Here is a 72,089-nt window from a genome sequence, read left to right as displayed (position 1 = left end):
CAGAGATTCTGGTATGTTGTGTCTTGGTTCTCGTTGGTTTCAAAGAACATCTTTATTTCTGCCTTCATTTCGTTATGTACGCAGTAGTCATTCTGGAGAAGGTTGTTCAGTTTCCATGTAATTGAGTGGTTTTGAGTGAGATTCTTAATCCTGAGTTCTAGCTTGATTGCACTGTGATCTGAGAGATAGTTTGTTTTAATTTCTGTTCTTTTACATTTATTGAAGAGAGCTTTACTTCCAAGTATGTGGTCAATTTTGGAATAGGTGTGGTGTGTTGCTGAAAAAAATGTATATTCTGTTGATTTGGGGTGGAGAGTTCTGTAGATGTCTGTTAGGTCTGCTTGGTGCAGAGCTGAGTTCAATTCCTGGGTATCGTTGTTGACTTTCTGTCTCGTTGATCTGTCTAATGTTGACAGTGGGGTGTTAAAGTCTCCCATTATTAATGTGTGGGAGTCTAAGTCTCTTTGTAGGTCACTCAGGACTTGCTTTATGAATCTGGGTGCTCCTGTATTGGGTGCATATATATTTAGGATAGTTAGCTCTTCTTGTTGAATTAATCCCTTTACCATTATGTAATGGCCTTCTTTGTCTCTTTTGATCTTTGTTGGTTTAAAGTCTGTTTTATCAGAGACTAGGATTGCAACCCCTGCCTTTTTTTGTTTTCCATTTGCTTGGTAGATCTTCCTCCATCCTTTTATTTTGAGCCTATGTGTGTCTCTGCACGTGAGATGGGTTTCCTGAATACAGCACACTGATGGGTTTTGAGTCTTTATCCAATTTGCCAGTCTGTGTCTTTTAATTGGAGCATTTAGTCCATTTACATTTAAAGTTAATATTGTTATGTGTGAATGTGATCCTGTCATTATGATATTAGCTGGTTATTTTGCTCGTTATTTGATGCAGTCTCTTCCTAGTCTCGATGGTCTTTACATTTTGGCATGATTTTGCAGTGGCTGGTACCGGTTGTTCCTTTCCATGTTTAGTGCTTCCTTCAGGAGCTCTTTTAGGGCAGGCCTGGTGGTGACAAAATCTGTCAGCATTTGCTTGTCTGTAAAGTATTTTATTTCTCCTTCACTTATGAAGCTTAGTTTGGCTGGATATGAAATTCTGGGTTGAAAATTCTTTTCTTTAGGAATGTTGAATATTGGCCCCCACTCTCTTCTGGCTTGTAGGGTTTCTGCCGAGAGATCTGCTGTTAGTCTGAAGGGCTTCCCTTTGATGGTAACCCGACCTTTCTCTCTGGCTGCCCTTAATATTTTTTCCTTCATTTCAACTTTGGTGAATCTGACAATTATGTGTCTTGGAGTTGCTCTTCTCGAGGAGTATCTTTGTGGCGTTCTCTGTATTTCCTGAATCTGAATGTTGGCCTGCCTTGCTAGATTGGGGAAGTTCTCCTGGATAATATCCTGCAGAGTGTTTTCCAACTTGTTTCCATTCTCCCCGTCACTTTCAGGTACACCAATCAGACGTAGATTTGGTCTTTTCACATAGTCCCACATTTCTTGGAGGCTTTGCTCGTTTCTTTTTATTCTTTTTTCTCTAAACTTCCCTTCTCGCTTCATTTCATTCATTTCATCTTCCAGGGCTGACACCTTTTCTTCCATTTGATCGCATCGGCTCCTGAGGCTTCTGCATTCTTCACATAGTTCTCGAGCCTTGGTTTTCAGCTCCATCAGCTCCTTTAAGCACTTCTCTGTATTGGTTATTCTAGTTATACATTCTTCTAAATTTTTTTCAAAGTTTTCAACTTCTTTGCCTTTGGTTTGAATATCCTCCCATAGCTCAGAGTAATTTGATCGTCTGAAGCCTTCTTCTCTCAGCTCGTCAAAGTCATTCTCCGTCCAGCTTTGTTCCGTTTCTGGTGAGGAACTGCGTTCCTTTGGAGGAGGAGAGGTACTCTGCTTTTTAGAGTTTCCAGTTTTTCTGCTCTGTTTTTTCCCCATCTTTGTGGTTTTATCTACTTTTGGTCTTTGATGATGGTGATGTACAGATGGGTTTTTGGTGTGGATGTCCTTTCTGTTAGTTTTCCTTCTAACAGACAGGACCTTCAGCTGCAGGTCTGTTGGAGTACCTGGCCAGCCATGTGAGGTGTCAGTCTGCCCCTGCTGGGAGGTGCCTCCCCGTTAGGCTGCTTGGGGGTCAGGGGTCAGGGACCCACTTGAGGAGGCAGTCTGCCCGTTCTCAGATCTCCAGCTGCATGCTGGGAGAACCACTGCTCTCCTCAAAGCTGTCAGACAGGGCCATTTAAGTCTGCAGAGGTCACTGCTGTCTTTTTGTTTGTCTGTGCCCTGCCCCCAGAGGTGGAGCCTACAGAGGCAGGCAGGCCTCCTTGAGCTGTGGTGGGCTCCACCCAGTTCAAGCTTCCAGGCTGCTTTGTTTACCTAAGCGAGCCTGGGCAATGGCGGGCGCCCCTCCCCTAGCCTCGCTGCCGACTTGCTGTTTGATCTCAGACTGCTGTGCTAGCAAACAGCAAGACTCCGTGGGCGTAGGACTCTCTGAGCCAGGTGCGGGCTATAATCTCCTGGGGCACCGTTTCCTAAGCCCGTCGGAAAAGCACAGTATTCGGGTGGGAGTGGCCCAATTTTCCAGGTGCGGTCTCTCACCCCTGGAAAGGGAACTCCATGACCCCTTGCGCTTCCCGAGTGAGGCAATGCCTCGCCCCTGCTTCGGCTGGCGCACGGTGCACTCACCCACTGACCTGCGCCCACTGTCTGGCACTCCCTAGTGAGATGAACACGGTACCTCAGATGGAAATGCAGAAATCACCCGTCTTCTGCATCGCTCACGCTGGGAGCTGTAGACCGGAGCTGTTCCTATTCAGCCATCTTGGCTCCTCCCCTCTTCTTGACACTTTTTTTAACTATAATGCTAAAAGTTAAAAATGGTTCACATGCCACCATTACAGTAGGATGACATTTGTCTATATATTTAACTTTGAATTTTACACTTTTATATGCTTTCATGTTGCTGTCTTGCATCCTATAGTTTCAACTTGAAGAACTCCCTTTACAATTTTTGTAGAGGAAGTCTAGTGATGATGAACTCTGTCAGCTTTGGTTTGTCTAGAAAATTGTTTATCTCTCCCTCACTTCTGACTGACAGTTTTAATAGGTATAGCATTCTTGATTTTACGCATTTTTGTTGTTGTTGTTCATCCAGGGCTTTGGAAATATTACCCTACTATTTACTCGCCTACAGGGTTTCAGCTGAAAAACCCACTGACAGTCTTATGGAGATTTCTTTGCATGTGATGAATCATTTTTTGATGCTTTTTTCAAAAATTTTTCTTTGTAGTTGACTTTTGATAGTTTAATTACATGGTTTGAATATCCCTAATCTGAAAATCCAAAATTTGAAATGCTTCAAAATCCAAAACATTTTGGGTGCCAACCTGAGGCTCAAAGAAAATGCTCATTTGAGTATTTCAGATTTCAAATTCCATATTAGGAAAGCTCAACCAGTAAGTATAATGTAAATATTCCAAAATCTGAAAAGAAAATCCAGATCTGAAACACTTCTGGTTCTAACTGTTTGGGGTAATGAATACTCATCCTGTATTGTGTCTTGGCAAAGACCTCTTTATGTTCAATATATTTGAATTTTTTTTGGACTACATGAATCTGGACATCTATTTACCTCCCTAGACTCAGAAAGTTTTAGCCATTAGCTCTTTAAGTTTGTTGTTCTTTTCTGTCTTTCTGACTCTTTGAGATTTCCTAGTAAATATATAAATTGGCTTGATAGTGTCTCATAAGTGCCTTAGCATTTTGTTTTGTTTTGTTTTACTATTTTTGTATTCCTTTCTCTTTAGGTTCCTATGACTTCTTCTGCCTGACCAAGTCTCCTATTAATGTACTCTATTAAGCTTTTCAGCTAAGTTATTTCATTCTCCACCTACAGAATTTTCTTTCTTAATGATTTTTCTCTCTCTGTTGGTATTACCATTTTGCTCATGAATTATTTTCTTATATTAGTTTCCATTTGTGTTCTCTTTTAACTTAATGAGGTTTTTCAAGAGTATTATTTTAAATATTTTAACAGGCAATTTACAGATCTCCATTTGCTTAGGGCCAGTTACTGGATATTAATTTTGTTTATTTGGTTGTGTTATATTTCATGATTATTAATTATTTCTTATAACTTTGTGTTGTTTGGGCATTCGAAAAAATAGCCACCTCTCTCAATTATTACAGACTGATTTTGACAGAGAAGATCTTTACCTATTAACATAGCTAAAGATTTGTGAGCCATTGAAAACTTTTTTATAGATATTGTATTAGTGTGTTCTCACATTGCTGTAAAGAAATTCCTCAGACTGGGTAATTTATAAAGAAAAGACATTTAATTGGCTTACGGTTTCACAGGTTATACAGGAAGCATGAGGTTGGCATCAGCTCAGCTTCTAGGGAGGCCTCAGAAACTTACAATCATGGAGCAAGGCAAAAGGAAAGCAGTGATCTTACATGACAGGATCCAGGAGCAAAGGTGGGGGAGGTGCTATGCACTTTTAAACAACCAGATCTAAGAACTCACTCAGTATCATGAGAACAGAACCAAGAGAATAGTGCTAAACTATTTATGAGAAATCTAGCCCCATGATCCAACACCTCCCACCAGCTCCCACCTCTAGCATTAGTGACTACAATTTGACATAAGATTTGGTAGGGACATAGATCCAAACCACGTCATTCAGCCCCATACCTCAAATCTTATGTTATTCTCACATTGCAAAATAAATTATGCCTTCCCTACAGATGCCCAAAGTTTTAATGTAACTCAAATGTCCAAAGTCCAAAATCTCATGTGAGACAAGGCTAGTCTCTTCAGTCTATGAGCCTGTAAAATCAAAAAACAAGTTATTACTCCCAAGATACAATGAAGATATATGCATTGGGTAAATACTATCATTCCAAAAGGGAAAAATCAGCCTAAAGAAAGGGCCTACAACCCCCACATAAGTCCAAAAACCAGCAGGGAAGTCATTAAATCTTAAAGCTCCAACATAATCTCCTTTGACTCCATATCCCACATCCAGTGTACATTGGTGTGAAGGGTGGACTCCCCAAGCTTTGGACAGCTCCACTCATGTGACTTTGTAGGGTTCAGCCCCCATCGCTGCTCTGAGAGGCTGTCATTGAATGCCTGTGGTTTTTCAGGCTGAGGGTGCAAGCTGCCAGTGGATCTACAATTCTTGGGTATAAAGGATAGTGGCCCTCTTTTCACAGTTCCACTAGGCAATTCCCCAGTGTAGAATCTATGTAGGGGTTTCAACCTCACATTTCCCCTCTGCACTGCCCTAGTTGAGGTTCTCCATGAGGGCTCTGCCTCTACATTCAGCTTCTACCTGGACATCCAGGCTTTTCCATACATCTTCTGAAATCTAGGTGGAGACTCCCAAGCCTCAACTCTTGTACTTTGTGCACCTGTAGGCATAACACCACAAGGAAGCCGCCAAAGCTTATGGCTTGGCCTTCTGATGCAGCAGCCCAAGCTGTACCTGGGCCCCTATGAGCCATGGCTGGAACTCAAGTGACTGTGATGAAGGGAGCAGTGCTCTGAGGCTGCACAAGTTGGGGGACCCTGTGCCTGGCCCACAAAACTATTATTTCCTTCCCAGGTGTCTGGGTCTGTGAAGGGAGAAGCTGGCACAAATGTCTCTGAAATGCCTTTGAGGCCTTTTCCCCATTGTCTTGGCTATTAACACTTGGCTCCTTTTGACTTATGCAAATTTCTGCAGACTGCTTCAATTCCTCCCCTAAAAATGGGCTTTTCTTTTCTACTACATGACCAGGCTGCAAATTTTCCAAACTGTTACACTTTGCTTCCCCTTTAAATATGAATTTCAGTTTTATATCATTTATTTGCTCATGCATAAGAGCATAGGTTGTTAGAAGCAGCTGTGCCACATCTTGAATGTTTTGCTGCTTAGAAATTTCTGCCAGATACCTTAATACATAACTCTCAAGTTTAAAGTTCCACAGATCCCTAGGACAGAGGCACAATTCAGCCAAGCTTTTTGCTAAGGCATAACAAAAGTGACCTTAGTTTCAGTTCCTAATAAGTTTCTCATCTCCACTTGAGACCTTATCAGCCTAGCCATCTCTATCCATATCACTATTAGCATTTGGGTCACAACCATTCAACAAGTATCTAGGAAGTTTCAAATTTACCCTCATCTTCCTGTCTTCTTCTGAGCCCCACAAATATGTTCAACCCCTGCCAGTTACCCAGTTCCAAAGCCAATCTGGTATTTTCAGGTATCTCTATAGCAATACTCCACTCCTTGGTACCAATTTTCTGGGTTAGTCCATTCTTGCACTGCTATAAAGAAACACCTGAGCCTAGGTTATTTACAAAAAACAGGGAGAGAGAGCAAGAGATTTAATTGGCTCACAGTTTCTCAGGCTGTACAGGAAGCATAATGCTGGCATCTGATTAGCTTCTGGGGATGCCTCAGAAAACTTATAATCATGTCACAAGGCAAAAGGGGAGGAGTCATCTTACATGACAGGATCCAGACTAGAAACAAGAGATGGAAGGAAGGGGGGTGATACACACTTTCAAACAGCCATATCTCGTAAGAACTTAATCACTTTAACAAGAATAGCACAAACAGAATGGTGCTGAACCATTCATGAGAAATTCACCCCCAAGATCCAACCACTTCCCACCCACCTCCAACACTGGGGACTAAAACTGGACATGAGATTTGGTGGGGACACAGATCCAAACCATATGAGTATGCACGTTGCACTTCTCTTCTTCACTCTGGAGTGTTGGTGTTGCGTATCTTCTACATATCACAGAGACACTCTAGCTGCATTTAGCTGTCCATCCCATTTCCCCAGAACAGTTCACTGAAAAGCCAAAACATAGACTGCACATTCAACCTCTCCCTTCATCCTGGGGGAAAAAAAAACACACTGTTGTGCACCTTTTCTCAATCTCACAGAGTTGTGCCTGTTATAGTAGGTGTCCACCTCTATTTTGGTTTTCATCTTTGCCCAGAAATTTGAACTATGCCAGTTGCAACAACATGCCATGTGACCCAAGACAGAAACTGGTTCCTAGAGCACTCTGAAAGGCTGGAACTTGCATACATGCTCTATTCTCTCATTCCAGAAAGTGAGAAATTGCTGGAAAGAACAATCTCTGTCAGTACTGAGCTGTACAGGCTTTGTGGAGGTGCTGATACCAGTAAAGTGAAATTGCTGATTTTACCAACTTCAATGTGATTGGTCACAGTTTTGTTACGTCTAAGGTATTACAACTTCATTATTGGAATCTAGGCCACTCATAAAGGTATTTTGGTCTGTATATTGTTGTTAAATCTATGTTTCTATGGGGGACAAGGGCTGACACCTGCTATTTCATCATCTTGCTGACATCATTCTCCCAGATCTTGCTAAAATTTTATTTTTAGTTTGTTGGTTGATTCTTAAAATTCTCCTAAATAATAAAGCCTTTGTACCAGTACTAAAAACTGTATTATAATATTTTGAAATAAGGTAAAAAAACAAATATTTGTGGACAAGATTGTTTATTAAAGAGTTATCTTTTGATAGTGATTATAAAAAAATACGTTTCTAAAAGTAAAGTATTTGAAAAAAATGTGATTTATGAGTGAAGTGGAATATTACACAGCCTTCAGTGCCCTTTACATTGCAATTTATTTTTACCATTTCAATTCACTTAAAATATGTGATAACTCTTTTTATGTGAGAGAAACTTGAAAGTCTCATTGAAATTAGAGTCAGTTGTTGGGAGATTTGAAATGTTAATATAGGTATGTTAAATTTATTCTGTTTTAAACCTTGTACCATTCTGACTTTAGTGTTGTGCCTCAAATAACATCCTATTAACCAATAGCTGCAATCACCCTTTTCCCTTGTTCATTAATTACACTGAGTACTCCAATTAATTACTTATTAAGTCATGTAATGTCACATCACTATTTAAAATTATATTTTTAAAATATACCATCTCACCTTAGAACAAATTACTTAGTTTTTGTCATGTCAAAAAAGGTATACATTATCTGGCCTCTAGCTTCCTGTTTTTCCTATCACTTTGCCTCAACCATATGGCTTCTGCCACACTGATTTTCTTTCTGATACTGTAGTAAGTGAACCTGTTACACCTATCCCTCTGCTCTATGTTTACTTTTTTCTCTCCTTGGAAGATTATCTTGAGGAGATCCTCATGGGTCATTTCTTCATCATGTTCAAGTCTCTGCACAAATAACACCTTATCAGAGAAGTACTCATGAATAACTAAGGTATGTAGCAGGCCTTTCATCACTTTAGTTGATGTTTGTTTTAAAACCTGTCAACTCCGACATGTTTATCTGCTTGTTTTTTTGTTTATGTAAGTTTTTGTAAGGAAGAATGTAGATTTTATTGCTCACTATTTGGGCTTTGTTCCCTGTGTCTAGAACATACCTGGGAACACCAAATGTGCTCAGTACATATTTGATACATGAATGAATGAATGTTTAGAAATTTTTTTAGCAATTTCTCTAAGTAAACATTGGAGACAAACTACATATTTACCTAATATTAGATTATTAACCAGCAGGTAATGCACACAGGTATTTAATGACTACATGACTTACCTTGGTAAGTCACATACTTGGTATACTCACATACACCAAGAACCCTTGGGTTCTTGATACAGTAAGCATTTTCTTCTCCATGATGTGCTTTCTTAAATTGGTTTCCTGTGTACTATTCTTTCTTGAGGCTTTTTTTCTTTGTTTTTTTGTTTGTTGGTTTCTTAGCCTGCTGCTTCCTCATCTTCTCCTATGATGATGCATATTTTCTCCCTATCCTCAAAAAGTTGAAATGCTCTAATTCTCAGTCCTTGTCTTCTTTTCCACTTCGACTATACCAACTCCTTCAGTTACTTTATACAGTCCTGAAGCTATAATACTGACTACATGTAACTATAACCATGACTCCTATGTTTACGTTTCCTACTCAAATGTCTCTTTTAAACTTCAGCTTCTTGTACTTACTTAATACTTCCGAGGGATGTCTAATAGCCAAGGTAAATTCTTTCTGCAAAGACCGTGAATTCCACCCAACATCTTTCTCAAGCAGGCTTCCTATCTTAGTTGATGGCTCCTATTCTCCTTCCTTTGCTCAGGCTATACACCTTGACTTGTTCTTTTCTCAAAAATCTCACTGCCTCTAACCTCTCTTGCCTATAAGAATCTGAAATGTTACTTTCTGCTTCAATCCTCAGTCACAGATTGCTTTCCAAAATATGTCAAATCATATTACTTCTCTGCCCAAACCCTGTAATATCTCCCAATTTCATTTTACAATACCTCTCTATGTCTTTACAATGGCCTGTAAAATCCCTTATGATTTATCACTGATGTTCTGAGTCATTTATTGCTACTTTCATTTTTGTTCTTTCAGTTCTAGTTGCATTAACCTTCTTGAATACAACAAGTATACTTGCATTGTAGGATTCGGATCAAACTGTTCCCAGCCATACTCATCTTCTACCTACTTCATAAGTTTTTTAAAATCTTTTTTTTCAATAAAGCCCAAACATACAATTTAATAAAACAAACTATGCCACCCCCATCACACACACACAATTAACACTCCAGATCATCTATACCTGGTCTACTGTTGTTGTTTTATTTTTTCTGTAAAACTCATTGCCTTCTTACATACCATGTAATTTGTTTATTACCTAGGTATAATGTTTGATGTTTATCTTCTCTTGCTTGGTATGCCCTGCATGGGCAAGGATCTTTATTTTTGTTTTTTGTTTTTTTATTGATATATCACAGGCCCTAAATGAATACATTGTACATGGTGAGTATGTGATTAATAATCAAATTACTAAATAAATGGATTATTTTCTTCTTATCTTTCTGTATTATGACCTCACACATAAATATTCATTATCTAATATGTGTACAATACATTTTGGTTTTCAATCTTTGTGTCTTCTATCATCTTATTTGAACTCATGCCATTTGTTGCTATCTAGTTAGATTTCTTTTTTGGTTAACACAATTCTGAATTTAAAATATTTTAACTTCATTTACAATTACAATAAAAGGAGCATGCATAATCAGTCAGAACATAGTTTACACCACAATTTTTATACTTTCTTGTGATAGCTTTGAACCATTAATGGAGAAGAAACAGACTGAGAATAGGCAGGAACCTCCAGTTTAATAGGGAAGAAATGTTGTCTTTGCTATATATTTGGACATAAATAATATGTCTGTGAAGGTGTGTCTTTGAAAGAGTAACATAGTCTGAATTTCAAAAGTGGTTGTTAGTATTATATCCAAATGTAGCCTTTGTATGGTAGTTTATTTGAAAGGAGTTGGTACATTTGGGAGATATTTAGAGATCAGCAGCAGTCCTAGAATCTGCTAGTGTACAGGAAATACTTACATCCTTTCATTTACCATGTGGCCTGGCATATTTTAGGTACACAATCATTGTTTATTTTAACTATATGAATGTTTATACTCACATACACCAAGGTCCCTGCAATAATGGGAAACAAACTGATGAAGTCTAATCTGAAAATTAAATAAAAAATAAAGTTGTTTTTAGAATGAGACCTGCATGAGCATAGGACTTATCTGTGTTGCAACTAAGAATGGATCATTGAATATCCCGGCACTAGGCCATTATAAGCCAGGTACAAATGGACTTCATGTTTAGACAGAATGATTAGGTTTAAACAAGAGTAGACAGGTAATATTGATGTATGCTTTCTGTTTTTTCTCATAATTTACATCATAGTGAGTATAAGAAGTGTGGAGTGAGGAGTTAAGCAATCCTGTGGAAGTGAGTACATGGTTTGGAAAAAGCAGGTGTCCTCAGATGGTCTAATATCATTAACATCCATTTATTTTCCAGTAAAACCCCTTCCAATTTTTCAACTCCCTAAAATGCAAATGTATTTGCCTCTTGTACCTATTACACTATTTTTACTATTAAAGTTGACTTTAGCATTTTATACATTTTTATAATTATACGTACAGTTCATGATTTTAGCTTTCTTAGCTCTTTGAACATATCTCTTACCAGTCCTTTAGAGAGTGGTATCTTGTAAGTAGATAATTTATCTCTTCCACTTAAGATGGCATTCACTTCTCCAGGTTTCCCCCACTTATTAAATATTCAATGAAGTCTGGATTCTGTGCCCCACTTTCTATATTTTCATATAGCACCTTATAATGAAATCACCCAGAGTACAATGGAAAAGATTTTGCTACCTCTTCACTTAATGTTAACTCCTTAAAATCATGTTCTCTAGCTTTTAATTGTATGTAAAGCAAACTGTCAGTTGTGACAATAATCCATGAACACACACACACAAAGAAAAGGGATATGTATATGAGTGTAGGGTGGTGTGTTTATTTTTTAAGATTATCAATATTTTTGGAAAATCTTGATTATTCTTACTAACAACATATTCGAATGTTTATTTTTTAAATGTAAATCAAGATTATTGTGGAAAAGATGATATTCAATCAAGCTCAAAACTTTTGTTTTGCCACTTCTTCAAGAAAAGTATGCTTCATAACACCAAATAATGTGTTAATTCATTTCTTTATTTTTCACTTGATGGGAAATTAAAAGCAATTGAGATAACAATTCAGTTACAAGGAGAAATAACTAGAAACAAAGTAGTGAAAAATTAAAATTGACCTCATTTAATTACTTCGATTATAATTTATAATTATAATTTAATTACAATTTAATGATAGCAGAATAATGCTCTCCATTTAAATTAAATGGAAAAACATGCTAATTTTTTATTATGTTAAAGCTGATTGGAACTTGTCAACATTATAATTCTGTAACAGTAATTTTTTCTTTTCTTTTGTAAACTTTATTTTTTAGAGCAGTTTAGGTTCACAGCAAAACTGAGCAATTGAGCAGAAGGTACAAAGATTTTCCATATATGATCTTGCCCCTCACATGTGTAGCCTCCCCATTATCAACATTCTGCACAAGAGTGGTATATTTGTTATAATTATTAAACCATATTTTACATTAGGTTCATTAACATCTATACATTACATCCATAGTTTACATTAGGGTTGCTCTTAGTATTGTACATTATGGGTTTGGACAAATGTAGTAAATATAATGGCATATATCTACCATTATGTGATTATACAGAGTATTCATATTGCTCTAAAAATATTAGTTGCTCTACCTACTTATGTTAATTTATTTTTGTGTTACAACTAATTGAAAGTCATCAATATTATAATTATATAATAATAAATATTTTTAAGTGTCTGAGTTTTGAAGATTATGATCTGTCTGTAAAGCAAGTAAACTTAATCATTTATACACATACATATTACATATATATGTATATATATTATATATGTGAACCACAAATAAAATAGGTTCCATTTATTAGTTATAATTTATTATTATCTTTTAAAAATGAGGAATTTTATTTCACATGTTTCTTTGGTTGATAAAATTGTATAGACTATTTTTTATTAGCCATTTGATAATTTAAGTAAATTGTTAAAATATTTAGGAAGGCCTTTTAAAATGTTGTTTAATAATTGCTTGAGTATCCAACTGAATTATATTCAGCACAATGATATTGTTAGAGGATTAATAAATTTGTATACCTGCTGTGAAGTAACAGACCAATGCACTGAGACAACAGTGTTCGCAGCAGAGAAAATATTTATTGATCATATGACGGCCAAGTAAGGGGATGGAAAGGACCCACAAGTCTGTCTCCCAAAGAAGTTATGGGCTGCATTTTGTAAAAGAATTGTGAAAGGTATAGGTCCAGAAAATTGTGGTTGTCGATTGGTCAGGGTTAGGGGGATGAAATCATCAGGATCTGAAAACCTCCTTCTTTGTTGAGTCAGCTCCTCATGGGGTCCTATGCAACAGCTAGCATCAGTAGTTTTACTGGTATGCAGGACATGAAAGAATACCTCAGAAGGAAAACAAGATTTCACAATGATTAAGTCGTTATCTATAGAGAACTTAAGGGGAACTATAATATTTTGACAGGATCTACATGATTCTGGGATGATAGGCAGTAAAAACTACGAGTAAGCAGGTCAGAGAGCAAGCTGACCTAATGATTAGTGCTGAATGTGCTGCAAGCTTGCTTCGTTTTCATTTTTCCCCTCCCTTCTTCTCTGATTCATTTTATAAAGTTAATAGGGACACTTTCAATATAGCTATGAAAAACAGAGCCGTAGTCATATTTAGTTAGAGGGGTAACTGAAATCAAAATATATGTTTTTCCCTTCATTGTTTAGAACCATTCAGAATATCCAAGGAATAATCAGCCCTTTAACACAATTTGAAAGTTTCGCTGTTCCAAAGGAGTGGTTTAAAGCCAATTTTGTCATACAAAATTATCCATGCCTTTTCACAATATCTTGCCATGATCAGAATCTAAACACTGAGCTGAATAATTATTTATATAAAAAATGAATATAGCCTTCCTTACTTTTATGAAAAATATAAATACTTTCAGGCGAGTATTTTTAATTGACTTAAATGTTCTACTAAAGATCTCAAGGTTACTAGAAAAATTCCCAATAATAATTTGTCTTAAAGACAGAATGACTCAATAGTTTATTCAATAATTACATTTCTCTTTTAAAATAATTATAATTTCTATTTTTAAAAAATACTAAAATTAAAATACAAAATTAAATTCTTGCAGATATCTACGCAACTATGATTCCCAGCGTGAGAAGTTTTGTATTTTAGAAAATTACAATTAAAGTAAATAGGATATTTAGTTGCCTGAGAAATAGGTGCTTTCTATTTTCTTTAATTTTGTAATGTATTGAAAAAACACATATTTTAATTGTATGTGGCTGCAACTTATGGTAGAAAGAAAATGGTACAATCGAGAGATTCTAATTTGACTTACTAATTTAAAATTTATGTCTCACCTAACTTGTTTCTTTAAAGAACATGAAATTGTGTAAAACAGTTACAAATACTCCAAAAACAACATTGTTGAAAGAAAAAAATTTTAATGTATTGATTAATCTCTTTTCACCAGAGTATGTAAAATTTTAAAATTTTGAAGATTAAAAGATTGGCTTTGGCAACCATTTTTAATATGAAAGGCAGGTTAAGTAAACTCTTGCTTAAGTAAATACTAATTTGCATCTTGTCTAAATTATTAAATAAAAAGTTACTTTCAATGTAAAAAAAAAAAAGTAAAGCAAAATTTCCCTGTGAACATGTGAAAGTATTTACACGATTGCTTTGTTTCACGAAATACTAATATCTTCTCCAATTGAGAAAAAATTTAGGAAAAGAGTTCTAACTTTGTCAAATTGGCATACATAAACACAATAAATGAATGAATGAATGAGTGTTCAAAGAGAAAAATATGTGCCATATAAAAGATTGTGCTATATAAGTATTTGATAAAAAATGCAAATATATTTTCACATATTTTGGTTTTCCATAACTAGTGAAAGATGGCAGAATATGTCTCCAAAATATGCCGCACTAAACTGGAGTCCTTATACTAAAATAAAGATTGTTCTAAGCTAGACACTTGAAAAACAGCAGATGCAAGAAGGGCATTTAAATCTCTCTTTCATTCTGAAAAAAGGAGATAAAAACTCCCGTGTGAATGATGCCCTTGGTGTATCAAAAGAAAATAAATATTCTTTGGAGAGTCATAGTGAGATAATTCTGTACACACAGACCTTGTTAAAATAATTATTATCTTCCTTTAACCTCTCCACATAATTTGTTACTTTTCCACAATTGTCTGTCTTGTTCAATTTAGTATAAAAAAATTGGGGGTTTTCCATTTCTTTGAGTATTCATTTTTTCATAAAAGCCCCCATTTCATATACAAGTTAAATTTGTTAATCTATCTTACATCCATTTAATTTTCAGGAACAGCTGGGGACCCTAAGAGGGTAGAGGTAAAGTTTTGCCTTTTCTACATTGGTGACAAGTAAGATGGTTTAATTTTTGCTTTGTATTTTTCATACCTCACATGAGATACAGTAATTAGGAATCTAAGGCCATAAGTGAAAAAAAAAAAAAAAACTACAACACATATCCACAAAATCTTGTATGTAGTACCTTAGGAGGAAGTAATTGCTATGATAAAATAATAAGGTAAGAAAGGCTATAGGAAGTGTTACACTATCAGTGGGATGTTATGTAGAGTGTAGAAACTGTTCACTGAGAAGCTGAAAATGAAGCAAAAAGTAGAAGTAAATGAAGGTGTCAACCATGAGCAAATTGAAGGAAAGAGTATTCCAGACAAAGGAAAGAACAAATGCCAGCCTTTCCAATAAGATACGGAACATGAAGAGGATGCCCACTGACATCACTGTTATTCAGCGTAGTACTATGAGTCACAGCTAGAGCAATCAGACAAGAGAAAGATATAAAGGGCATCCAAATTGGAGAGGAAGAAGTCAAATTATCCTTGTTTGCAGATCGTAATATTTTAATATTTGTGAAAACCTAAAGGCTCCACAAGAAAACTGTTAAAACTGATGAATCCAGTTAATTCATGATACAAAATTGACAGACAAAAATCAGTAGCACTTTTATATGCCAACAGTGAACAATGTGAAAAAGAAATTAAAAAGTAATCCCATTTACAATAGCCACACATAAAATTGAATACCTAGGAATTAACTTAACCAAATAAGTGAAAGATCTCTACAATGGAAAGTACAAAATACTGATGAGAGAAATTGAAGAGGACACCAAAAATGAAAAAAATATTTTATGTTTATGGATTAGAAGAATCAGTAATGTTAAAATGTCTATACTACCCAAAGCAATCTACAGATTCAATGCAATCCCGATCAAAATACCATTCCTCATAGAAATGGATAAAAACATTGTAAAATTTATATAGAACTACAAAAAACTCAGAATAGCCAAGAGTGTCCTAAAAAAAGGAACAAAACTGGAGGAATCACATTACCTGACTTCAAATTATACTAGAAAGCTGTAGTAACCAAACAGCATTCTACTGCCATAAAAACAGAGACATAGACCAGTGGGACAGAACAAGGAACTCAGGAAGAAATCCACAGAACTACTGTGAACTCATTTTCAACAAAGGTGCCAAGAACATACACTGGAAAAAGACAATCTCTTCAATAAATGGTGCTGGGAAAATCAGATATTTATATGCAGAGGAATTAAACTAGACTTCTATTTCTCGTCATATAAAAAAATCAAATCAAAATGGATTAAAGACTAAGATCTAAAACTATGAAACTACTACAAGGAAACATTGGGGAAAACCTCTAGGATATTGGTCTGGGCAAAAATTCCTTGAGCAATACCCCACAAGCGCAGGCAAACAAAGCAAAAATAGACAAATGAGATCACATCAAGTTAAAAACCTTCTGCACAGCAAAGGATACAATCAACAAAGTGAAGAGACAACTCACACAATGGGAAAAAATATTTGCAAACTACCCATCTAAGAAGGAATTAATAACAAGACTATAAGGCGCTCAAACAACTCTATAGGAAAAATATCTAATAATCCAATAAAAAATGGGCAAAAAATTTGAACAGACATTTCTCAAAAGAGGACAAGCAAATGGCAAATGGGCCTATGAAAAGATTCTCAACATCATTGATCATCAGAGAAATGCAAATCAAAACTATGATATCATCTCACTCCAGTTAAACAGCTTTTATGAAAAAGTCAGGTTATAACAAATACTGGTGATTATATGGAAAAATGGAGCCCTTGTAGATGGTTGATGAGAATGTAAATTATTACAACCACTATGGAGAACAGTTTGGAGGTTCCTCAAAAAAACTAAAAATTGAGCTACCACATGATCCAGCAATCCCACTCCTGGGTATACACCCAAAAGAAAAAAATATGTATATCAAAGAGATATCTGCATTCCTACATTTGTGGCAGCACTATTTACAATATCTAAGATTTGGAAGCAACCTAAGTGTCCATCAACAGATGAAGGGATAAAGAAAACGTAGTACATATGCACAATGGAGTACTATTCATCCATAAAAAAGAATGAGAATCAGTCATTTACAACAACATGGGTGGAACGGGAGATCATTATGTTAAGTAAAACAGGCCAGGAACAGAAAGACAAACATCACATGTTCTCACTTATTTGTGGGATCTAAAAATAAAAAAAAAATTAAACTCTTGGAGATAGAAAGTAAAAGGATGGTTACCAGAGGCTGGGAAGGGTAGTGGGGAGTGTGGGCAAGGCTGGTGGCTGGGGACATAAGGATGATTATTAAGTACAAATAAAATAGAATGAATAATACCTACTATTTAATTGCCAGACAGGGTGGCTATAGTCAATAATAACTAAATTGTATATTTTGAAATAACTTATATAGTGTATTTGAATTGTTTGTAATTCAAAGAATAAATGCTTGAGGGGGTGGATACCCCGTTTTCTATGATGTGCTTATTTCACATTGCATGCCTGTATCAAAGCATCTCATGTACCCCATAAATATGTATACCTACTGTGTACTCAGACAAAAATAAAAAAATTAGATTAAATTTTAAAAAATGCTCTATATCAGAAACTAGCTAGGCATTGTTTAAAAAATTTTTTGACAAAATAGGAAATAGGAACAAAATAGAAACTAGGTTCAAAGTGGAGTGAGAAGACAAATGTTGAATCATTTGAAGACCTTTGCAAAAAGAAATGACATGCGAGGTGACTGGAGGATTTGAAACAGAAGAGATCATGAGCTAGATTAAGGTTTTAGCAAAATCACTCAGAATGCAGTGTTGAGAAGAGACTAAAATGGAGCAGTGATGAAAGCAGGAAGACCAACCCTACACATAATTTGCATTCACATATTTAGAAAACAATATAGCACATTGGAAAGCATGATGACATTTATCCTTCAAGTTAATTTTGTTAATTTTCATTTCATTTTCAGAGATACATCAGAATCTCATTTGTAATACTTTTATGCAACTTGTTTCTTGCTTTTATAGTTCTGAAATTTAAATTCACAGAAACTACTAAAATGAGGTGAGGAACTATAGAATAGATTCAAAATTGTATGAAACTTCAATTACCAAGATGTTATAAAAAATATGAAATATGTCAACTATCAAACTACACATAAGAATGTGTGTATACATGGATATTTGAATAAACAAGTAAATAAGTAGGATACAATTATGTCTGTGCAACCAAACTACTAATAGATACCTGGGCATGTTAAAGGCTGCCCCAAATCATTCCTAAAATTAAGCAAAATTCTGCAAAGTAACTCCTTAAAGGTAATTTGTATTGCAATTGCAGAACTGAAAAGGCCTTACTTCAAACATAAGGGTCAAAGCATAATAACAAAAATTTAACTTGAAGCAATCCAAATTAATATCAATATTTAGCTAAAGAGTAAGAACAAATATTGGTTAATTGAATGCTTATCTGGTATTGGAAAAAAACTAAGCCCTGTAATGAACCTGGCCTGATAAAACAACTAACAAATGGATCTGCCCTCTAAGACCAATGATACGATGTGATTGACATTAATTGAGAACATAATGAAGCCACAGAGACCTATTAAGGCCTCTGTCACCAATACCAGAGATGTCTCCTCTCAAAGCATTATGAAACCAACTATGATCTATCTGTGGGTGTATGTGTATGGTGTGTGTGAGTGATTAACACATTTCCAAAAAATACGGATTCCTGATAATTTGTGTGATTGATAACAAAGTATTTTATTCAAAGTTTGAAATCTTATTCCTGAATTTTATATGTGAAGGAAGTGACACCCAAATATAGTAAATAACTTGCCCAAGGCCAAGAGATTAATGTGAAATAAGGCTTAGAAACTCAGTAACTATTAACAGGTCCTGTATATTTTCCAATTCACTAGGTTAGAGCTCCTAAACAAAAGTAACTAAGGTAAGTTTAATTAAGTAGTTGTTTGTGATAAGATGACTACAAATGCATAATTGTTATAATAGCTAAGAATGAACTTTTTTTTCTGTGTTACATAAGAAAAAAGACATGACCCAAAACTTGGAGAAGTTAATTTGAAGAAAACAAAACAAAATGAAACAAAACAACAACAAAAATCTCTGTTTTTGATTTTTTGCTAGTCATTGCTAAGTAGTATTTTCAAATATTTAATACGTAATTCAGTAATTATACAAATTGTTTTTGATAACTTACATATGAAGTGATGTCAAACTAATATTTTATTTTTCAACATTGACTTTTTCCAAAAATGCATCATAGTTTCTAATATTTTCAAGACGATAAACATCTTCTGGCTGAGCATTAATTGTCATCTTATTTCTAACATTGTCATATTTCTTTGGAAATCTCATTAGTTTCTGTGTTCTCTTATATACTGAGGAAATCAATATACCTGATGGAGCATTTAAGATAAAATTATAGTTCATCATACAAACAAATACAGCAAAAAAGAATTACTTTCATTGGTTTTGAAAAAAAAATCTATTCAATTATAAACATGCTCCTACAGAAAGGATAATATCAAACTTTCAGAACAAAGTATAACAAAGAAAAAGGTCAGAATAACTTTTCTTTATTACTACTTCATTATGCTGACTTTGGCCAAGGTCCCATAGACCTAGTTTAATGAAGGGATAATGATAGCTCATCCCTTCCCATTTTTTGCTCAGTCAACTCAGTATTGTTCAAAAATGCTTCTGACTCTGTTTTGGAAATTCACATTACAAAGAGTTCTCTTTTTTTCTTTTTACAATTTAATGCACAAGCACATAATTTACTGACTTTTAACTATATGACTTAAGCATGTTACATAACATACTTTGTATAATTGGATTACTAATAGTACCTACTTAATAAAGTTGCTATGAATGTTAAATTAATTAAAGCATGCAAATCATATGTGTGGCACATTGTAGAGCTCAGTTCACCCAATTTATTTGCATTCTTGCTAATAATGATAATTCTTCGAATATTGAATTAAATGATTCTAGATGAATGTGCTAGATTTTAGAGCAGATAGAATGAATTAGAATTGGTTCCCACCTTAAAGGAGCTTACATATTTCCATAGAAACGACTTAGACATTGGGGAAAAAAAAATCCATCAAGTTATTTTGAGTTGTTGGTCCATTAATAAAATGTGTGAAAATTTCAATTAATGTACCCACAGAGCTCTGAAAATGTTAATTCAGCTTCCCTGAGATGGTCCGTGTAGCAAAACTCAATTAACTCTTATAGGTGTCCATAGTGTGTTTATACAAATATAGCCCCATTTCTCAAGGAAAATACCCCGTATGCTTTTACATTCTTATTTTCAACTGTCACTCTTCTTGCTGTGCCCTTCATTTATCAAGTTATTTGAAAATACGAACACTAATGAATACCAAGCTACATCCAAACAAGATTTTGGTGAATTTTCAATAATCTGTACACATGTAATTAAATCATTAAAGACATATAAATAAAAGTCAAGTAAAAAATTATTGATGATGAAAAATAGAAGAATGAGGCGGGCTGGATATAGTGTTAGAAATAGAGTTATAAATAGATACTTAGAATACCTCCGTTGTGCAGACTTGGTCTGCAGATACCAAATGGGACCAGGCCAGGCCAAGGATATTCAGGCCTGCCATAAAAAAATGTTCCCACTAGTTTCAAATTCAAACCTTGGTATCCAGCACCATAATCTATAGAAATCATGTTCATTGAAAAGGCCTGAAGATCTTAGGAATCAGTAATCAGTAAAAATAAAAACCAATACAATTTCTCTGCTTACAAACATAATGCTCATAATATAATATCTTAAAATTTCAATAAAGTACAAATCTTCTTGTGAGTCCTCTTTTCTCTCCAACTCTCCCTACCTGTTCAGTTTTTTATCTTCTTGTCCTCTTTTTCCTTTTTTATCTTCCTTTTCTCCTCCCTCTGGAGAGAGTAATTGTTTGTGAATTTTTTAGGCAATAGTAAGAAATTTAAAAGTTATGTTTGCAAAAGTAACATTAATTCAGTTAGCAGTGGATATAGGGCCTAATGTAAAAAAAAAAAAAATCCTTAAAGAGCTGAATGGAGAAAAGACTATCAGATATGCAAGAATAGTGGCAGCGAGACCAGGTAGGTTTCTTCAGTAGTCCAGGCCAGACACTCTGGGATGTGTGGATGTGTTTGCAAATTGCAGCTTTTAAAGAAAAGTGATACGGTGCAGTTGCTGTGAAATGCTCCCAGCAGACAAAGACTTTGATTGTCATAAAATCCCTACTTCTAAAAGAAAACATTGATTCCTTCTAAATTTCACCCAGTGGTTATATTTGCCATCTGGAGCAATACAAAATAAATCCTCGTCTTCTAGCTATTTGACAATAACATTTTGTCTCACATTTTATCACCTTTTAATCTCATTTTTATTTTGAGCAATACCTTGATTACATTTAAGAGGCTGTAAAACATATATGTGTCTTTTCAAGAATAGTAACACTTTAGAAACACCTTACATAACCTATTCTATCAAAACATACTTTTGTTCTACCAAGTTTATCACCATCCTGACATTACTGATAATTTTACCCTTGCTTTCTTTTGAAGCATTTTTAGTAGAGACTTGGTTTCATCACGTTGGCCATGCTGGTCTCGAACTCCTGACCTCAAGTGATCTGCCCGCCTTGGCCTCCCAAAATGCTGGTGATGTGGATGTTTTCGTACTGGCAACTATTCTTTGAATTATTTGCTTTGCCATGTAGATGCCTCTGAGTGTGATGTAATGACTTTTTCTTTTTTTATTTATTAATTTTTTTCAAAAGCCATCAATAATATGAATTATTTTGCTAAATTCAACGAATATTTTTCTGAATTATCATTTTTCAATCAATTGTGTGAAATATTTTATAAACCCTAAAACTTGTTACATATCAACACATTATCATACTTTATTATTTCACCTAGAAAAGAAGAAAAAAATTATTTGACATCTATGTTTTCTATTTTCTTGTTTTTAATATCTAGAATGTACCAATACAAACAATTTATCTATTCAATAGAGGACATAGAACCAGAAAGAACAGCTTTGGTTTTTTTCAAAAAGACTGGCCAATTGAATTTCTTGAAAGATTATGGAAATCAAAGTAGACAGTCCAAGCCCAGATGCTATAAAGACAAACTAAGTATGTTCAAAAGTAAATCTCTATTCTATATGAAGGAATAAGGTTCATAACATAACAACTGATATCTACTTATGTTTGATTTTCACATTTGAAGGTGAACAGAATATAAATATGTTAAAAGTAATCAGATGGTGCCAGGTTGTGTCGGAATATTCTCCATCTTCCCCAAACTCTATCCTTCCCCACAGTACGCTATGCTCCAAGACCTTTATGGATTATTTAAAGTGCCTACTTTGATCTCTGGTTTTCAACTGGGCTCCGCCACAAAGAGATACCAGCAGAAGACGATGATGAGGCAACGTAGTCTTCAATAGAAATTCAGCCATTGCCGTACACAAACTGTGTATCTCTTCTGATATAGCGGTTGTGTTTTTCCAATAAACAGACACCTCATCTGCTGGCTAGAATAACTAGAAGTCACTTCGGGTTCTGGTATGGTTCTCTTCAGGTCTAGGGGTAGTCATAACTCCCTACTGGGAGATTCATCCTAGGGAGTCATCCCTTGTTTGTTTGCCTTAATCCAGATCACCACTATGTAAACAGCCTCTTCATTGAACTCTCCACTTATTTCCTTCCAGAATTCTTGTCTCCCCAAATTACCTCCATACTTTCTTGTGTTTATATTCTTCATATCACTGAAGAGTGAGTTCTAATATTATTTTTGGTCTATAAAATCAATCTTTTTCAATCAAATATTGGACATTTGGGAAAAATAAATAAAACAACCATAAAGTATTTTATTATATTACCTTAAATTATTATTCAGTTACGAGAGTGGACATTTTATTGTTTGATAAATTCAGATATTTCAAAATTTATGCAAGGGCTTGTATTTCAAAAAGCAAGAAAGTACTTGTGTTATACATAAAATTAATGCAAAACTTTAAAAAATAATACTGTAATGGATATATAATAGATAGTATAACCAATATATGATTACATTTTGATTGTGGGGAAACATGGTTTATGTTATTCAGTTTACTGCAACTCCACACAGAATAGTTTTACAAAGTCTATATTCCTTGCTCATTAAAAGCTTATTCCCATCCTCATCAGTCTGGGAAACTAATTATTAAAGATGTTCTTGAATAAGTAGAGAAATATAAATATTTTTATCAACATAATAAAACTAGAACTTTAAAATTATGCTGACATTCCATAAAAACCTGCTCACTTTTCAAGAACTTTCTTTAGTTTTTCAATTGTTCTTTGTTAAAATCTGGACAACACGGACTCTGTGCACTGTCCTAAAAATGGAAGATATAATATACACATTCCCAAATGTTGATCTGGGTTTTTGAGAGCTTAATAATGGATTTTTTATAATACTTTGCCAGACATCTCTGAGAGGTTCAGAAGAGCAATGAAATAAAATTATCTGAATTTTACAAGAAATGTTTATTCACATATAATCATAATTGTGCTATCTACAATCTTTTATCTAATCTAATATCAGGAGCAAATTCATTAATAAAACCAACAAAATGTACCATTAGACAAAAGATACTTCATTCCTCTTCATGTGATTATTATAAGTTCTAGTGTTTGATAGCATAGTATCATGACTATATTTAACAACAGTATTTTGTACATTTCAATATGGCTTGCAAAGAAAATTTGTAATGTTCCCAACACAAAGAAACAATAAATATTCCAAATGATTTCATTTTGATTTGATCATTACACATTACATACATGTATCATAATATCACATGTACTCCATAAATATGTACAAATATTGTTTCAATAAAAAATATTAAAATTAGCCAATAGATAGATGTTCATATAATCTATGAATAACCAAATGTGTTATGTATGAATATGTGTGTATACATACACACACACACACACACACATATTCCTGGTAAGCCTTCTATAAATAACATTTATTATTCGTATTTATTCATTCAACAGACATTAATGAAATTGGTTCTGTATGCTAGGAATTTGTTTAATAGTCTTGCATAATATTAGATGGCTGATTAAGACTAGATGTGGCCTATGAACATGTGAAGTTCATTTTCTACTTACTATAAACCTCACATTGTGATGAGATTTCAGGCATTGTGATTTCAGGCACTAATGAGTATACGGTTTAATAGATTTTAAATTATTTCTTTTTCTGTTAACTATAGAATATACAGAAATGAAGTTTCTTCTTAAGAAATAATACCTAGTATATATTTTAGTATTTTCTGTATACATTTTAAGATATAATTTTAGTTGGGATTTACCTTGAAGAAATATAATTTGTTTACTTAACAGATTTATATACGTTAATACAACATATTGTAGTCTATACTAACCAATTTTAATATATTTACATATATTAAAATGTTGCAAATAGTATAATAGTTACAGTAAATGAGAATGTATTTCATTCATTAAAGAAGACAATTGAGTTATTAAGGAAATAGAGTATTATGTAAACTAGGAAATCTGCATTTACATATATTTAGAACGTTCAAAAAAGATGCTAAGTTTGAAAATTTGAGCCTCTCAGAATTCTAGAGTTCATGGCATATCCTTTCCAGTTAAATTTAAATATGTTAGAACAATTCTACTTAGCCCTCTGGAAGAATACTACATTAATTGGTGGTGCCCTACTTCAGACTGCTAGTGAGAAGGGCAAGCTAATTAAGTTATAGCTGCTACTCTCTCTTTACCGTAAGCAAAGATATATCATTTAGGTCTGCCCTGGCTTAAATGTGAAATAAAAAAGGGATACTTCATATATTTATTAAAGTATTTTTATTTTGATTTTAGCTTTCTTATTTGTGTAGGATAACCAGATGCAGAAAAAGAAATTACATGCCCTCCCAAAAATAAAAGAGCAAAAAGTGAGATGAACTTTTAGTAAATACAGTAGCACTCTGAATAAACCATTTTCTCTTTTTTTCTGATTTAATATCTACACATACTCACATTTGGTAAATTTGTAATAAATAATTTATAGGGCATTCATGTTTTCAAATTAAGCACATTAAAACAAACAACTTTCATATCATTTCAGGAAATTTTAACTTTCTTCCAACTAAGTGCTTATAATTTTGGAAATTATTTTAATACGTTAAAGTTTGATTTAAGTTTACTCCAAGTTGTGTGCAGTAAATCCTCATAACTTGTAAATTATTTTTTACTCTTGCAATGTCATCATTTATTTTTCTCAAAATCACTTGTTAAACTACACTTGCCTCCAGTCCTTGCCAATAGGTTTACAAAATCATGTGATATACTTGTGCCTTCTGCAAAATCCTGCCTTCTTCTCATAAAAGTTAAAATAATGCTCCAGTTGAGTACATGACGAAGAGATGGACACTTTTAAAATATAGTACTGTGAAAACCAAGGGAAATATTTATAAACAAACAACAAATGAACACACACACACACATACACACAAACACACAAACACAAATTAATGCAAAAGAGAAACATTGACGACCAGACAAGCAGATCACAGGATAGCTATTCTTGGATACACTGATTATTTATTCTTGGAAGTTAAACACAACCATTGTTTTGAGACAGATAAAGCAGAGTTTTTATCTTAAAACAACTTTGTATGTGCTATAATAGTCAAATCACTGCTGTAGAAGTATTAGCTTGGTGTGCATATTTGAAAAAGTTAGATAAACCTAAGTAACATGGCCATGTACAGTAAGATGAAGAGCCACATGTTTTATAAAGTATTGGTCAAAGTAAATTCGCTGAAAAAAAAACAGTAATGATAAAATATAGATGTGTTCCATGTCTTGCAATATATCATAGCACGTATATATCAGCATATGAAAATGCAGGGAAAACATGACAAAACATATTTCTAAAAACTTTAAAAATGTTATGAACAAAATATAACTAAGATACCAAAAAAAAATGGATAAAACGAGTAGTAAGTTGCTTTTGCTTGAGAATGTTTGTATATCTTGGTGAAATCGTGCTTACTATTTCATGAACTCTTGGTATACAACAGACAGGGAGAAACTAACAGTTCACTCCAAAAGGGGTGTCTAACAATGCTGGAGAAACAAAGCTTACATGGAAGAGTGAACTACTGGGAAACCTGGGCCTTTTAATTCCACGCTGGACCAAGAACAACTGCTTGACATAGAGCAGGGAAGGCAAGTGAGGGAAAAGATCGCTAAAAGTGTAACCACTAAGCCAATATAATGTAATTTTCTCAGCCAACTATTATGTTGAAGATGATCATACTGTAATTTGTAGTTTAAATGTTTCTGGACTGGCAGAGCCTCCAGTATCTATTAGAAGCAAATGCAAATCATCTCTGGTGGAACCCACCTTCCTTTCAGGGCTCATAAAATTCTCCAAATATTTTTATAATAATCAATAAAGGTAATAAAAACATAAGGAAGCAGCTCCCTCAGGATGAGAATCAAAAAAAAAAAAAGACATGAAGTAACAGACAATAGATAAGGAAATTAAAAAACTCCAAAAGAGAATATAACATATCTAGGTTTAATTTGAATACATAAATAAAAAGGAAAACTTTAAATTTCTTCAATTAAAAAATGGATCATGATCAGTTAACTTGTGAAAAAATAAACTTTCTTAATTACAAAAGAAAAAATATCAATAAAAAAGTATTTGAATGAATATAAAAGCATATTTGTTATTACTGAATATAGAATTAAATTACTATAAAATAGTTCAAATTTTAGAATAAAGTATAAGATGACTGAATTTGCAGAAAATGTGAAACAAATGTTAATACGAAGAAGACGAAGCTCAATACATTTTGAGTGAGCATCCAGACACAGGGAGAAAGGAGAAAGAGAAGATGTGTAAGAAATTTTTAAAAACATAGCTAAAAAGTTTTACAAAAGAGAAAATGAATTAACCACAGGGGAAAACACAATCGTAAGGCAAAAATAAAGTGTTAGCAAAGTTTCCATTTAAAATTGAGGGGCAGAATACAAAAAGAAAATATTTTCTCCAGCAGCAGCTAGGGAAAATAATTTAAAATGTAACCTCAAGTAACAAAGGAACATATCAGATGCATATCAAATGCAACATAGGAAGTCAGAATGACATCTTTAATGTGTTGAAAAAACTCCATTGATATTCAACACAACTTTATGTTACCTGGTACTCTTAGCTGACGGTGGGTATACAGATTGATATGACTTTGAGAAGAGTCCATACATCAAACAAATGTGCAAATTTTGAGAGCCATTAAAGAATAGACAAAAAGGTCTATCATGTTATTAGATATAGTTTTGGTGGAGGAAAACTCAAACTATCCTAATATTAGGTTTTAGGCCAGATGTCAGTTTCATTTTTGTAATGTTTTCCCTGAGCCCCAATAGAACAAATAATCAATGTGTAGCTGTACAGATATTAAAAGTAACAAGAAGTCAACTTACTGATTTTAAGGATGATACTCCTCACTGTCATAGGCTGCACAACAGCCTCTAAAACTGTGGAGGTCATAGGCTAGTTTACAGTTGAGCTGAAATTTCAGTTTACAGGTCGAGTGTTACACAGTGTCAGACACTATCAGATTTCAATAGAGCTGATTAGAAAAGGAAAGAAGCTCAAATCTCAGTAAACATTTAGTATATTTATAAAGTGAGGCACTGAATAGATGATTGATTGATTGATGGATTGACACTAATTAATGAGTTATCTTATGCATTTTCACAACCAAGTTTATCAGAGCAGAGGAATTTAGCTCAAGAAGGAAAATAGCTATCTGATTGAAATATCCAAAAGTGACAGGAATGAGTACACCACTGCTAATGTCACTGCTTTATTAGGTAGATAACAACAAGCATGAAATACAAGTCAAGTTAGATATAAACTTTTCAAATTCTAAATTATTCATAAATTATTAAATTACTAATTTTCATGTGTAAACATCCTTAATTGTTAAGAAATAAATGAAATGTATTTATGTTTAAAATTATCAAAATAAACCTAGTCAATATTAGCTATATGAAGAAAGTGAGAAAACATATAATAGAAATATTCCTCCACTAATGATGAGGTTATGTCCCTATAAACTCATCAAGTCAAAAAATCAAGTTGTATGTTGATAACATAAAGTCAAAAATGCAGTGAATACATTTTACCTATTGAACGTCATAGCTTAACCTAGCCTACCTTAAATATGCTCAGAACACTTACATTAGCCTACAGTTGTGTGAAGTCATCTGGCACATTATTTTACAATAAGTTATTGAATATCTCATGTAATTTATTGAATACTATGCTGAAAGTGAAAATCAGAATGGCTATATGTGTACTCCAAGTATGATTTCCACAGTATGTGTATCATTTTCTCACCATTGTAAAGTTAAAAAAACATCAAACCATCATAGGCTGAGGAGCAACTATGTATATATATATGCATTTCACAGCTTATAAGAATGAACATAACAAATACTTTCAAGAAGCTAAGTGAAAGTAAGCTATTAACTTTATAGAAATACAAAGAAGAGTATAAGCATAGTTATGAGCAATCAAAATTTTACTATTCATAAATAAAAAATGTAAATGGACAAATTTGTCTTTGGAAAGGAATTAGAATATATAGAAGGCAAATGTTTTCTTCCAGGTTTTGCTGAACTTTTTTCTTTAAAAGATAAATTCCAGAAAGTTACATTTAATTTTGAATTAGAAATGATATTACTTGGTCAGTTAGGAGACCCCAAACAGAAATATTTAGAGACATACGTTCATAATATATGCATAATGACATCTTTTGAATTACATTTTTTTTCATTTTGTTTGATCTTATTACAATATTTGGGTAACATTTACTACGTGAGATTTTAATAAAGGACAGCTCCAATTAAAAGACACAGAGTGGCAAGCTGGATAAAGAACCAAGACCCGCTGGCATGTTCTCTTCAAGAGAACCATCTCACATGCAATGGCACAATTAGACTCAAAATAAAAGAATGAAAAAAAATCTATCAGGTAAATAGAAAACAGAAAAAAGTGGGGTTTCAATCCTAGTTTCTGATAAAACAGACTTTAAATCAACAAATTTTTTTTTAAAAAAGTCGAAGAAGAGCATTACATAATGGTAAAGTGTTCAATTGAACAGGAAAATCTAACAATCCTAAATATATATGTACTCAACACAGTAGTACCCAGATTCATAAAGCAAGTTCTTAGAAACCTTCAAAGAGACTTAGATTCCCACACAATAATAGTGGAAGACTTTAACACCTCACTGGAAACACTAGAGAGATCACTGGGACAGAAAATTAACAAAGATATCCAGTACCTGAACTCAGCACTAGGTCAAATGGACCTGATACATATACACAGAACTCTCCAACCAAAATCAACAGAATATACATTCTTCTCATCACCACATGGCACATATTCTAAAATTGATCACATAACCAAAAGTAAAACACTCCTTAAAAATGCAAAAAAAAAAAAATACCCTGAAATTATAGCAGTCTCTTGGACAACAACACGATCAAATTAGAAATCAAGACAAAGAAATTTGGTCAAAACCATACAATTACATGGAAATTGAATAACCTCCTCCTGAATGACTTTTGGGTAAAGAATGAAATTAAGGCAGTAATCAAGAAGTTCTTTGAAAATAATGAGAACAAAGATGCAACATAACAGAATCTCTGGAACACAAGTAAGGTAGAGTTCAGAGGGAAATATATAGCACTAAATGCCTACATCAAAAGGTTAGAAAGATCTCAAGCTAACCACCTAACATCACAACTAAAAGACCTGGAGAACCAAGAGCAAACACATTCCAAAGATAGCAGAAGATAAAAAATAACCAAAATCAGAGCTATACTGAAGGAGCTTGAGACACAAAGAAATCATTCAAAAGATCAACAAATTTTCTGAAAACAGTAATAAAATAGACTGCTAGCTAGACTAATAGAGAAGAAAAGAGAGAAGATTCAAATAAATACAATCAGAAACAATAAGGGTGATATTACTACTGACCCCACATAAATACAAACAACCATTAGAGACTACAAAAAACACTTTTCTACACATAAACTAAAAAATCTAGAAGAAATGGATACATTCCACATACACCCTCCCGAGACTGAACCAGAAAGATATTGAATCCATGAACAGACCAAAAATGAGTTCTGAAATGTAGGCTGTAATAAATTGTCAACCAACACAATAAATCCCAGGACCAGATGGATTCACAGCTGAATTCTACCAGATGTACAACGAAGATCTGGCACTCTTCCTACTGAAACTATTCAAAAAAATCAAGGAGATGGGACTTCTCTCTAACTCATCCTATGAGGTCAGCATCATCCTGATATCAAAACCTGGCAGAGATACAACAAAGAAAGAAAATTTTGGGTTAATATCCTTCATCAATATGAATGCAAAAATTCTCAAAAAACTACTGGCAACTCAAATTTAGTGCAGCACATCAAAAAGCTTATTCACCATGATCAAGTAGGCTTCATTCCTGAGATACAAGGTTGGTTCAATATAGACAAATCAATAAATGTGATCCATTGCATAAACAGAACTAAAGACAAAAAACACGTGATTATCTCAATACGTGGAGAAAAGACTTTCAATAAAATTCAACATCCATTTATATTTAAAACTCTCAATAAAGTAGGTATTGAAGAAACATACCTCAAAATAATAAGAGACATGTATGACAAACCCACATCCAACATCATACTGGATGGGCAAAAGCTGGAAGCATTCTCCTTGGAAACAGGTATAAGACAAGTATGCCCTCTTTCACCACTCCTCTTCAACATAGTATTGGAAGTTCTGGCCAGGGCAATCAAGTAAGATAAAAAAATAAAGTCCATCCAAATATGAAGAGACGGAATCAAACTATCTGTCTTTGCAGATGACATGATCTTATATCTAGAAAAATCCCATTGTCTGAGTCCCAAAGCTTTTGAAGCTGATAAACAACTTCAACACAGTCTCAGGATACAAAATCAATCTGAAAAAATTCACTAACATTTCTATACGCCAAGCAGAGAGCAAAATGAGGAATGAACTCCAGTTCACAACTACCACAAAAAGAATAAAATACCTAGGGATCCAGCTAACTAGGGAGGTGAAGGATCTCTACGAGGAAAACTACAATACACTGCTCAAAGAAGTCAGAGAAGACACAAACAAATTAAAAAACATTTGATGCTCAAGGATAGGAAGAATCAATATTGTTAAAATGTCCATACTGCCCAAAGCAATTAATAAATTCAATGTTATGTCTATTAAACTACCATTTACAATCTTTACAGAACTAAAAGCAACGATTTTAAAATACATATGGAATCCAAAAAAAGCCCAAATATCCAAGGCAATCCTAACTAAAAAGAACAAAACTGGAGGCATCACGCCACCTGACTTTGAACTATACTACAGGGCTACTGTTACCTAAATAGCATGGTACTGGTACAAAAACAGACACATAGACCAATGGAACAGAATAGAGAACCCAGAAATAAGACCACACATCTACAACTGTCTGGTCTTCAACAAAGTGACAAAAACAAGCAATGGGGAAAGGATTTCCTATTCAATAAATGGTGCTGGGAAAACTGTCTAGCTATACGCAGAAGATTGAAACTGGACCTCTTCCTTATACCTTATACAAAAATTAACCCAAGATGGATTAAAGACTTAAGTGTCAAACCTAAAATTATAAAAACCCTTGAAGCCAACCTAGGAAATACTAAGGACATAGGCACAGGCAAATATTTCATGACAAAGATGCCAAAAGCAATTGCAACAAATGCAAAAAATAGACAAATTGTATATAATTAAACTGAAGAATTTCTGCACAGCAAAAGAAACTATAGACAGAGCAAACAGACAACCTGCAGAATGAGAGAAAATATTTGACAACTGTGCATCTGACAAAGGTCTAATATCCAGCATCTATAAGAAACTTAAATAAATTTACAAGAAAAAAACAACTCCGTAAATGTGGGCAAAGAACATGAAAAGACACTTTTCTAAAGAAGGCATAGATGCGGCCAACAATCATACAAACAAAAAGCTCAACATCGTTCTTCATTGGAGAAATGCAAATCAAAACCATAATGAGATACTGTCTCACACCAGTCAGAATGGCTACTATTAAAAAGTCAAAAAATAACAGATGCTGGTGAGGTGTTAGAGTAAAAGGAATACTTATACCCTGTTGGTGGAAGTGTAAATTAGTTCAACCATTGTCGAAGACAGTGTGATGATTCCACAAAGACCTAAAGCCACAAATACCATTCGATCCAGCAATCCCATTACTAGGTATATACTCAAAGGATTATAAATCATTCTATAAATGATTTATAAAGACATATGCACACATATGTTTACTGCAACACTATTCACAGTACCAAATACATGGAATCAACCTAAATGCCCATCAATGACAGACTGGATAAAGAAAATGTGGTACATAAACACCATGAAATACTACGCAGCCATAAAAAAGAATGAGATCATGTCCTTTGCAGGGTCTTGGATGGGGCTAGAGGCCATTATCCTTAGCAAATTAACACAGGAACAGAAAGCCAAAAACTGCATATTCTCACTTATAAGTGAAAACTAAATGATGAGAACACAGGAACCCAAGGAGGGGAACGGAAGACACTGGAACCTATCAGTGAGTGAAGGGTGAGGAGGGAGAGGATCAAGAAAAATAACTAATGCGTGCTAAGCTTAACACCTGGGTGATAAAATAATCTGTACAACAAACCTCCCATGATACAAATTTGTCTGTGTAACAAACCTGCACATATGCCCATGAACTAAAATAAAAGTTTAAAATAATAATAAATTGCTAATTTAAATATACGTAAGTTACACCTTGCACATTTTATTAATACTTGTATACATATCTAAACTATATATGTATATCTACACATGAATTATGAACATTAACAAAATGTATTATTGGTAGAAATTTATTTTTTAAATTCCACCTTTCTTTAAAAAAAATATTTATGACATCTAGCCCTAGGTACCAGAATTAGAAATCAGCATTACCCGAAACACATCCACAAGTCCTAGACTGATGCACGTATATACACATTCTTTTCTTCCTGTCAGCTTATTGTGGCCTATAAAGTAGTGAGACAAAAGTGATTATAAAGAAATCATCTTTGTGCTGAAGAGATCTATGTGTGTATGAGGAAGGTGGTTTACTTGGAAAAGATTTATTAAGAAGAAAGGAGGGGTAGTTAACATTCTATACAGTATGCATTTTCTCCCCAGTGGGTCATTCTACTTGTGATCCAGGATCCTAGAAGGAGAGTATGTTTTTGGAGAGAAATAGGTTACAAAAAGCCCAAACAACCAATGACAAAAATATAACCAAGGACAAAAATATAATTTTTCATAAATAGCAGACACTTAAATGAGAGATACACAGAGTTCAGGGATAATAAAGCCAATACCCAATTAATAAAGAATGATACTTAATGTAAAGGTTGTAAACTGTCTGTAAAATTTATCCTTGCTTCTGTCTAATCCCTACCATACATTATAGTATAAATAATGACAAGGCATGTAAATCATAATGACAAAGACAACTAGCAAAGTATTTTCAGTGGAAAAGAGAGCAAAATGTATACATATATAAATAGGTATTTTAAATACATAAATTGTAAATATAAAGCTATATGTTGTATATACAATGTGACATATTTATGGGGAAAATGAATGGGTATTATGCAATAAAGCAAGGCAGAGAACAATTTATCTAGAGAAGTAACAGAACAGAATATATCAAAAATAAGATAGAGCAGCAAAGGTGGATGGTAAGGAAAAGTCTCTATATAGAATTTTACGTGCACCTACTCTTGTCTTCCATTCCAGCAAGTAGAATATCTTTGTCAGGCAATATCCATCTCCCCAATCTATCTTCATCCTAAAATTGGAAGATTCACTTTAGAGAAATACAAAGTGCCTAGGAAACTTCTGTGGAGTTCAGTAATTTAGGGAACTTAAAGTAACGACTGTCTCCCAGTGCAATTATCCTGGAGCTAAGCCTACTAGTCAAGAGCCCCAGGCATCTTTAGCCGGCTCACAATCAACTCCTTCATGCTTGGTCTCATATATGATGGAAGGTTAAAAAGTACCAGACACTTAAGGGCAGTTTCATCACAAAACAAAGGCAAAGATCAACAGAGAACATGGCCCTGTAGAGAGAGATTGAATAACAAAGTAAGTGGTAACATACTGCTCCCTCTCTGGGAGTGCCCTCCACTTAGTGTCATCATAGCTTGGCCATTAGTATTCATATTCTTATACCCATGACATGAAATTAATGACTAAAGAGAAAATAGCATCATGCTTGAAGAAAACTTTCTCAGCTATGGCCTGCATAGTTCATCTACATTAGCCTCCACTCTGAAAAATTACTTATCCCTAAATATTCCTTTTCTCAGTCACAATATTTTCCTTCTTGCTGTTTTCCTCTACCAATTCCTATTCGGCTCTTGACAGAGCAATAGTTCTTGTGGAAGTTATTTTTACATCATACCAGCAATGTCAAACACTCCTTAAAATCATGTATATCTAACAAAAGATCTTATGAGAGGGAATTAACATGGATTGCTTGTTTGAATTAACTCCAAGCATACACAAAGAATGTTAAACATGTGGCACAATGTTATTAGCCCTATAATTTTCTCCTGAACCCTCTGATTTTTCAACATGCTGAAATTTGAATAGATACAAAGATATATCATGAAGAACTTGCCCTATGTTGAAATATATATATATACACATAATATATATATAAAAATAAACAGGTTAATGGAATAGAATATATATGCTTGAAATATTTTTACAAGGACATAGAAAGTGATCTCAACTAAAAAAATAAAGAGCAACAAATAAACATTTTAATTGACGATTTTTTTATATGAGAATATTAAAACAAAATTTCATTTCACATAATGCCATAAATTAAACTCCATTTTAGAAAATGAGTAAAAGTAGATGAATTACCACACCCTGGGTGAAGATGAAGTTATGAATAAAAGTAATGGAAAAGGTCACAAACCCATAATTTTCAACTAGTATATATTTATACCATCATAAACAATAGGCAAGCTGGGGAAAAATGCTTACAAAATATGTGGCATAAAGATAACAGTTCTTAACATATGGAAAGGTCTATAAAACATCAAAAATCTATTTGTTTATGAAATAAAAATTGTGGCAACCAAGTGTTATATACAAAATGTGAATGTGTTCCCTTTAGTTACAATATAATGCATTAAATAAATTATAAACCATACTTACCTACCATTTGTTAATCTAATTTTATGTTTTTAATATAGTTTACAGCATCAGTGTATCAGCATAATATTTTACTATCTTATAGATTTTAGTGTATGTTACTGGATGGATAATTATTTTGTTTTTCTATCATGAACAAAAAAAAATAAGCTCACCATCAAATATTTAAAATAAGGTATGAGAGGTAGAAATGTATTAGTATCATTATCATTTAAAATTTTGTTGAAATAAAAGCAAACGACAAAGGAATAGCTGCAAATATACTTACTATAGGGAAGTTTAGGAAATTAAGAGAACTCTTCACTGATGCCTTCTAAGTTCTCTTTCAAGTAATAAATACGTAAATTAGATGAGAACAAAGAAGGAAAGAAAGAAAAGTTATGAAGAGAGTAGAGTTTGCTTTATGTAGACTCTGGAAAAAGTGGGAGAAAGAACATGGTGAGGGGAGAGAAGAGGACTACTGTGACATGTTGAGGGAAGTGTTGGTTGTGTAATTTTGTGTGATTCTGTAACTTTTCTAAGAAACACTTCCGACCTGGGTGCGTGCTGTGAAAGAAAAAAGAGTATGATTAATCCTGTGTTCAAATTTTGCCAGATTTCTAATAGAAATATATTGGTACATGTATAAGTGCAAAGATAATGGTCAAATAATTATTAAGAATTGAGAAGGTGAAAAACATAGACAGTTATAGACTGGAATTTTTTACTATTGTAGTACTAGAGAGCATAAACACTAAGCTATACTACATTCGTTGGAATTCAGCTCTGTATCTTATAAATATGGTAACCTTGGACAAGTGATTAATCTCCTGGGCCTCAGTTTCTTCGAGTTTAAAGTGTCTGTAATAAGATTTACCTAATAATAATGATTTGAGAATTAAATACAAGTATTATAAAACACTTAGAATAATGCTAGGATCTAAGAAATGCTGTATGCATTTGTTGTGTGTCATTATTGTTGAGAGTACTTGCAAGAATAAACTGAAATATAGAAAGCTGTCGTTAAAAAGTGGGATGACTGAATAAGTAATTTCAGCAATAAAGCAGTTACCTGCTGCTGCCAAGGCACAGGAGAGGGTAATGAAATTATGTAATAAATGATCTTGCTGTAAAAAAATATAAAATAATTAAGGATTCAAGTTTTTAACTCTATCATCTACTGATATGTTTATATTAATGGAATGATTTTGAGTTAGAAAATAACACTTTCAGTCTATTATTAAAGATTTTGATGGAAGCAGTTTGTAGGTGTTAGCTTGTATGTACAGAGGGTGATAAAGCAGAATTAGATGTAACTTAAAGACATAATGGCTTTACATGAAGGCGGAAGAGTAGTGGTCTAAAGGTGCAGGGGTTAAGGAGACCGCCTCAGATTCATACCATCAAGAGGAAGAACTCCCAGCACTAAGACTACAAAAGAAGTGGCAGCATTTTATCTCTGGGAAAATCAGTTTCCGTTAGTGTATGCATGAAAATGTGGAAGTCATTAAGCTTTGTTAACATTGTAGCCGTGTTTTCAAGTATCAAATACAAAGATTGGAAATGAAATGAAAAAGAATCAGAATTCAGGATAGTGAGAACAGAGGGGACATATTTTTTAGGGGTAATTATACTTGTATTCAGTTGTATTATGTACAGTGTAATTTCAATTAGCCGTAACAATGCAAGTCCTACAAGTCCTCAGATAGAAGTGGTTTTTTAGCACTCAACTGCTGTCTCAATAGATTACACTACCGAGAGAGAGAGAGAGAGAGAGAGAGAGAGTGTTTTCCAGATTTCAAGAGTAGCCTGTCTGTTTTGAATTTGAGGGAGCACAAGAGATTTCAGGGATCAATTATACAAAACTCCCTGAAAAACAAATGGTGTGATGAGCTGAATGGCTAGAAATGTGACCAAACAGGGACACTAATACTCTGGATGGAAATAAATTTTATTATGAGTTACGTAGGGTATGTATTATTGCGTTTTTGTTTATAATCCCTTAATCACCTTTTTCTAAGCATCTCTAAATGGACATATAAGCATGTAATTATTTCTTCCTGTACGTGTTTTCATCAGCATTCTCTTCCTTGAGTAGGTTTGCAGGAGAAATAATACTCATTACTATTTATACCTACTATCATTATTGAATTGTTAGTATGACTTTCTCATATAAATGTGCTCATTTGTTCTGAATAGATGGACTATAGTAAGACTTAAGACTCATTAGAGCACACAGAATATTTTACTTCTGAATCAAAATCAAGTGTTCTGTAATTATTGAGAAATTCTTGTTATATATAAAACGACACTACTAAAACAATACAAGTAAGTCAAAGAGTCAGAATATTAAACTTCAATAAAAAACTGCTATTGTCTTCCAATGACTATATTATTATATATAATTTCGTTGCTGTTATTATATGTCTGGTATTAAGTTTTAGGGAGTAAAGTCTTTCCCCAAAAGCTTCTATGTAGAAATTATCTCAGTTAAGTGATTTCCTCTTTGATATAACCTAGTAAATTACGGGAAATATTAGTGGCAATCAGCCATTAATTTTGTCTGCAATAATAACATTAAAATCATTATATTTTCCATATAAAGTCAACTTTGATTCAGTCATGTTATTGACAAATCTAAACCATGACTGCTGTTTTCTGGGAACAAATTTTAATCTTATTTTAAAAAAGAACTATCTTTGTGTGTTTAGAAAATAAATTAAATAAACCTAGATACCCACTTCCATTTTAGGAAGTAGATCTCCATTAAAAACATAATAGATATATAATTGAGAGCACTGTTTTTGGCAATAGATATGCTTAATGTGCAAAACTCCTATTAATGATATCACTTAAATATGCTACTCTAACTTGAAGACAATATAAAATTTAAATTGTTTGTCTGCGAAATCAATGTCAAGAGTTGCCAGTAATTTGTTATATCACCTTGGATAGAAACATACTTTATTTTTTTCTGGGGAATAAAAGAAGCATTTGCTTTGTATTAAAGAGGTGCTTGCTATTTTAAAATATACAACAGTATTGTCACTCTTGTATAAGTTCCAATGACTGGTGGTGACAGTGTAAATTAGTTTCAGAATCTCTTAGTAAACATAAAGAAGTTCCTCCCAGTGTTTCCATGCATTTTTTTCCAGTAAAGTGTATGGCAAGTCACAGGGAAAAAACCACATAAGTCAAATTTGTTAAGCAACGCAGGAAAAACTAAACAGCACATCTATTCCCAAAAGATTAGATAATTCCAATTTAAACAAATTTCAGGCAAGGCTGGCACTTCTCATCAGCAACTATAGAAAATTATTCAATCCTAAATATATGAGTTAAACAACAAATTGCTCAATTGCAAGACGTGGTATGGAGATATTACTAACTGGAAACTTAAGACAATAAAGTAAAATCTCAGTTGACATATTGGATGAATTAAAATTTTTAAAACAATTTTAAAAAGAGTCTCAAAGAAATGAAAAATATAAAGTTATGAAATGATGTTTATTTGCTAATTTTCAAATTAGTAGTCTATAAGCCTATATCTTTTTCCATAAGAATATTACATTAGATCAAACTCAGCCTTAAAACACTGGTTTTAAAGGCATCAAAAGAGGCATTCTGAATATTGTTGGAAAAAATGAACAGCACAACTAAATTACATTATATTCCTCTTTAAAGCCAGGCTCCATCAACATGATTTATCATCTTTCTTTCTGCTTTTTAAAAAATTTTTATGTATTTATGAACAAAGTAGACATAGGAAATAATTGCATTATATTTTATATAAACATTTACATTATATTTTATATATTTTACATATATATATGTGTATATATGTTTTTTGGAGGCAAAGTCTCACTCTGTCACCCAGGCTGGAGTGCAGTGGCGCGATCTTGGCTCACTGCAACCTCCACCTCCTAGGTTCAGACTATTCTCATGCTTCAGCCTCCCATGTACCTAAGATTAAGGCACGTACCACCATATCCAGCTCATTTTTTTGTTTTTAGTAGAGACAGGGTTTCACCATGTCGGCCAGCCTGGTCTCAAACTCCCGACCTCAAATGATTCGCCTCCCAAAGTGCTGGGATTACAGGCATGAGCCACCGTGCTGGGCCTTGTATCTGTTTTTATATTTGCTCATAGTACACGTTTCCATATGTTTAGATGGCACAAAAAAGGCTGTGAAAAATGCACAACACATCGTAAACCCTAGCTAGTCAAGGGAAGGTGACATGTGAAGGGAATTTATTATTTATTCATATTATATATTTTTACGTTTGTTGATTTGTTCAAGTGAACATGCATTACTTTTATACCTAAAAGTATTATAATAAAGTTTCAAAAATAAACATTGAATTAGAAATCACATTTTTTTGTATCCACTAATACAAAGAGTCAAATGTGTTTTTGTAATTAATAGGGTTATTATTTATCCACTTCTAAAAATGTTTTCTAAAAATAATAATTTTAGGGTCCAACAATGTTTTATAAAACTAATAATTTTAGGGTATTTTATTTTAGTCAGAATTTGAGGGAATATTCTGAGATCCTCTTAATAACACTAAGCTAAGGGTATAGAGCTTTGATAATCCAACAGTAAATAGTATTACTGACCCTTAGCTTTACTTTGTTTATAAACTTAAAAGAACTATTCTGTAATTGTTTGTAATCTCCACTTTGAGGGCGGCACCATAATTTCCATAGGTGATATGTGGAGTCTCTGTGATCATTCGTCTGCTTAATTAATGATAGAATCATGTAGGAAAAAAATAAGCCCAAGAGATATAGTAATCTTTATTGTAAACAGTAAATGGAAAAGAAGTTACCGTTATTATATTATGAATTATTAAATGGCAATGAAGTTTCTTTTTTGTTTTCACTTTCAAGGTAAAAAACAATGGAATAGAAGAAGATAGTAAATATGTTTTGAAGTTATAAGCAGAAAGGCAAGTAGCAAATATCTAAGCATTTAGGTTAAGCCTAAATTTTTTTGTTTTTTTTTTTTTTTGAGACATGGTCTCTGTCACCCAGGCTGGAGTCCAGTGATGCGATCTCGGCTCACTGCAACCTCTGCCGCTGGGTTCAAGCGATTTCTCCTGCCTCAGCCTCCCAAGTAGCTGGGATTACAGGTGCCCACCACCATGCCCGGCTAAGTTTTTTTATTTTTATAGAGACAGGGATTCACCATGTTGGCCAGGCTGGTCTGAAACTCCTGACCTCAAGTGATCCATCTGTCTAGGCCTCTCAAAGTTCTGGGATTGATTGCAGGCATGAAGCACCACAACCAGCCAAACCTAAAATCCTAACTGTCAATGAAGGAAGCCAAGAAGTAAATGATCTACTTGAAAGAACTTCAAAATGTCTCAGAAATTAGATGATAACAAATACCTCTGAAGAGGAAATGGTGGGTAGACCAAAGATTAAAATCACAATTACAGTTTAAATAGTGATGTATCAGATATCCTCACTTACTGAGAATAGAGGAATTATCTGCAATCACATATGCTGAAAATTGATAATCCCAGCTGTTCATTCATGTGTGCGTTTGTCTGTTGTGTGTTTATTTTTCTAGACAGAATGCTGGATAATTTTTCTCCGTGAAAACTTATTGTAAGAAATGCTAAGCAAGTTTAGCCTAACGCTGCTTCCTTACATATTTTAAATTTGGCCTAAAAGTTTCTCTGTATATTGTAAACTATAACAGCTGGAGATGTAAACAGAGCTTAGCCTACTCTTGTGTCAGTCACCAAGTTTGGCCAATCAATTTAGCCAACTGTGCAAACAGTGTTCATATAAGGCAAACACCTAGCTATAACCATTCCAGCTGTTTCTGTACCTCACTTCCTAAGGTTTTCTGTATGTCACTTTCCTTTTTCTTTTCTTTTTTTTTTTTTTTTTTGTTGAGATGCAGTCTCTCTCTGTTGTCAGGCTGGAGTGCAGTAGCACTATCTTGGCTCACTGCAACCTCTGCCTCCCACATTCAAGCGATTCTCCTGCCTCAGCCTCCCAGCTAGCTGCGAGTACAGGTGCCTGCCACCACACTCACATAATTTTTGTATTTTTATTAGAGATGGGGTTTCACCACGTTGGCCAGGATGGTCTCGATCTCTTGACTTTGTGATCTGCTCACCTCAGCCTCCCAAAGTGCTGGGATTACAGATGTGAGCCCCCGCACCCAGCGACTTTTCTTTTTCTGTCAATAAATCTTCTTCTACCATGTGACTGCGTTGGAGTCTCTGAGCTTACTCTGGCTCTAGAGGCTGCCCTATTCACGAATCATTCATTGCTCAATTAAACACTTTTAAATTTAATTCGGCTGAGGTTTTATTTTATCAGAGAGAAAGCTTGAAAAAAACATATGCTTAAATGCCCCAGATAATACTATGTTAAATAAATGATGGAGAAGGAATTAGAAGACAAGAAATCAAAATACCAATATTTGCAGCTAAGAGGACCACCAACATAGAAATGCCATAAAGAAATAAAATCATTTTCAGAATTAGTAGAATTTAATGTGATCGGCAGATGCAAAATGTTAAAAATTAACAGTAAATTTAATAGTAAACTATAGAAAATACTATTCAAAGAAATTGTTTATAGAATACATAGTAATCAGACTAAAAGAATTCATATAATATTTAAGTAAAATTGTAGAATGCAGGTAATTACATAAATCAATATTTGAATAAATAGGGAAATCTACAAATTTTGTCAATGGGAAAATATAAAATACTTAAATGCACACCCAACGTCTACCAATTCAATAAATCCTAATCAAAATATTCACTTTTTGGTTTTATTTTTAAGGAAACCCGTAAATTCATTCTGTGATTTACGTGACAGTATATATATGCAAGCAAATTATACTGTGAAACAGAAATGTACAGAGAGGCAACTGAGCCTAGCAGATATTTTAAAATATTAGAATATCATAAAATAGAATAGCATGGAACTGATTTAGAAATAGATTCAGAATGCTTAAAATGAACCCATATTTCTCTGATAAATCGATAAGTGATAAAGGATTTAGGGAAAAGCTATTGGAAATGACAGGTTATTTACCAAATATTACTGCATTTTATATGGAAAAAACCATAAAACAGACTGATATACCATATTCACAGTTGAACCTTTATATTTATTAGGAAAAATGTTAACTGAAAAAGCATTAAAATTAATAGAATCACATTAAAGGAATATATTTATGCAAGGCAAATGCAGATTATCCTTTGGAAAAAATTATTGGATGAAGAAGATTCTCTCAGAGACACTCTGAATGGCCATTGAGTACCTGAGAAAACCCTCAGTCCCACGTGTCATTGGAAGGACCTGGTGGGAGGTAATTGAATCACGAGGATGGGTCTTTCCCATGCTGTTTTCATGATGGTGAATAAATCTCATGAGAGCTGATTGTTTTATAAGGAGAGTTCCCTTACACATGCTCTCTTGCCTGCTGCCATGTAAGATGTGACTTTACTCCTCTTTTGCCTTCCATCATGATTGTGAGGCCCCTCCAGCCATGTGGAACTGTGAGTCAATTAAACCTCTTTCCTATATAAACTACCCAGTTGTGAGTATGTCTTTATTCGCAGCATGAGAACAGGCTAATATAACATACATAGAATGGAATACTATTCAGGCATTTAAAAAAAGAATGAAATCATGTCTTTGCAGCAGCATGGATAGAACTGTTGTCAACTGAGACATAGAAAAACAAATACCGCTTGTTCTCACTTTTAAGTGGGAGTTAAATAATGTGTACAAGTGGACATGGACTGTGAAATTGTATTATTTTACATTTAAATGTTCTATTTCCTTTGGCTTAAATATTCTACGGTACTTATTGATCTTAGGTAATTGAATATATCCCAAATCACAGGGCAAGAATTTAATCTTTGCTAGAAATTATTTACTTACATATAGAGCTTCCCTAAATTTTTAGAGAATTAAATGTAAAAATTCTATTGTTTGATAATACGTAAAATTCAGACACTCTGGCTTATTTGATTAATTGTATTAGTCCTTAATGTTCTGCCAAATGTGCTTAAATATTCCTTCAACCTCTTTTTATTAGTCAAATATAGTTAGATCATTTATTAATTTTAGTATTTATTAAAATGTGTTATTGCCAAATCAAAGTGAAATAGATAAATAAATCAATTACATGTTTTTTAATTCCAAATTATCTAACAAGATACATCTATATCTTTAGAATTTACTGAAAATTGACTCACATCATTTATCATTTTATATATTTGAATTTTGTAAAACACCTGATTAAATACAGTAAAAGTTGTTTTTGGACAAAGAGTCAGTTATATTATGTAAATTTAAAATTAGAGTTTAATAGTTACAGAAAGAGAATATGTATTGATTAGGCATTAACTAAATATAACATGTTTAATATCCATGAATAATTTTAACATTTTCAGTATTTTGCAAAAGTACTAAAAATTCTGGTTCACTATGGAAGACACATACAAAACAAATTATAATAATATAGGAAATAGATACAATGATGCATAATAAAAATGTATTTCAACTCTTGAAATTTAGGCTGAAGTCTACTATCAGACAGCATGATAAGAAATCTCCAGAAAACTAAAGAGGTGGAGGAAGAGAGACTACCATCAAAACCCAATAACAAATGAATGGTCTACTCTATAGCCAAATACAATATTTAAAAAAAAAAAAAAACACAGTGCTTTCAAACATGATACTCCCTTCAATAAAACAACAGTAGATGCTGGGAACTAAAGGAGTCATGGGTAAATCACTAAGTGGAGAATACCTACCATAAGCCTTTTTTTTTTTAAACAATAAACTCCAACATCTGCCCTCTAAATGAATAAATATTGACCTGCAAAGTAGAAGTTTTGATAAAATATCTGGAAAAAAAGGCCTGGGTATTGGGTCTGAGTGGAAGGGGGTGACCCAGCAAGGACAGCAATTTTCCTAGAACATGAAGGAAAATTATTTATTTAAGAAGGAGGAGGAAGAGAAGCAATCAGAGAAGGAGGAGAAGAAGGATAAGTTAGAAGATGGAGTGGTAGAAAACAACAAGAAAAAGAGATGAGGAAAAGGAGAGAACAAGGAGGAGGAGTTGAAGTAGAAGGAAGAGAAGGGGGAAAGGAGAGTGAAGGAAAAAGTGGAAGAGAGGAGCAGGGGAGGAACAAGAGAAGGAAAAGTTGGAAGAAGAGGAGAATCAGAAGAGGAGGAAGAGGAAAAGAAGAGAGTTGAAGAGGAGGTGGAGAATTCCACAAGGAATGAGAAGATGAATATAATTACAGATGCAGAAAATATGTTTTAAAAATATGTGAGAATATTATGACATATTTTACTAGAAAGGTTATATTCTGCACAAAATGTATTTTCTAAGAAAATATATTTACAAAGTAAAGCTAGATTATCAAACAAGACTTTCTCAAAACAAATGTTAAATGATGGAAAAAGTCAAACATAACATTGGCACCAAATCTAAACAAAATTTATACAAAGAAAATATTATGTAATAAAAATGTATGCAAAAATAAGAAGACACAAATTTGAACAACTTAGTTCAATAACACACTCAATAAGTGATACCTCAAGCCTCAGTAGAATATAGAATGAGTATAATAAATTTTCAACACTAGAAAAATTCAATGTAATTGATGCATTATGAAATTAAAGATGATCATCTAAATTGATAAAATCTATGTATTTAATATTAACGGTTATTTCTGGTGAAATTTTTGTGTAGAAATAAGTAAAATGGAATATCTTTAGCTGAAAACAACTACTATTAATTGAAACTAATACCAAATATTTTCATAATATTAAAATATTATATATGCATATATGCATATTATGAACAAAATAGATTTAAATAAAAAGAACCTGTATACCAACAAAGGAGAAGAAAAAGTAAGGGAGAGAAATTAATAATAAAATAATGTAATATGCAAAATGCATTTTATAACTACAAATAGCTACACTTTTAACATTAAAATTGCCTCCCTGGTGATCCAGAAATGCTTTACAAGCAATAGAGTAGCTATAGATTTATATATGATTGATATAATGTCAACATTATTGATATAATTAGAAAATATCAATATTACAAGGTTTTGTTCCTTTCATGGGAACTTTACTGCTAATTTTGATGTAAATTTTTCATTCTTAGTAAAAGAGAAATGTGTAGTATAATTATCAACATCATTATCAGCATGACATAAAAAACTAATATTTATTGCCCTTTAATTCTAAATAAGTTCGTGGCCTACATGGTAAATATTTATTCTTTATGACAAACATTTGAAGTAGATATCATTTATTATCTATTATTGTAAAGTGAAAATTTAGACTCAAATAGAGTCATTTTCCCAAGGTTTTACATATATGTACTAAGAGGTGAAACCAGACTTCAAACTGTTATGCTATCTAACAAATTTGGATCTGCATAGCAGCTCTCTCCTCTTAAACACAAACTTATATTTCTGTCTACCTATTTGAGAATATTAGGTGGAATTCCAACCAAATATCAATTTTAGCATGTTCATTATAAAATCAGGGTCTCACAAGTCACTTAAAATCAAGTGCTTTTCTAGGTTTTCCATCTTAGGTAAACATAGCACCAGATTCCTCATAATAAATTCATTACAAAATACTGTCAAAGTCATTTAATGAATATTACTTTAATAATCATTTCTTCATGTGTATATATATATATATCTTAACACTTTTCTGAGTTGTCTCTTTCCTGAATCAGTATAATACCTTCCTAATTGATCTCCTACATTGCTTCTAGTCCTTTTCAAAACATGCTCAAAGTTAAGATATGCAATAATATTTCACCCCAGCTCTCCAAACTAGAAATGCTTACTATAACCCATGAATTGCTGTGTTTTTTTCTTGTATTTTTCTATGATATTTAAAGTATGTTACAATTTTATAAAAAGAATAACATAAAATGATTTAAAGATAATGGAAATGACTCTAATATTGATTGTGTGTGAAAACTTAATCTAAGCTACACCAACTGAGAAATATTTAGAACCCTAATTGTTGGGCTGACTTGTTTACTCTTGGTTATAGATTCTATAAGTTGGAACAAATGTATGATCGCATATATCCACCATTATAATAATACACAGAGTATTTTCAGTGCCCTAAAATTTCTCTGTGCTCTGCCTATTCATCCCTTTGTACCTCCAAATCCCTAGCAATCTTTTTACTGTCTCTGTAACTTAGCCTTTTCCAGAATGTCATGTAGTTGGAATCACACAATATGCAGAGCTTTTTCAGATTGGCTTCTTTCACTTAGTAACTTTCCTCTATGTCTTTTTGTGGCTGGATGACACATTTCTTTTTAACACTGAATAACATTTTGTTATCTGGATGTACCACAGTTTATTTATACATTCACCTACAAGAGGACATTCATTCAACTTGAGGTAATAATGAATTAAGTTGCTATAAACAGCCTTGTTCAGGTTTTTGTGTAACAGACATTTTCAGATCTTTTGAGATCAAAGGAACGTGGTTACTGGGTCCTGTGGAAAAAGCATGTTTAGTTTTGCAACAAAGCACCAAGCACCAAGTTTTCTTTCAAGTGGCCGTATAATTTTGCATTCTAATTGCCTTACAAACTTGCTAGCATTTAATCCTATCAGTGTTTTGAATTTTAGTTATACTAATATGTGTATAGTGATATCTCATTGCTGTTTTAATTTGCATTTTCCTGATGACATAATGTGGAGCATCTTTTCATATATCTTCTTTATTTAGGCATCTGCTAAGGTCTGTAGCTCATCATTTAATCAAGTTATTTGTGTTCTTATTGTTGAGTTTTAAAAGTTCTTTGTATATTTTGTATGACAGTCATTTATCAGCTATGTCTTTTGCAAATATTTTCTTTCAATCTGTGTCTTGTCTATTCATTGCTTTGACAGTGTAATTCACAGAGCAGAAATTTTTAATTTTAATGAATTCCAACCTGTCACTTTTTCATGGATGGTGCCTTTTGTGTGACATGTAAAAAGTCATTGCCAAGCCCCAAGTAATTTAGACTTTTTTCTCCAATAGTATTTTTAGGAGTTTTATAGTTTTTCCTTTTACATTTAATTCCATGATCTATTTAGAGTATATTTATATGAAGCTATTTCTGGGGTCTCTGTTCTCTTCCTTTGATCCCTATGTCCACTCTTTTGCCAATAAATCACTATCTTGATTATTGTAGCTTTATAACATGACTTGATGTTGGATAATGTCGGTATTACAATTTGTTCTTCTCTTCTTCTTCAATATTGTGTTGACTCTCCTGGATTTTTGCCTCTCTATGAAAACTTTAGAATAAGTATTTTGATATCATAAAATAACTTGGTGACATGCTACTGAGTTATTTGAGTTCTTTTTATATTCTGAATAATAGTCTCTTCTTAAGTGAATTGGTTACAAATATTTTTTCCCATTAGGTGGTTTGTCTCTTTGCAATGTCGATTGTTTCCTTAGCTGTACAGAAGCTTTTAGTGCAATATAGTCCCATCTGTCTACTTTTAGTTTTGTTGTCTGTGCTTTTGATGCCTTAGCCATAAAATATTTGCCTACACCAATGCTATGAAGTGCTTTTTCTATGTTTTCATCTAGTAGTTTTATAATTTTGGTATTGGATTCAGTTTGTTAGTATTTTTTTGAGGATTTTTATGCCTATTTTTATCAAGGAAATCTGGCTGTAGTTTTAGTTTTTGTTGCCTTCTTGTCTGGTATTGGTATTGGCATCAGAGTAATGCTGGCCTCATGGAATGAGAAAGAGAATTTCCTTCCCTTCCATTTTTTTTTTTTTTTTTTTTTGTCATGATTTGAGGAGAATTGGTGCTTGTTCTTTGAAAGTTTGGTAGAATTCTCCAGTACAGCCATCCAGTCTTGAACTTTTCTTTGTTTAGAGACTTATTATTACTGATTAATCTCATTATTTGTTATTGGTCTCTTGAGGTTTTCTATTTCTCTCTGATTCAAACTTGATAGGTTGTACGTGTCCAGGAATTTATTTTCTCGAAGTTTTTCCTTTGTGTGTGTGTGTGTGTGTGTGTGTGCGTATAGTTGTTCCTAATAGTCTCTGAATATATTTTGTATTTCTGTGGTATTAGTTATATTGTCTCCTTTCTCATTTCTGATTTCATTTATTTGGGTCTTCTTTCATTTTTTTCTTGATGAATCTAGCAAGAGGTTTATCTTTTTTTTATCTTTTCAGAAAATAATCCTTTCTTTCACTGATTCTTTTCATTTTTTTAAGTCTCTATTTTATTTAGTTCTGCCCTAATTTTTACATTTGTTCCCACCATTAATTTTTGGTTTTGTTTTGCAGATGTGCTTAAAATAAAGATCTTCAAATAGGGAGAGTGACTTTGATCATCTTGGTAGTCCCTAAATGCAATCACATGTACCTTTAAAAGATGGAGGCATAGAAAGACTTGACACATATAAAAGGTAATTTGTTCAAGAAGAAAAGGTTGGAATGATGTGGTCACAAGTCAAGGAATGATGGTAGCAACTACAAGCTTGAAGAAGTAGGAAATAATTCCCCCAAGAGCCTCCAGAGGGAAAGCAGCCCTGGTGTCACTTTATTCTTTATCCAGTAAAATTGATTTTAGATCTCTAGTCTCGAGGACTGAGAGAGAATAAATTTATGTTGTGTGAAGCCATCAACTTCCTTACAGTAGTTTCAAGAAACTAATATCACAAATAAACAGAAGTAAATTATTAATAACTTCTTATTAGTTGATTATCTTTTCAGTAGTATCAAAATGACTTGAAATTCTACCTCTAATTTATTATTTAATTATCTACTTCCCTCTCATTCACACCTTTTCATTATCTAATTAATGATATAAATTTCAAAGAAAAATAAAAATCAGATATTTGGTATATAAATGTAACATAAGTTTTCATTGTTCTAAACATTACTTTTGAACAATAATAATTGAAGCTGTATTTTGCAAATTGTTATTATAATTAGAATATCCTCATAGTGACATTAAAATATAAATAATACCTTTACTAATTATAGAAATACCTTTATTTTGTGTGTTTTGTTTTTAAAGCATTCTTAGATTCTCTTTCTGGTAATTATTGATGAGTCTGTTTCAGATCAATCATTCTGCTGATATTAACAATAATCTATAAATATCGAACAGCTAACAAGGTAGTAAGGATTTATATGGTTAAATATCTAAGAGAAGAGAAATCAAATGAGCTGATCTATGGGTCATTTGATGTTCCCAACCACTGAGAAGCAGAGAAACTGATCAGACTTTTCTTTTTTATCAGAATAAAAGAACTAGGGGTAAAAATGGATTTCAGATTTACTAAACTTGAAGGGCCCTGGTGAATACTCGAAGCATTTAAGATATCACCACAGGATGAAATAAACAATACCATATTCTGACAGAAATTAAGTTTTTAAATGTTCTAATCTCTGAATAGATTAAAATGATCTAAGTTGGTAGTATGTCTAATCCACTTCTTGTCAGAAAGAAATGTAAATCATATCAGGTTCAAATGGTGTCTATAGCAGCTTTCTGCATAATAGCCTTAAATTAGAAGCAAGTAAAATTTCTATCAAAGAGTGGTGAAATAATCTGTGATAAGTCAATACGTTGGATTTTTTTATTGAATAAAAGAAAATGAAACTATAATAAATAATTATGAATACATATTATTATAAAATTACATTAAGTTAAAAATGCTAGAAGAAAGAAAGCCTACATAAATTATAATCTCCAATATTAGCATTCTTTAAAAAAGTAAAATTACAAGGAAAAAGATCAGGGCCAGGATGCTGAAAGGGTTTCATAGCAAACAGGCTTTAGGGAACTTTCTGCTGTAGTGGTAATAATCTACGTCTAGATTGAAGAGGTAGCTACATGACTGTATACATTTGTTGAAACTAATTAAACTTACAAATGGTTGTTTATGTGATTTATATCTCATTAAACCTGATTTAAATACAAAAAAAGAGATGTGAAAAAAATAAAAATACAATGCAAAAACTGTAATACTTAAATCTAACAAAGATCTTTTATCTGGAAATATAAAGCAGTCTCATTGCTAAATAATAAGGGAAATTTGCTAGGAAAACACTAAATATTAATAATGAAGCAGAATGAAAGCAAATTTAACTCAAAACATTTAAAAGATTAATAAATGTTATAACAGCAGACATTAATAAAATAGAAAATAGAAAAATGGCAAATTTGTCTATTTGAAAAGACTAATAAGAATGACAACTCTAAGACAATATTTAACAAAAACTATATATTCTGAAAGCTATCATTAGAAATAATAGGTGAAGCAAAAAAAAACAAATAATAAGTGAAGCATAGTAGCAGGAAAAAAATAGCAAATTGCACATTATTATAAATTTTACAAATACTGAGTCTCTATATGAGTATATTATTAAAATACATGTTAATAATTATTATCATTTAGATGAAATCAATAAATCTCTAGAAAAATAAATTTAAAAATTGACATGGAAGAATTTTTAAACCAAATATTTCTGTCTCTATTTTAGTAAGTAAAATTTTGATTTATATTTACTCACAGAAAAATCCCAGGCTGCCAAATTTTGTAAAGTTACCAAACATAAAAAACACTTTATGAAAATGAAAAATTACAGGACAATCATTTTTATGAACATAGATAAATATTTCTAAACAAAATATTAACATATTTTGTCTCTAATATTATTCAAATAGAGTTATGATAAGTTGTTCAGTCAAGAAGTGATTTTATATTTGAAAACTCAATTAAAGTAATGCGTTACATTAAAGACAAAAACTAAGTTATTTCCTACACAGAAAAGAATTTTGCAATATTTAACATCCATCTAAGTGAAAAACTCATAGTAAACTAGAAATAGAAAGAAAGTTCTGATAAAGTATTTTTGTGAAAAGATATAACCTCTAACACTACATTATAACAATAAAAATTTGAAGATTTTCCCCTAAAAACGGAAAGATCCAGTAATGGCTTACTATCACCAAATATATTCAACATTGAACTAGACGCCCTAGCCAGTCTGTTTGGGTAGGAGAAAAACGTAAAATAATGATATAATTGTGTGTAGAGAAAATGCAAAGTTGATCTACTAATAGTATAAAAAAAGCAATATGAATATTTTTCAAGTTTCTGCATAGTTAAGATGTTTTAAGCAAAGAACTCTAGTCTGGTTTAAGAGACAAGATTGGGGAGTTAAAGAGCGATTAGTGACTATTAAAAAGAGACAGAGATTTATCTACCCAAAGTATGCCTTTACACTTCAAAGGAAGATGAAACAAAGTAATTCATTTACATTCTAAAGAACTGTAAATGAGAGACCTTCCCTTTCTTTTCAGGAGGGAATTTGTTTACTATGTTCAGGAAATTAGATTTCTTCCCCTTTGGCAAAAGAAATTTCTATATAATAGAAATTTCTATATAAAGTATCAGAATTTCTATATAAACTCTCAGGTTTATATTTTTATATCACTGATGGTGCAAGAAACTCAGTTTTCATATACCTAGTACTAACCATCAAACTCTCATTGGATTGTTCTGAAGAGAGAGAATGGTGTGTAAGCATTGATTAAATCATTACTACAAGTAAAAAATCTAGCTCCATATTCAGAAACCTCATGTTTGTTTTTAAATAACATAGGTAAAAATAGATATTTATAACAGATAAAATAGAAATTTAAAAAAATGAAAATTGAATTTAACAAGTTTGCTATATGGGAGACAATATTAAAAATTATACTTCCAACAACATTTTCACACATTATTAGATTGCTTAAAATCCCAAAACTGAAAATACCATTGACTGGTGAAGATGTGGAGAAACATGTGCTTTCAATTATTGCCAGTGGGAATGCAAAATGCTGTAGTCCTTTTAAAAGAAAGTATGGCAGTTTCTTCCAAAGCTGAACATAGTATTACCATACGACCCAGAAGTCACACTCCTAGATATTTACCCAAACCATTTGAAAACTCATGGCCATACAAAAGCTTGCATGTCGATCTTTATAGCAGGTTTATATATAATCACTCAAAACTAGATACAACCAAAATTCATACTATGGATTATTATTCAATGATTTAAAAATAAGCTACCAAGTCCTGTAAAGACATATAAACCTTAAATGCATATTGACAAGTTAAATAAGTCAGTCTAAATTGAATGCATATTGTATAATTCCAATTATATAACATTCCAGAAAATGAAAAACTGTAGTGATGGAAAAAGATGTAATCACCAAGGATTTGGGGAGAAAACATATTCAATGCAGTTTATTAACCAAGACTTAATAAACAAATATATAGACCTACTATAAATCAGTATTGAAAAGGTAGGATATTCAACAGAAAAACTGGGACTTGTGTAGCATTTCACAGAAGAGGATATCCTAATGGCCAATAAGCATATGAGATGCTTAGTAATCTAATTAACCATCATGGAGACATATAATAAATCTACAGTTTGAGAAATAAAAATAAAATTCTAAGCTCCCAACTGACTAAACAGATCCACTTTTGACTGGGGGGACCCCAGAGAAACCTTGGAATCTGAGTTCCCAGCCACAGCTATCTGGGAAGTCAGACAGGCCTTCTTATACCCCCTCCCTCAGTAACCACCATTAGGCTTTCTTCTCTAAAGGCTAAACAGAAACCAGCCCTTTTATAAGACTCACACTGATAATGTCTCTTACTTATCTTCCCAGGTACAGAACAAAGACAAGATGAGATTGATCATTCCTTTACCCCTTCCTGAGATGTTCGTTTTCTTCGTATGTTCGTCTTATGTTGTGTAAAATGTAGATTTACTGTGAATTAACTAAAGTCTCACATGTATATAACCATTTGTCTCACTGCCCCTCCTTTTTTTTTTTTTTTTTTTTTTAAGGAAAATGTATAAATACAAAACCCCTCGAGAACCTCTTTGGAATCAATAGCCCACAGATGCGTCTGTTACTTGTGTTTTTCACAGGCAAGCCCTCTAGCTGGCTCAATAAACCTCAATTGATTGGGACGACTGCCTCGGTCTCTCAATTTGGTTGTCAAATTGATACCACTACACACTTACCAGGTAATTAAAAAGGCTGAAATCATCAAACATGTTGAGAATTGAAAGCAGTGGACACTTACAGACTGTGAATATGAAAGGGTGGTACACCTCTTTACAAAGGTAAATACCGTGCCCTGTGACCCAGAATTGTCACCTAATGGATTCACTTTGCCCGCTGCCTAGACAGAGCTGATTTATCAAGACAGGGGAATTTCAATAGAGAAAGATTAATTCACACAGAGCCAGCTGTGCAGGAGACCAGAGTTTTATCATTATTGAAATCAGTCTCCCCCGAGCATTTGGGGATCAGTGTTTTTAAGGATGATTTGGTAGGTGGGAGAAGGCCAATGAGTCAAGAACACTGATTGGTTGGGTCAGAGATGAAATCATAAGGACTTGAAGCTCTTGCGCTAAGTCAGTCCCTGGGTAAAGCGGCCACAAGATCGGATGAGCCAGTTTATCAGTCTGGGTGGTGCCAGCTGATCCATCAAGTACAGGGTCTGTAAAATATATCAAGCACTGATTTTAGGAGGAGTTTAGGGAGTGTCAGAATCTTGTAGTCTCCAGCCGCATGACTCCTAAACAACTAGGTCCCAGGCAAGAAGAAGGTTTGTTTTGGACAAAGGTTGTTATCATCTTTGTTTTAAATGATAAACTAAATTCCTCCCAAAGTTAGTTCAGCATACGCTGAGGAATGAACAAGGACAGCGTGGAGGTTAGAAGCAAGATGGAGTTGGTTAGTTCAGACCTCTTTCACTGTCTCAGTTATAATTTTGCAATGGAGGTTTCAGAATTTCATGTCCTATTTATACTTCTCCCCTAAATATATGTAAATTATTCACCAAAAGGCATATACTACTATATTCATAAAACATTATTTTTATAGTCAACCTCTGGGAAATAAAACGAAATCCAAATGTTTAGTAACAGTAGAGTAGCTAAACAAAATGTCACATGATCATGGAATAGAATTCCGTATAGTGTTACCATAGGTAGCTAGTTAGACATGAGCAGGACAGGAGACCACCCCCCTCCGATCCGGAAATGCCAGGTAACCACGTAACGGTCAAGTGGTTGTTAACTGTCTCTCCAAAATAATTGGTCACAGCCAGTGCCAGGGAAAGGCAACCTCCCAATAGATAGAAACATCTGAAGCTGGTGATCAGCCACTTCCTGATAAGATGTCAAGAGCTGGGCGATTGGGCTCAAGTATGATCACTAGGAGGCAAAATTGTGGAGTTTAACTGCTGTTTGACCTTCTAGGAATCATTTGACTGGTAAGGGGAAAAACCCTGAAGTGAGCATGCCTACATCTCCAGTAAACACACTGTGCATGCAGCCCCTCCCAAGTGCTGGCAGCCCCTCTCAATGGCGGACATACCTCCCCAAGGGAAGAATCTGGGGATAAGGGACAAAACCCCCTGGAAGCATGCCAACATATAAATCCCAAATCAAAATTCAAACCATGAACTTGATCTTTCAAGTTGCCTGCTTGGCCCTCTTCCAACTGTACTTTACTTCCTTTCACTCCTGCTCTAAAGCTTTTTAATAAACCTTCCCTCCTGCTCTAAAACTTGCTTTGGTCTCTCACTCCGCCTTTTGCCCCTCTGTCAAGTTCTTTCTTCTGAGGAGGGAAGATTTGAGGTTGCTGCAGACCCATATGGACTTGTCCCTGCTAACAATAGTACTTTATGTAATGAAAGTAAATTAAAAAGTTGATGTCCACACCAACTGAATAAATCTCATAAACATAATATTGAATAAGAGAAGCCAGGCCAGGCGCGGTGGCTCACGCCTGTAATCCCAGCACTTTGGGAGGCCGAGGTGGGCGGATCACGAGGTCAGGAGATCGAGACCATCCTGGCTAACGTGGTGAAACCCCGTCTCTACTGAAAATACAAAAAATTAGCCGGGCGTGGTGGCAGGCACCTGTAGTCCCAGCTATTCGGGAGGCTGAGGCAGGAGAATGGCATGAACCCGGGAGGCGGAGCTTGCAGTGAGCCGAGATCGCACCACTGCACTCCAGCCTGGGTGACAGAGGGACACTCCGTCTCGGGAAAAAAAAAAAAAAAAGAGAAGCCAGACATAAAATACCCATATTCTATATATTTTCATTTATATAAATTTAAAGAAGAGTCAAAAGTAAACTATGTTCAATGTGCTGTAAAATAAGTACTGAACTTATGATTATTAATCAAGATAACACATATTTCTTTTTGCATTTTTAAAATATTTCTACTGCAAAAATAATTATTTTAATCTTAATTATAGACTGCTATTTTTAAAATTCCCTGATCACATTTTTACTGAATACACCCTAGTGCTGTAGGTGAAATATAAGTAATTAATTCACAACCTTAAAGCAGGAATTTGAGTTTATGAATTCTAATTTTTTTGTTTTTTATTTTCATGTGCACATAGTAGGTGCAAATATTTATGGGGTACATGAGATGTTTTGATACAGGCATGCAATGTGAAATAAGCATAATCTTGGAGAATGGACTATCCATTCCCTCAAGCACTTATCCTTTGAGTTACCAACTTGGCGACTAGGAAAGAATGCAAAAGTATAATCCATGTGCAAGATTGGCCAAAACAATGACTTGAGCTAGGGTGGAGGCTGATTTCCCTTCAGTTTACCACTGAACAAGAAATAAACAATGCGAACATCAGATTAGGGCAGATGAGTGGGTACAGCTTTCAAATACTTTTAGCTGCTCAAAAAAAAAAAAAAAAAAAAAAGTCCTAAAGTTTGTTGATCAGTTCAGATACACAGAAAAATAAATCTACAGAAAAGTTCAGATCAATTGAAAAGCTCTACTTCTTCCCATCAGGCTTGGGGAGGGTCAACATGAAATAATTGCTACTGGTCTCTTGGTACTAACTCCAAACTTCCATATTTTGCTTTTCTGTTTACCATCACAGCTAAGATAAGCCTAATAAGGGTATGTCATAGTCCTCATCTGAAATAACTGCAAGTCAAAAATATTTTGTTGATATTGATGAAGTAGAATGTCAGAGGATATTCCATGTGTACATTCATCTATAAGATACTTAGGAGATAGAATCAAAATGTCTCATTAGTTATTAGCTTGTCAGTGTAAGAATAAAGTACAAATCATCTGTCGAAAATCAGGTTTCTGGCTTCTAGAAATTATAAATGATTGCACTGACATAATAAGCACAGGAAGAGAAAAGGACTTGGGAAACAAAGTAAAGAGAAGCCAAATTCAATTTTGGAATGTTAAGTTGAAGCTTCAAGAGAAATAATTAAATAGATATTGACAACGATTCATGTTTGCTTCATCGTGAAATTATTTTCAATATAGGTTAAAATTATTTTCTTTGTAGGTTGTTTATTCGTGTTACGGGTATTTAATATTTTTTGTAAGAAAGAAGAAGTATCATTGTTTCTCTTAGTTCAAATATTCTTTGATTTCCTTCCATATTCCATTTTCTCAATATAAGAATACATACATACATTTCATTGTATATATATTTCAACCATCATATCCTTTGACTAACAGAAAACAAATTCTAAACAATATAATTCATATAGTTTAGATATTTATATAATACTGTGACTGATCTAAAATTGTACCAATTTTTATACCGATGATGACATACTCAATCAAAAAAATACTTAGAATATACTTTCTTAAAGACTGTGGTCAAAAATGTTACAATGTAACCTGATTAAGCTGAATCTATTTTTGAGAAGAAAAACATACCAACATATAGAGAAGGCTTAATGCATTTTAGAGTTGATAGTTATTGACCACTATTTAGTTACTCTAGTTGAATAGTTTTTATTTAGCTTCAGACAAAATGGATATCACAACAGCCTTTAAAGCCTTTTTTTTTTTTTTTTTTTTTTTTTTTTTGTGAGACGAGTCTCACTCGGTTGCCAGGCTAGAGTGCAATGGCATGATCTCGGCTCACTGCAACCTCTGCCTCCCAGGTTCAAGTGATTCTCCTGCCTCAATTTCCCAAATAATTGGGATTATAGGTGCCCACCACCATGCCCGGCTAATTTTCTTATTTTTAGTAGAGACAGGGTTTCACCATGTCAGTCAGGCTGGTCTTGAACTCCTGACCTCAGGTGATCTTCCCACCTCAGCCTCCCAAAGTGCTGGGATTACAGATGTGAGCCACCGTGCCTGGCCCCCCAAAAAGGCATTTAATCCATGCATATTGTAGATTTAGCTCTATTGTAGTTGTGATTATAATGATATACAATATTCCTGCCCTCAAAAAATTTACAGTGATAAGAACTACAAATAAGTAAAACACAATAGTATTGCCAGGTAACACACTATAATAGGTGTATTCCTTGGAGTATAAGGGAACAGAAGGGTAATAGCTAACAAATATGTGTACTGATATCTCAGAGGCTTTTAAGGTTGAGAGGAATTTGCGATATAAATAAAAGAATAAGAGAGTTATTGGTAGAGACCAGCACACATAAAGAAAGGAAGAAAAAGAATGACATGTTTGGGAAGTAAGAAGACAGTTACTATATTTTTAACACAAAGTAATAGTGGTTTATAAAAGACTGAAAAGATAAACATGGGTAAGTTTATAAAGAAATGCTTATATGTATATACGGCACACTAAAATGTTTCAACTTTTTACTGAAGATAATGGAAGCTCTTAAATACTATTAGGTAGACAACTGGAATGGAGTTATTTGCATTTTAGAACAATTTTTAAGTCTTCTTTAAGAAATACATATATAGTGGGACAAAGGAAAAGCAACAGTAAGAAGAGTTTAGTATGGATGTGAGAATCAAACTGAAAAATAGTAATTGTGATGCAAATGAATAAATGGCAGGTGATATGTACAGAAGTGGATGCATTTAACCAATAATTAGAGGATTGAATCAATGAGAGTTGTTCATTTATGGGCTGTCTATGTAATGATACAGGGAGCTGTGTGGTTGATGAGGCTTAAGATTTTAGTTTGTGTAACTGTGGAAGAGGTCGGCATTATCTGAGACAGGAAACACAGGAAACTAAAATAATCTGACGGATGTCATGGGGGAAGGATAAGATCAGTTTGGGACTGAAGCTGGAGATTCTGAGAAATTGCCTACGTTTTTCTCAAGTAGGCAGTTTAATTTGTGGCTTTAGGATTAAGGAAAATAAACGTTGACTACAGGTAAAAAAAAAAAAAAAAAGGAAAATCAACATAGAGATAGTGACTGAAAAAATGCATATGACCATCACTTAGGAAGGATGTTCCAAGAAGAGGATTAAGGGCTAAAAACAGGAAAATCCACAGAAAAACAGGAAAATCTGCAGGGAAATAAAAATGTACACAAAAGACAAAGAATATTGTATTATGGTTGAAACAGAACTAGAAGAAACATGGAAAATATCCAAAAAGGAAGAGTGTATGGCATTAGGCATTATCACCATAGAACAATGAAATGTAAATAAAATAAAAATAAGAAAAGAGATTAAGAAAAATATTCATTTGGTTAGAATTCGTTAAAGTTTTCTGGTGAATTTGTTTAAATTTGGTAAATTTGTTTAAATTTGTTAAAGGTCTTTGGTTAAAGTAGAATTTGTTAAAGTTCTTTGGTAACTATGTCAATACCAGTTTTAGTAAAATCATGGGGGTGGAAACCAGAGTGTAATAACATTGACAAACAATTAGGAAGAAAGAAATTTGAGGGTAAATTTTAAATTCCATTCACATGAAGTTTGTAGAAGGGAGGAAATAGATAACAATAAGTGGAGTTGTCCTGAAGTCAAGAAATATTTTCTAAGATGTAAGATGACAACTTGAGTTTAAATAAACATGTAAAAATAAAGGAGAAACAAAAGAAGTTAAAGATAAGGAAAAAAATGGTGTTTAATATGGTAAAATATGTTATATTCATTTTACATAAAGCATGTCCTATGAGCCAGAAGCATTAAGCATCCTCCCAAAACTCATTAGAAATACAAAATTTGAGGTCTTATCCTAAATCAGTATGTGAAGCAAGATCTACCAGTATTTTGTATGGTAATTAAAGTTTCATAAGGTTTATTGTCAGTTGTTCTTTAAAACCTGATTGAGTTCACTCATGGAGGCACTGGTTTTGATTAGGAGAAAAGATACTTTTGTAAGAGGAAAGGAAATGTAGATGTGAATGCTATTACAAATGCAGACATGATCAAAACATGTAAGAGTTTCCTACTTAACGGTTTAATTCACCTTGGTCATTTGCTGATGTGAAAAAAAGCATAATGGAGGTGTAGTTTTGATAGTGGAGAAACTTTCTAATGCCTGATGGAGTAAATGTGAAAAGATAATAGTGAAACCTCGAGATTTTAGGACAGCTTTGTGGGGTCAGTTAAAATTGGACACTGTGTTTACTGAAAATATTCTATATGAGTTATTTTCTCTAATAGCACTCAGAGACCTTGCCTTAAGACAAAATTAGTCAAATAAGTACAGTGAGTCAGATGGGATATTTCTTTACTTATATATAATAGATATAAAAGTTGATCATCTTGACTTAAACGTAGTCAAAGATCATAAAAATATTTTAGGGAAAGAAATGAAGATAGATACAGAGATTGAATTGAGATTGACTGAAATCAGAGGGCTAGAGTTTGAAGAACAGTCTTGGAAACAAAATTAAACTGCTGTAACAATCAGAAATTATAATGCAAGGATGAAGAATTTGAAGCTACTGTTTCTAAGTAGAGCATTTCTAAATAAATGTAGGTTAAGACTGTCGGAGTGAGTGCCTGAAGTATATTGACATTGAATATGACTAGTGTTGAAAATTTCAAGCAAATGGCTGGATCAGGTTGCTGAAACTTTATCCACTTGACTACTGAAATCATCATAAATAATAAATTGTCTCTGAGTATAAAGGAAGACAGTGAATCAAATAGAAGGTTTACAATCATGAATAAGAACAACAGGTTAGTATGAAATTGCATTATGGCTTTTGTGGGCCCTGAGCATTTTTGTCTTTACGATTTCCTTTCTCCTTAAAAAAAAAAAAAAAAAAAATATATATATATATATATATATATATATATATAACAACTTCACTGATGTAAAGACAAGAATACGAACATTACATATTGGAATTTATTTTCATCTGAAAGCTTATTTATTTGTTTTTCTGATTTTAACAGAAATTAAAACATTCGTGTGGGCATCCAAAATTATTGGAGGCCATAGGCACTGTGCTTAATAGATAAGTTGTCCCTGATGATGTAGGTATCTATGAAGTCGATTATTTTATCTGCTAATTTAAAAGAATAAGAAGTCAATTTTTTTTAGTTATCACAGTTTTACTATTCTTTGTGTTTATGATATATGTGTTCATCAGATTTCTTACCAAAAATTAATTGATTCTGAAAGATAATTTAAGGAACTTCTTCCTCCTTCTGAATATATGCAAAAAATTGACAAAATAAATAAAATAATAATTTTCCAAACACGAATGGACAGAAGCAAAAACTGGCAATGATCCCTATAAGTTGACAACACATTAGCTGAGCCATGTGTTTGTCACAGCTAAATACCTTGACAGAGTTTCCAGTCCATGGTTCAGGTTGGAAGAATCCATGCAATGCTGGCAAACTGCTCGAGATGAGAAGAGAAAGCCGAGAGTTTAGGGAGACCAAGAGAGTAAGATGGAGTATCAAGATGAAAACTTAAGCATACATGCCTGCATACACAAACCTACACATACATACACACAGACACTGGTGGTAACAGTGACTTGTGCTCACGCACTGCTAGAAATAAACTCTGATTCATAGAATGATTGATAGATTAGTGGACAGAGAACTGTCTTACCTCAGGAGTGAAAAATACCTCCACACTGAGCATGGTTCCAGCCACAATTATCAAATATTAAAAGCAATAACAGAAATATAAAAATGTTTCCAAGTCACTTTATTGAATTTCAGAAAAATTTTTCAAGAATATGCATAAGAATAAGAACTATCCTGCATACAGGAAGGTAATAGTCACAAAGTTTGGCATCCAAAAACAAACAAACAAATAATCAGGAATGCAAAGAAGTAGGAAAAACAACATATAATAGGAGAAATGTGAATCAATTAAATCTGATTCCAAACTTAAATTAACAGACAAGGATGACAAACCACTTATCATAGCTATATCTCATACACCAAAATATTTCATCAAAATATAGAAGATATATGAAAGAGCTAAATCAAACTTCTCATAATGAAATCTATGGTATCTAAGACTAAACATTCACTCAGTGAGCATGACTTCTGGAATGTCAGCATATCCTCTCCCTGAAAAGCAAAATTAAACTGGAGAAAACTGTCAAAAGTAACCACTCCATGACTCTAGAAATTGAATAAAGTCATACAAAGAATTTGCCAATGTTAATTTAAGGAACACTGCTGAACCTCAATCAGAACAGTTGAATAAAGGCATACAAAGAATTTGCTAATTTTAATTTAAGGAACATTACTGAACCTCAATCAGAACAGTGAGATTCTATGACACTTTAGCTAAAATCTGCTGCCTTCCTCCCACTGAGTTTCATGGCAGAGTAGTGATTCCCGAGATGCACAGGCCATGAGTACCTGCAGTTCTGCTGTTCAAGTGGCTGGCCTGATTAAGAGAAGAAGAGAAAATCACCGTGCCCATAGGAATTGTCAAAAATAACAAATCCTAGTGTAAACATGAGGAAAGACTAACATCCCAGATGTCTGAAGTTGTGATACTCATCAGGTAAAAATGTTAAAGCATACATTTAGGCAAGCCAGAAAGAGAACAAGGAAATCTAGGTAATGAGACAGACACAGTAGACATTGATAAGCTCCCAGAGAGAGATCTATATTGCTTCAAAATTCTGAGCACAAGTGTAAAGTAGCACGCACAAGCTCAGGAGAAATATGAGAGGGATCCAAGTCACTGAACACGGGGCCTTGCATGAGCAGAAAGTAAAAGGACAGGCAGACTGTAAAGTGCCTGAACTGGAATGTATTCCCCAAACCACAGACACAGCCATTACAAAGAATGGAAGTCTTAACTGGCTCAACAGACTTAAGAACAACTTCCAACCAATCATTAGCCAATCACTAAATTATGCTGTTCCAGGATTGACCCTTAGGAAGCCAAGCTTTAAAGTAAAAACAATAATTAAAAAAAAAAAAAGACAAGCATTTACATCACTGGCCACACACTACAGGAAAGACAGACTCTATTGAATTAGTCCATGATAGCCATTGGAAAAATTAACAGTCAGACAAATAACAGCACCATCAACAACTTTCAGTGCCATCATCATTCCGGATTGCTTCAACATACTATCTAAAATGTCCAGTTTTCAACAACAACAGCAAAATTACAAGATAGGCAAAGAAACAGGCAAGTGACCCCATACAGAGTGATAAAAAGTAATCAGTAAAACTGCCTCTGTAAGTCTAAGATGTTAAACTTAGCAAACAAAGACTTCAAAATAGCTACTATAAATATGTTCCTAGAGCTAAAAAAAGGCTTAGAAAATCAAGTTATAATATGACAACAATAATCAACTAGTATAGTATAGAATATCAATAAAGAGGCAGAGATTTTTATTTTTTATTTTGTTTTATTTTATTTTGAGATGGAATCTCACTCTGTCACCCAGGCTGGAGTTCAATGGTGCGATCTCAGCTCACTGCAACCTCTGCCTCCCAGGTTCAAGCCATTCTCCTGCCTCAGCCTCCCGAGTAGCTGGGATTACAGGCGCCACCACCATGCCCAGCTAATTTTATGTATTTTTGGTAGAGAGGGGGTTTCACTATGTTGACGAAGCTGGTCTTGAACTTCTGACCTCGTGATCCGCCCACCTTAGCCTCCCAAAGTGTTGGGATTACAGGCGTGAGCCACTGTGCCCGGCCTGGCAGAGATTTTTAAAAGCATCAAATAGAAATTATGGTTTTTAAATTACAATAAAAGAAATGGGGAAAAATCACTAAAAGAGCTCAACACAAGATTTGAGCTGGCAGAAAAAATATGGAACTAATCTGATGATATTTTAATAGAAATATCCAATGGGAAGAACAGAAAGGAAAAGAGAAACAAGAAAAATGCATAAATTAAAAAATATGCCAAAAATGTACTAAAGTTAAGGTTTTTTAAAAAGAAGTGGTAATTATTTTTTAAGACCTCCCCTCCATATCTTCTATTTGATAGTGTCAATTCCAGTGTGGTACAGGGAACAACCTCAAATTTCAGAAAAGCATGTGGCAAATAATTGAATAATTTTTTTAATTCATATGTGCAGAAACCTGGGAAAATATTATATAAATGGACTCTCAAAATGTTAGTCCAAGAATAATTTACTGTATCATCAGAATGAGTTGACTTTATTTATCTGGGTCTATTTAAATGATTTTGGATTTTAAAATAGCTTACATAGTTGGCAATGACTCTTAACAGTTTAAAACATTGATTGAAACTTGAACTTAAATTGTGTTAGCTTAGATTCAATTAGGTTGAGATACTAAAAATGTCCCAGAATAATGGAGAGGAGAAAACTCAAAGGTTTAGGGAAGTAGGAATGCTGGGTATATTTGTCATGTGCTGCTGGCACAACCACCTGCTTGATACATGCTCTTGCAGGTCAAAAGCATACTCACTTCACTTAAGCTTAAGCTGCATTAATGAGACAAGCAACATTATCCTCATAAACTCTGCTGTGGTGAGTGTGTAGACCATGAATTATGTTGGGAAAGACATCCCTGAAATGAATAACGTGATTTCCATGAGTGTGATTACATCCAGAGCAGCAGAAAAAAGATATTAGTACTCAGCAATTAGAGACAAAGTAAGTTTAAATACAATTACAGAAAGCAAGAACAAGGTAGTAATTGAAATGCTGTGATCTACATCTTCTTTGCAATGATCAGTGAATGATGGATTACTAGCAATAAAATATGGGGTCAATATACTAAATTACTATTTCACACATATATTTTAGAAAATATCTTTAGGTTTAATAAATCTTATTTGTATTGCCACATGGAGAGTAATAACCTTGCAATAAACTATGGACCTTAGTTTATTCAAAGTTCTGTAATCACTTGATTCAATGTAAAGCTAGATTTCCTCATAGAAAGACCCTTATCACTGACAAATATATGCTATAATTATGTCTCCAATGCTATTCCTAAAGGAACTGAGGTCATTTGCAAAGGTGACAGAATGCTAGAAATGGGTACTATTCAAAACTTTTGAGGCTTAATAGATATAACTTTGATTTAATGCTATTTTCCAAGGATCAAAAACAATAGTCTGCCTATAGTCACCTGAAGATGAATGGAGTTTTGGTACGAGTTCATCTCACAATGGTATAACGGGCTTGCAAAGACACCCTGTAATTATTTCAGCAATTCTTAGATGAATAATTGAAATAAGCATAATCTATGGCTTTTAGAATCCTAACAAACATTAGCTCCTGAACCTATGGATTGAGAAATACTTGTATTTACTCTACATTTTTGCCAAACCCAGTTCATGTCTTCTTGTCCAAATAGAATTACTGCATTCCTTTTCACTCAGAAAAGTATCTGGGTATGCATAATAAATTAAATGTTCACCCTAGCTATTATAGTATGAATAATACTATAAATTACTCTTATCAGGATAATGAAAATATATGATAATAGCACATATCTTGAGGAAATGCAAAACTTAGTGCCACAATTAAGACTTGGAAGATATAGAGATGAGGATTCTTATTCACATTCTCATGTAACTTGACTGTTTTTCTTGTGCAAAAGTCAATGAATCTTAACAATAATGTGTGGATTATAATAATCTTACTCAGAAGCAAACGCTTCTCCAGGTATGTTATATCACCTACAGCAATTTTTACCTGACACTTGGTTTACAGCTATTGATTTGACAAATGCCTCTTCTCCTTTACACCGAATTACATGCAACACCCTGAGTTGTTTGCTATCATCTGGCTGGGACAACGGGACAATTTTATGGTCTTGCCTCAGGGCTATGCCAGCTCTCATATTCTTATCCATAATCTCCTTCAGTGCTATCTGACATCTAGTCTCTGGACTTATGTCAGTCTGTAACGAGATAAGTCAAAGCTTCATTCAGTGTGTACTTCTCTCATTGTAGGCCAATAAATATACAGTTTTTAAATCAGTACCAGACCACAGATCATACTTTGAGTACCACTGATCAAGTTCATCAAGAAATTAATTGCTAGCCACAGACAATCACAGTGGTCAATTGAATTCATGACATCACGCTGATTGGGCTGAATAAGAAAAAAAGTAGCAAGTCTATGAGATGTATTGGTATGTTACATATATCCCAGGTAATAGGAAACAAAGCTATTCATCTTAGTAAAATTTATGTTCAGTGGTCTTGACTTGGAAAAAACAGACCCTCCAAAGTCAAAGCCAGTTTATTACATCATGCATTGACTATGACTGAAAAAGTGAGACAACTTCTTTTTTTTTTTGAGATGGAGTCTCGCTCTGTCACCCAGGCTGGAATGCAGTGGCACGATCTCGGCTCACTGCAACGTCTGCCTCCCGGGTTCAAGCAACTCTCCTGCCTCAGCCTCCTGAGTAGCTGGGACTACAGGCACATGCCACCCCACCCAGCTAATTTTTGTATTTTTAGTGGAGACGGGGTTTCACTATGCTGGTCTTGAACTCCTGACCTTGTGATCCACCTGCCTCGGCCTCCTTTAAATGGGACATTTTTTTTTAAGTTTTAGAGGGAATAAAAATTATATATGTATGTTTCTGTGGCTCATTAATAAGTTAACCACAAAGTTGCCATTTTAAGTTGGGCACAGAGCAAGAGAAGGCCCTGCAGCAATTTTAGGCTACTATAAAAGTTATTCTGATATTTTTGTTTCATAGCCAAGCAGATCTGAATATCTCGGCATCCTTGACAAACAGAATACTATATAGATCTATTGTAATGCCTTAAATAGAGAATCACTACAGGAACGTCCATTGTGTTGGAGAAAGGCCAGACTCTTTTTCTGTACTTTTGTGAAACAACTTCCGTCTTATCACTGGAATTTGGCAGAAAATAAATATTGATCATACAATCAGTAAACTTCTGTTTATAAATTGGTTTCCATTTGACTCAACATGTTATAAAATTTGCCATGCACAAGTATAAGTGATCATCAAGTAGAAATAGCATATAAATGACCAGGCTTGGATATGTCTTTCTGATAAAAATAAATTACAGAGGCATATGGCTCAGTCTCCCACTGCACCTGAACTTTCTGCATTACCTCTTTTGCTTCATTCCACAGCAATGGACCCGTAGGAAGTTTCTCAACACCAGTGGTTTGAAGAAGAAGAAGAAAAAGTTAAGTTTGGTTACACATAACTTTGCTGGCATCAATGAAAACATTTGGTGCAGCATTAACATTCTAATTGAAAGTGTTCCTGACACACTGGTGAAAGGAAACTTCTCTTTAAGTAGAACTTTGAGTACTACACCTGGTTTTCCGGTTTTAACTGAAATAGCACAGAATCATAAGGGCAACAGTGGTCAAAAGTTTGACCAGATGAACAGAATCTTGGAAACAATGGGATTGGAAGATTTGTGACTAACAGGTTCATAAAAGAAATGTGTGGATGAACTTCTCAGAAGGGGTGCAGTGATGAAGATACTTGTATTATGTTTTTATGTTTACAGAAGAATATCAACAGCAGGTCAATGTCTTAGTAATCAGGCAGACAAGGTTATATGTTCTATGTATTCCACACATTCTCTTTACTGTCTTGCTTGCACAACTGCCTATGTACAAAGTTGTTATGACACCAAGAATGGAGGCTAAGCCTGAGTTAAACAATGTGGATATTTATTTGTTAAGGCTGATGTGAAGACTATAATTTCTAACGGACAAATTTGCCAAAACTGAGACCATTTCTGAGTCCCTGGTATATTATCCTTCCTCCAGGTGAAAAAGCCACTCAACTGATAGCAGAATATAGCATTGGCTCCTTAAGAGGAAAATCATCTACTCTCACTGCAATTTGCCCATATTCTGGATATGGATTTCCCTTCCTTTCTTAAATGAATCTGTTAACACCATCATCTGTAGGCTTCTAGCATGCCTTATCCAGCACCATGGTACCCAAATCCAACATTTTTCTTGAAGGAACATTATTTCACAACAAAAGATATGCAGCAGTATTCTCATGCCCATGCATTATATTGGTTTCGTCATACAGCCCACGGCCTAGAAGCATTTGGTCTTACAGTATGGTGGAATAACCTACCATAAAGTAGAAGTGCTGTGTGTTGAAGAGATGTTTCTAATATTTATGACAAAACAACAGTGCTTGGACTAACAATCATGTGGCATAATTCCATGTAGCATCTCTCACTATTAAATTATAGTTCTTCTGAAGAATGTTTACCTCCTGTCTTTGCAATTCTGGGCTCCATTGATATAGAAGTCTCAATTCACAATAGGAAAAATGCTTCCATCAGTTGATACCAAAATAATTACAATACAGGAGAAGGTTTTTTAAAAAATCTTATTGTGGTATTTTCCAAATGCTATACTATAAAATAGTTAGCATTTAAGTCTTTTCTGTAAACCAGAATCTTGTTTATACATGTAACATCAAATAATTTTTTACCAAAAATGTTTACATATATGCTCAGTTACCAAAGATGTTAGTTAATAGCGTACTAGTACCAGGGGTTCAAACTGATGTGCTTTCCAAAGTCTAAGGTAGTAACTATTTTGTAGCACAAGCTTCCATTACATATGGTTCCTCTATGATTTTTTCTTTTGACTTATCCAGAAGATGACAAGCCCTCTCATGGTAATTAGCATTCAGTTTTCATCTCCTCAATATGTTACACTTGTGACACATGATAAATTTATACTTACCGAATCAGTACATCTAGTTATTTTTAAAAAAGATTTAAGTTCTAATCTTATTGTTTTCACATAGTTGTGTTATCCTCTTACCTAATACTCACTTGTAAGGTCTATTTAGTTTCATTTCCTATGATTTTATACAACACTGATGACAACAAAAACTAACTCCAAGATGAAAAGTATAGTATATATTTAAGAGAAAGTTAAAATCTAACAAAAGATAAGTACATTTGAAATATTGGTAGAAGTTCCGGGTGATATTCCAAAACAAAGATAAATATCTAGATAATTTAAAAGTAGGTATTAGAAATATCAGGATTTTATTGTATATAACATGAATAACAGATGCTATACAGAAAAATAAATCCCAAGAGAGTTTAAAATATATTATATTAAAAAATATCAAAAACTGGCCAGGTGCAGTGGCTCACACCTGCAATCCCAGCACTTTGGGAAGCCAAGGTGGGCAGATCATCTGAGGTCAGGAGTTTGAGATCAGCCTGGCCAGCATGGTTAAACCCTGTCTCTACTAAAAATACAAAAATTCACCAGGCTTGGTGGTAGGCACCTGTAATCCCAGCTACTCGGGAGGGTGAGGCAGGGAGAATTGCTTAAACCAGGGAGGCAGAGATTGCAGTGAGCCGAGGTAGCACCACTGCACTCCAAACTGGGCGACAGAGCAAAACTCCATCTGAAAAAAAAAAAAAAAGAAGAAAAGAAAAGAAGAAGAAAAAAACCAAATCCATCAAAGCTCTTGCAAACATGTATGTATGACAATATCTTTATGACTTTGGGATGTGGAAATGAAAAGCATTCTTAAAACAAAGAACACTCACATATATATCAGATTTAAAAAGTACAAACACATCATATGGACATGCACTCAGGCACACACACATTCACATCAAAATAAATAAACAAATAAAATGAACAAAGTGACAAACTGTGGGATGACATGTGAATTATATATAGCAAGTTACGTCTTTTCAGACTAAAATTTCAAAAAGTCAGTAAGAACAGGACAAAATATTTAACGAATAAAGTCACATGTATTTTTAAATGTTCACAAAATGGGAAATACAAATGACCAATGAATATTTTTAAAAACATTGTCAATCTCCTTAATAATCAGAGTAATGCTAATTAAAACAATAAGGTGTAATTAGTTACTTGTAAGCTTGGCAAACGTTTAAAATAATCTAACAAAATCAACTGTTGGTAAGAATGTGAGAAAATGTGGAAGTTTATACCCTGCAGTAGAAATGTAAGTTTAGTGTATGAATTTTCTGTTGCTATTTGGTCAATTTTCACAAATTTACTGACTTAAGACCACACACATTTATTGTCTCACAGGTTCAGCGGTTTTAGAGTCCAAGCATACCAACACTCAATTTAGTCTTCTGCTCAGGGTCTCACACGGCTGAAATCAAGATGGTAGCTGGGCTTCATTTTCAACTGGATGCATAATTAGGGATAGGTTATTGGCAACATATTTGTGTGTGTGTGTGTGTGACTGTGGAATTTATAGCAAGTTGCTTCCTCAAGGCTAGCAAGGAACAGAGAGTCTCTGCTGGTTCAATCTACCCTTCAGAATCTCTGATTATCTGTAGAAGTTAACGTTTAGCTCAGTTCCAGATACAATTATTTCCTTTTTGATTAAATTCAAGTCAAGTGTTTGGGTGCCTAATTGCATCTTCAAAATACCTTCACCCTTGCCAAATAACCTTATATCTTGGCAGTGATATTCTAGCACATTTGCCATATTCTGCAGGTTAGAAGAAAGTTTCAGATTGTGGTCACATCCAAGCAAATGGAAATAACACAAAGCCTGGATAGCAGGATGCATGACTCTCTTGGGTCATCACAGAATTCTGCTTATCTAAATGTGAAGGCATTTATGAGAGTAATTTTTAGTGCTTAATTAAAGATATGTGTATACCGCATTTCTGTAACAGCATTTCACAGATACATAGCCATGAGTAACTCTCCCACATATGTGCAAGGAACTATGTCAAAGGATAAATGTTGCAGCATTCTATGTGACAGAGAAAAATAGGAATCAATCAATTATTCTGTTAGACTCAATGGCTGGAATACTGTCCGCCAGTTAAAGAGAATGATTTAGATCTAAGTAGATTTAGATAAAAAATAATATTAATGAAAAAACCTCCAAAGCAATTAATACAGCACATTTTTTTTCTTTTTTTTTTTTTTTTTGTTGAGACAGAGTCTTGCTCTGTCTCCCAGGCTGGAGTGCAGTGTCATGATTGCAGCTCACTGCAACCTCCGCCTCCCAGGTTCAAGCGATTCTCCTGCCTCAGCCTCCCGAGTAGCTGGGACTACAGGAGTCCACCACCACGCCCGGCTAATTTTTGTATTTTTAGAAGAGGTGGGGTTTCACCATATTGACCAGGCTGGTCTCGAACTCCTGACCTTGTGATCCATCCGCCTCAGCCTCCCAAAGTGCTGGGATTACTGGCATGAGCCACTGTGCCAGGCCTAGAGCACATATTTCATGACAATGAAAATATACCTACACAAAGACAACATTACACATTATTCACGCAGATATATACAACTGAGTTAAAATGAAGTATAAATCAGACTCATGTTCATGGCTCCTTTTGGAGATAGCTGTATGAAACTAAGAATGTGGTTTATAAGTGACTAATATTTAATATTTTAATTATATTTCTATATCAAAATATAAAACAAATAATGCAAAAAAGACTCATTATATTATTGTTAGTATGTATATAAACTTTGAAGCCAAACTGTTTAAAATGCTGACCCAGCCATTTACTAGCTTTGTGAATTTGAGCAAGTTCATTTCTAAAGAGACATACTAAAGGAGTGATCATACTGGAGACTAAAGCAGCTATTACATAGTTGGAACAAACGTAACTTTTTTTTATGAAGCAAACAATAGGAAAACTGATTGGATATATTATAATATAAAGGAACTATGCTAATCGAGTGGTAAGAATTGTTTAGTTGGTATTTGATACAAAATAATGTGGGGAGCTAAATAAAATAAAACTGACCTTTGTTGAACCTTAGATCTAGATAAATCAAAGTCATATTATTTCTTCTAATTGTGAATATGTGTGAAAATTTTTATAATGAAAAGTTTTTAAAGAATAAAAAATTAAGTTTTTTATTACCCAACCATCTCTCCATCTTTGTAGGTGTTTATTGTTATGTTGATATTTTATAACATTTTAATTTGCCATTTTGTTTTAAATTTAAAAAATTAAAAGGACAAAAAAGGAAATCAGAATTTCTATACTAATATTGGGTTAATTAACCCTATTAAACTTAGAACAAAAATAATTTACAAATGTAGTGTTAAATTATTAAAGATTATTTTTAAAAACTTTTGGCAATGCATGTGGCTTTATGATATTTTTGGTCTTGCAGTTTGCTATTATTAACCATATATGCCACACTGTAAACACAACAGTTCAAAAATGTCCCCTTATTGTTCTGAATATTCCGCTATCTTGCATCTTGCATGGATAGGAATATATTTACTGGCAGTGGGAAAAAACATCTTGAAAGTATCTAAAATCATGGCGTTTTTATGACTGCCTAGTCCATTGGTGCTAAATGATTGAACTTCGAATCAATAAAATATTTCTCAGATTTGTGTTATGATATCTGAACGATATCAGGTAGTAGATGCTAGCGATTTTCTTTTTCTTCTGTTTATTTTCAGATGTTTAAAATTGTAG

This window comes from Pongo abelii, chromosome 14 (assembly GCF_028885655.2).
Source record: "Pongo abelii isolate AG06213 chromosome 14, NHGRI_mPonAbe1-v2.0_pri, whole genome shotgun sequence".
Taxonomy (NCBI): Eukaryota; Metazoa; Chordata; class Mammalia; order Primates; family Hominidae; genus Pongo; species Pongo abelii.
This window is presented reverse-complemented; position numbering follows the sequence as displayed.